Raw genomic sequence first — 72,089 nt, forward strand, 5'->3', positions numbered from 1 at the left:
TGGTAGAATTGTTCCGTCCAATAAGTTTTTCGTGATTGCCACCACGTTGCCAACATGCATGCAATGGGGCAGCCGTGTGGGCAAGTGGAGTTGTTAAAACGTCAAAAGTTAGGTGCAATGCATGTATTGGCGATACATTGTCTTATATTCATTGCCTTTCTATTCTGTTGCCACCCAACTGGAGTTTCAATGCACACCACAGGCCTTGAAATCTTGGTAGCTGCACAAAATGAGAATATTAGCTTTGCAGTTGGACTCGTCTGTCATTGAGCCGGTGGATCTAATAATAATTTTTCCTCTTTCAGAGGTCAATGTCATTCTAACATGTTTCAAACGAGCCCACATCACTTCACCCACATTTTGCTGGAGTCATATGACATTGTCTATTTAGAAAATTAGTTATCCCTCTACAATGGTTAGTAAACTGTCGGCAAACCGTGCATACAAGAAGCCATAGCCAAGAAAATCCACCAAAAAAGGGAAAAAGGAAAAAAGGAAAAAAAAAAACGAACATCTTGCATCCATATCGATCCACCAATTAAGGATACATGATAGGAAACAGGTAACTGGAACCTCAAGGTGTATATAACCAGCAATAATATTCATCACCCGTTAGTGCTATGTTGAGTTTGTACGTATAGTGATGTGCAAATAATTGGACTGTCCATCTAACTATTTCAAGAACCAGAATGCGTCTTCCCTTTGTTTTCTCTCTCTCTTTTGGTGTAAAGAATAGAAGGCAAATATACTGCTTGATGTCCCCTCCAAGTCAAAGAAATCCAAGTAGGGAACCAAGTCATCCATATTCCAGAACCCATTCAGCAAAAATAGCTCCTTCAGCTATCTTGTGCTGTAACTCCTCCAGTTCCAGACATGGTTTTCTTCTTGACTTGCTCAATAAACCACATACATACTATTTAGCTAAAGACTTCAAGAAAAAAACTGCAATTAAGATGATCTTGAAGGATGACAGGCCTTGCTGTTGCTGAGGACTTAAAAGGTTGCAAAGGAGCAGAAGGACCCCATTAATTATGGCCCACTCATTTTAGTAGATTGGTACAGGAGGAATTCTTTGTGCACCATGGGTGGTGCAAAAGTGCGCACACTGTCAACAGTGATTGATTTAATTTTTTTTTTTTTTTTTACTAATCTCATGTAGAAATCAATCACTGCAGACAGTACATATAATTTTGCACCACCTGCAGTGCACAAAAAATTTCTATTGGTACAATTAGCAAAGATATCGATCGGCTATATAATCAGAATAAGCATTGTTCTCGAGGTGTGCCACCAAAGCGACCTCAGGGATGTTCTTATTATATAAACGAAAAACCTAATCTTTGGAAATCTAATGAGAAATATGCACATTCAATACCGTTCCTTTTGGTCTTCTCCGTGGCATCCAAAAATGCCAGGTTTAGATTTAGATACTACGTGTACAGTACCCTTGTAGCATCATATTTAATGGTGCTGCCTTCATTTGGTTTCCTTGTTTTAAAGAAAGATAGTTATGAGGAGTGACATGTGTTCATCTGAATTATAGACTATTAAAAGTCAATTATTTGTAAAATTAACTTTCCATTTTCTTAGTGCTTAAACTGGATAGGATTTCCGCAATCACAGCCATTCATGTACATATCATGCGGCAATCACTTGCTGCACGGGGCTGTGGATGCAGATTGGCCGCACTATGATACCATAAGGCCCATTAGATGATGGGCTGTTGCACAACACCTGGGGAACGGATCCTCCGGTGGTATTTAAAAAGTACCGTACAGAGTGCTTCAGAAATACCCATCAAAAAATAGGTGGTCGCGCACGTTAAAATATTAAAAAAAAATAAAAATATTTAAATAATTTAAATAAATATCATATAACTGTTTATTTTTTAATAGATGCCTCAATATATACATGATGTTTTTGAATACCGCAGAGCATCCCGTTCCCAACAGACGGCTCACCCAAGCTTGATCCGGTTACATGTTTACACCTGTGCTTCTAGTTGACCAATACTACTTTGTTTTATCGCATAGCCCCTATCGCGTTTGACAAAATGAGGAAGAATAGTTAATTCCAACAAACTTGCTTACACCTAAAGGAACAATTCCGACGGGAGTCTGGAATCAGATGATTTCACGAATAAGGGTCTCTTTGTTCCTTTTGCCATCCCAACCAGGACCGAACAATTTAAGATTTCGGACAAGCAAGAATAATTATTCTTATTCCAACAGGAATGCTAAGAATAACTACTCCAACAGGAATAACCATCTCTCCTCCATGTGTAGTTTTGTTTAGACTTCAGAGCTGAACAAAGAGAAGGCCTGTGAAGAAGAACAGTGTTAGATTCTTAATTTTCCAAGCAAGTTCTTAAACATGCTAGCTCTCATTCATGCACTTAGTTCTAGATCTCATACCCAATTAATTAGTAACAGACTTGCTTCCCCTCAGCATATATATGCGACACTTTTACATCTTAAGAAGTAGCATTTACCAGTATGGTTACTCTTAACATCATATACCTTAGTTTTACATCTCATTTTTAAGTAGCAAACATTCTTCTACATCACTGATCTGTTACATTAAAAGATAAAAGGATGCACCACTCTTGCACCTGATAGCCAGAATACCATCGTTTTTTCTTTTCTTTATTTATTTATGTATTTTATAGGCATTGAGGTACCTCTGTTTCTATTGACTGGATTCATTCCAAGAGGCCTCAAAATCACACGGCATAAAGATGAGCCGGAAGCTTCGGTTCGACGACTACTTCGAGTGGCACCTTCCTCGGTGTCGACAACCCAAAGATCTCCTCCATGCTCAGATCCTCCACCTTCATCCCATCAGGCAACCTCCATGCAAAACCATGCAGTAGGTTGGCCAGGCTCACCTGTATCACCTTGAGCCCAAGGCTGTACCCAGGGCACATCCGCCGCCCGGACCCGAACGGCAGAAGCTCGAAGTCCTGCCCCTTGACATCAATCGTGCTGCCGATGAACCGCTCCGGCCGGAACTCCTCCGGCGCATCCCATATCGTAGGGTCCCTCCCAATGGTCCATACATTGACCAGAACACGAGTCCCGGCCGGGATGTCGTAGCCGGCGACATTGCAGTCCTCACGGCATTGCCGGGGAACGAGCATGGGTGCCACCGGGTGCATCCTCATGGTCTCCTTGATGATGGCTTCGATGTAGGGGAGGTGGTGCAACTCCTTCTCCTCGACCCACCGGTGCCGTCCGATGACCCGGTCGAGCTCCTCGGTAGCCTTCTTGAAGATTTCCGGTCGTTTGAGGAGCTCGGAGATGGCCCATTCCACGGTCATGGCGGAGCTCTCTGTGCCACCGGCGATCATGTCCTGCACCATAGGAGGAAGGAGCCCGTGTTGGACCTTAACAAAATCTTGCAAGGTAGCTAATTGAACCGGTCTGGTTTTTTTGCCGGTCTAAATGTTGGCAATATTATTATTTCCTTCCACTCTGGTTTGTGGTTGCACGTGAAATAATTGTATCTGACGTTATTCATGTGTGACACGGAGGCTGTTCCGGAACAGCAAATAAGTGTGTACTTAAAAAGTGAGGGGGCGTGTGTTTTATTTTTCACAAAAATATATAAATATTTTGAATAAATTTTTTTTTTTTCTATTTAAGGTTTAAAATCAAATAGTTCTGATATTATAATTAATTAGAAGTAAAGATCAAAGTCAATTATTATGATATTGGTCTTGCCTGTGATTTATAAATTTTATGATGTATTATTTTTAGTATACTATATTATATTATATGGTATCATTTTATGTGAGAAAATATAGGGTATTAAAACATGTTCCATGTGCACAGGTGAATCGATCCATCAATTCAAAGATGCATCTAGTCCAACCAGAAAATATGCCAAATTAAAAAGAGCAATGGGAGTACATCGCATGAGTTGAGTGGCATTAATTTGAGTTATATTTTTAAGTTATTAATTTTTTTTTCTTTTTTTTTTTTATAACAAAAAACGATGGCTAATTTTTTTTTATAACAACATACGTGAAAGCATGTTTATTATGTTCTTTTTTGGTTTATCCTTTTCAGAGCATGTTACCCCGTGGTTGGATTTGTCCATCAGCTGAGTGGTCATCTACTCTAACCAATAATCACTCGTTAAATTTGTATCATGTGATATATCATGAACAAAATGAATAGCGGAAGAAAAATAAGTGACCATTTTGAGTGACCTTTCCTAATTACCATATTAATTAAAATTAAATTATTTAAAATTTTTATTTTTCAATTTTAATTATTAAAATATAATTAAATATAATGATCTCATTATTTTTACTCATGTCATTTTTAATTGATCATCTCATCAAATGCCCTCTGAGGGCCTCCGTATTACTTGCAGCAGGTGCGATTGGACCGCGTCAAATTCCACGGTGGGTAACGCGATTCCCACCAATTCCCAATTGCGCGCTATCCATCATGCATATTCTCCGGGATTTGCCCTGGTTCACTTGTAGGTGCATGCAATAATTTTTCCCTCTGGGGTGACAAGCCCACGTCACTGGGCCCGCACCTTTTTTTTTTTTTTTTTTTTTTTTGTGGAGTTATAGGACCTTGTCTATTTGAAAAATTAATTATCCTCCTATTACGGGAAACGGTTGGTCAACTGTCACCAAACCGTGCATAGAATCTGGGGTGACAAGCCCACGTCACTGGGCCCGCACCTTTTTTTTTTTTTTTTTTTTTGTGGAGTTATAGGACCTTGTCTATTTGAAAAATTAATTATCCTCCTATTACGGGAAACGGTTGGTCAACTGTCACCAAACCGTGCATAGAAGAAGCCATGACCAAGAAAAACCCACCTGAGTGAACGCCTTGACACCACGCCTCTCAAGCTTGACCTCCAAGGTGGGATCGTCGGCAAGCTGCAGAAGAACATCGACCATGTCCCTGGCCACAAACTTCTCCCCCTCGCGCCGCCGCCTCTCGTTGTGTTCATCCACCACATGCTCGAGGAACCTATCGAACTTCTTTCCCAGCTTCTTCATCCTCCTGATATACCCCTGCAAGTCCAAGAAATCCAGCCATGGCATCGAATCTCCGATGTTCATGACGCCGTTAAGCAAGAAGAGCTCGTCCAGCATCGCCTTGAACTCCTCCGGCGACACCACCGCATCCTCGGACTCGTCCAAATACTTCTTCCCCAGAACCATTCGGCTTATGACATTGAGACTGACGTTTGAGAGGTGGTCCTTGAGGTTAACAGGCCTCCCTGAGGAGTTGAAGAGGTCCCGGAGGAGGTTCTTGGCCTCCTCCACTCTTATGTACTCATAGGAGTCCAGCCTTCTCGCACTGAAGAGCTCCATCACGCACATCTTGCGAGCCTGGCGCCAGTAGGCGCCGTACTGGGACCAAGTGACGTTGGAGTAGTTGTAGGTGGTGTACCTGCCGGCGGCGGTCTTTGGGCGACCGCAGAAGGTGACATCATGGGTCTTGAGGATGAGCTTAGCCATGTCGACGGAGGAGGCGACGATGACCGGAAAGGAGCCGAAGTAAAGGTGCATGAGGGGGCCGTACTTGTGGGAGAGGGCGTGGAGGGAGCGGTGGGGGAGGGAACCGATGAGGTTGAGGTTTCCGATGACGGGCCATGGCTTTGGGCCAGGGGGGAGGTTTGGTTTACGGTGGCGACGGCGCCGTAAGAAGAGGGGTTGGAGGAGGAGGAGGATGGATGCTAGTACGGTTGCTAGATATGAGGCCCATGATGGTAATTCCATTGGTGGTGGTAGCCGAGGGGAGTTGAGGAGGAGAAGGCGGAGGGTGGTGATGGTCGGGAGAGGTGGTTGTGGTGGTAGCTTGCATAGGGGCTAAGGGGTATTTATAGCTCGCGGATCCTTCGTGGTGCACCGCAGCATACGGTGTATTGCGCTTGTCTCGTCTGTGATAGAATGAACTACCAGCAAACAGCATATACTTGGATATATAGATTGTATCCATATAAACAGTACGTGTTGTTTGCTAGCCATCCGTTGTATGATGGATGACCAACACGATACATTGGATGCTGTGGTCCATCGCACGCATTGCAGATGAGCCGGCTTGTCCAGTGTTTAACATAAAAGCGCAACTAATATATGTAATAATAGAAAGGTATCTTTTTTTTTCCTCGATAAAATAGGTTTATATATTAAATCAATCTAGAATAAAATATTTATAAAAATAAGTAAATAAAATATTAAAAGTTAAAAAAAAATATTTGATAATATCATCCAATATATAGATCCGGATGATTAATTATATGTGTCATCATTTAATCTATAATATTATTTATTTTTATATAATCATACTCAACTTCAAAAGATTGTAGATATATATATACATATTTTTTAATAAATCGGAGAATTCATACATATTGAATATGAATATGATACAAAAAATCAGGGAGAAGGATGGTTGTGGATGACCAGAGGGAATCAGGAGATATTCAAGCATTCTGTGGAGGGTGATCCACCACGTTCACCACCTCCTCAACAGACATTGCATCGTATGTTTGTAAAAATGAATAGCTATCAAATAGATCTGACAAAAGTCACATCGAGTTGTGTACACGGCCCATTGCCTTTGGATGTTCGATATGGTGGTGATCCGACAGTGTGCAGCTTAATTTTTATGGTGCAAATTAAGCATGCATCAGACACCATGAATAATTAACCTTTCTGATCATTTCAAGAATTTAAGTGCATTCTTTTTATTATGGCATTAGAATGGATCCAACTCTGTGGAAGAGTAGATTAATTAGTCGCATATAACTGCTTGGAGATTTTAATTTACCTTTAAATTCTTGACATAGCCGTGGAATTGTCAATCGAGTCTGATATGCCTAATGATCGAGTGACATGAAATGAAGAGGTCTTATTCAAGATGTTGATGCTAATAACTTGTAGTCCTGGGTGTTCATAATGTCATGAGAAAATGCGAACTAATCTTGTGTGTTTAGCCATGACAACTCCATCATGGAGTCCTGGGTGTTCACAGTAGGAAAGTGCAAACTAATCTTGTGTGAAGTCCTAGCCGCTAAATAAATTCTACTCGACCGGGACATCAAAGCATGAAGTAATTTGGAGCTGATGACCATTGACGGTCAAAGTTACCAAATGACGATGTCCTATAGTATCTCAATTATTTGATTGAATCAGGTCCACTAGCTCCGCAGTCGATCAATCTAACTACAAATCAAAATATACAAATATATTTATATTATTCTCTTTTCGTTCTTCTTTTTTTTTTTTTTTTCCTTATGTTTATAAATATCTATGTTGCTTTTTTCTTTCTTTCTTTCTTTTTGTATTTTGTCATGTTTATGCATCTTGGTTTGTGTTGGAACTGGTCCACTGATGGACCCTGGCGGACCCATATTTTTCCCCTATAATGTGGTCCATCAGCTATGTTGGGTGGATGTCTGGCCAGGACACCACCTCCCAAGACCCTTTCAGTACCACGCGATGCAGCAGGAAGAAAGAAGAAACAAAACAGAAGAAAAAACAATCAAAATACGTGGATCAGCCACAAAAGGGCTCGCCTCTACGGGGCATGCAAACTTCACTATGAAAAGAAAATCTTACAAGAGGAGACCTCACCCTCAACCCTTGTACACCCAATTCTCTCTCACATGAAGTTCTCCTCACAAAAGCTCTCTCTCTCTTGGAGACCCCCCTGAACCCCTGAAGAGCCTGGCGACCGCTGTCCAGGAGCCTCCTGCTCCTTCTCTCACAGCGCCCTCGCCCCTCTCTCTCTCCTCTGGTTCGTACGGCGGCGAGAAAACCCGATCACGCCCCTTCTGTTCGTTCTCAGGCCTTTTAAAGGCTTAAACATAGGTTAGAGGGTGATTAGGAATCCTTAATCAAGCCAAATCACGTCCCAAGCCGTCCGATCAACACCGGGAGCTCTCTGGACCCTTAGATCGCGCTTCGGTCCACGGAATAGAGCCGTGGACCGCGAGAATCGAGTGGGAAACGTCCACGCGGTCCACAGGCCGCGCCGTGGACCACCCGGTCCACGGTGGACCGGGGATGGGCCAGCAGGCTGCTGGGTCGCGCGTCCCGCACGGGCCTGGGCCTGGGTCGCGCGTCCCGCGCGGGCCTGGGCCTGGGACGCGCGTCCCGCGCGGGCCTGGGTCCCGCGTCCCGCCCGGGCCTGGGTCCCGCGTCCCACGCGGGCCAGCGGGCCTGGGACGCGCGTCCCGCGCGCCGCCGCCTGCGGCCGCGCCGCTGCCGCCCGCCGCCGGTCGCCGGCGGTCCTCCGCCGCCTCGGTTTTCGTGCTATCTTCGAAAGCTCGTATCTTCTCCATCCGAGCTCCGATTCAGGTGATCTTGGTCTCGTTGGACTCCGTTTTTCGCCGCGAACCTCACTGTGGGCTCAATGTGGGCTGAATCTCGAGGCGTCAAATCCTAACAATCTCCACCTCGACTCGATATTCGGCCTCCTCCAAACTCCGAGAGCTTCTGGATCTCCTCGCCCCCATGCCCTGGGGCAATCGCCTGCTGATCATGGATGGGCAAACATGGGAGTCGAGCCAGGCTGCTCGATCCCATCTCCGTCGTATGCTGTGCTCCTCCTGACCTGAGACCTGCTCGGGGCATCATCTTGCGGCAATAGGAATCTTACCTTGCGACGTCGCCTCTCGTCCTCCCGAGTCTCCTGTCTCGTGCCCGATCCGCCTCCTGGAGCTCCACCTCGCTCTGAGCTCCACCTGGCTCCCGATGCTCCACCTCGCACTGGGCTCCCTACCAGGTAATAATGTCCTTTGCTCCCCTTCTTCCCCTCCAGCACAATCCTATCGCCGCGTAGCACCCTCAGGATTCCTCCACCAGCTACCGTCCTGTAGCCTCTCGAATCCAGTCTGCTAAGTGAGATAAGATTCCGCCTGAAATTGGGTATGTATCGGACCTCCCCCAATCTCCTCATTGCACCGTCATGTGTCCTCCAGCTGACCGTCCCAATGCCTCTGATCGCACAGCTCGATCCATTTGGCAGATATACAGTGCTCTCACTGTTCTCCAGGGAGTCAAACTGCTCCTCTCTGCAACACACATGATAGGGGCATGCAGAATCTAATATCCACTGCTGGGAAGAAGTAGATACCTCGTCAGATATCTCTAGGACATCTCCATCTGAATCACTGCCGGCCGTCGCTACAGCAGCCACCGTCCGATTTTTCAGTTGAGGGCAATCTCTAGCTAGATGCCCCAACTCCTCACACCGGTAACACCTGGTTTTGCTCAAGTCCCTCCTGGACTTAGACCGCCCTCGATGCGATCTCCTGTCGCTCCGTCTACCGCCTCCTGCACCTCCAGAAGCCACCAAAGCTGAGCTATCGCCACCTGAGCTCGAAGCTGGGTTCTCCCTCCTGAGAACCTCGTTCTGGAGTATCGCCGCGGTGACCTCGTCCATCTTGATAGTGCTCTTCCCCACTAGAAGAGCAGTCACCAAGGACTCGTACGAAGAAGGAAGCGATGCCAGCAAAACCAGCGCCCTGGTCTTCTCCTCAACGTTCTCGCCAACGCTGAGAAGGTCGGTGAGGATCTTCTGGAAGTGGCTCAGATGCTCCTGCACGCTCTGTCTCTCAGTCATCCGCAGTTGGTAAAACTGCCTCCAGAGGAAAAGAGTGTTGGTGAGAGACTTCGCCATGTACAACTCCTCGAGCTTCGACCACAGCACCGTCGGGGAAGTCTCGCTCAGCACATGGATCACCACCTCATCCGCCAGGTACATGCGGATGGTACTCACCGCCTGCATCTGTAGCCGTTTCCAATCCCGCACCTCCATGGTGGTCGGTTTCTCATCGCACAAGAGAGCTTCGATCAACCCCTGTTGGATGAGCACGTCCTTCACCCTTGCCTGCCACAAGGAGAAATTGCTCTTACCATCAAACTTGTTGATCTCCATCCTGATTATTCCTGTTTTCTCCATCTTCAGTCTTGCTCACCACCACTGCAATCTGCGTCCTTGTACCGCCTTGCTCTGATACCACTTGTTGGGTGGATGTCTGGCCAGGACACCACCTCCCAAGACCCTTTCAGTACCACGCGATGCAGCAGGAAGAAAGAAGAAACAAAACAGAAGAAAAAACAATCAAAATACGTGGATCAGCCACAAAAGGGCTCGCCTCCACGGGGCATGCAAACTTCACTATGAAAAGAAAATCTTACAAGAGGAGACCTCACCCTCAACCCTTGTACACCCAATTCTCTCTCACATGAAGTTCTCCTCACAAAAGCTCTCTCTCTCTTGGAGACCCCCCTGAACCCCTGAAGAGCCTGGCGACCGCTGTCCAGGAGCCTCCTGCTCCTTCTCTCACAGCGCCCTCGCCCCTCTCTCTCTCCTCTGGTTCGTACGGCGGCGAGAAAACCCGATCACGCCCCTTCTGTTCGTTCTCAGGCCTTTTAAAGGCTTAAACATAGGTTAGAGGGTGATTAGGAATCCTTAATCAAGCCAAATCACGTCCCAAGCCGTCCGATCAACACCGGGAGCTCTCTGGACCCTTAGATCGCGCTTCGGTCCACGGAATAGAGCCGTGGACCGCGAGAATCGAGTGGGAAACGTCCACGCGGTCCACAGGCCGCGCCGTGGACCACCCGGTCCACGGTGGACCGGGGATGGGCCAGCAGGCTGCTGGGTCGCGCGTCCCGCACGGGCCTGGGCCTGGGTCGCGCGTCCCGCGCGGGCCTGGGCCTGGGACGCGCGTCCCGCGCGGGCCTGGGTCCCGCGTCCCGCCCGGGCCTGGGTCCCGCGTCCCACGCGGGCCAGCGGGCCTGGGACGCGCGTCCCGCGCGCCGCCGCCTGCGGCCGCGCCGCTGCCGCCCGCCGCCGGTCGCCGGCGGTCCTCCGCCGCCTCGGTTTTCGTGCTATCTTCGAAAGCTCGTATCTTCTCCATCCGAGCTCCGATTCAGGTGATCTTGGTCTCGTTGGACTCCGTTTTTCGCCGCGAACCTCACTGTGGGCTCAATGTGGGCTGAATCTCGAGGCGTCAAATCCTAACAAGCTATGATTCCATAGCTTATTTTCCAATGGCATTTTGGAAAACGAGAAAAATGCATGCAATTTTGTTCTAGACTTCTAGTGGAGGCTTGACCTTTTGGTTGTATACGCGTCTTCTCCCCTTATTTAAATTAATGCAACTGCTCGAATCCTTCCTTTCAAGTGGGAAAGTACATGACTTCGGAAGTCTCTATGTTTCGTTCAAATGTGTGCCACGTCTAACATCAGTTTCTTGGAAGATGGATTTATTATAGTAAATTAATATTTTAAATATAATGATGAGCATATGGGAATGTGAATAGGTTGGATTGATCCGGCCTTGGCAAAGTGCAATTTTGGCACTTTTTATTATTGATGGTGGAATAGACTCTGTTCTAAATCAAATCGTGTGAGTCTCGGATTTGGTTGTGCATGCATGTGCCTAGCAATTTTTCACAAAGAATCAAAAAACCTTCAGGGAATGCATATTGATTTTTAGGTCAAGCAGACTTAGAGATATTTGCCCCAAAAAGAGCGAAAAAAACAATTTAACTCAACGTGTTTGGAAGAATGTGGATTCTGGTCTCTCGTGGCAAATCTCGCTGGATTTATTGTTCCAAAGCGACTCAAATACGGCACGGCACAAAGCTGTCCTTCTCGTGGTCAAGTTGCACCGCAAGCTTTGGTTACACTTTATGCCTAATTTCTTGAACTACTATTTTCGTGAATATTACTTCAGGTTAATTAATAAGAGGGTTTTCCTTTGTATTTAGTAGATATTAGATGTAATAACTCCATTTCACCTAAATGAAATCTCGTGGATTAAATGACTAGATATTCTTTACAGTTCCAAAAACCTACACCTGCATGTGAGGATGTCGTCTCAGACTTCAATAGCATTCCTTTTTTCTTCCTTTTTTGGTAAAATCAATAGCATTCCTTTATGGTCTTTGTGAGGCAGCATTAATTCAACTTGTTGGATATTTTACCTGGAGAATATCCATTATGGATCAAATAACTAGATCCGATATCTGTGTCTTTCAAGAAATTATTCTCTACACTGACGTTACCAGGCCATGCATGCCACCAGCCACAATCATTTATTTCTATAATGGTATTAAGATGTATACTTGGTGAATATGGTCCATAGAAATCGACAATTATGATTAATGACTTGTACGGCCATATGATGCACGCGATATAAGAAATAATTTCTGGTACTTGTCATTTATGGTGCAGGATTTGCCGGCAAATTTTTCCAACACATTGCATGGACCACGAAGCCATTTTTTTTGAATTGGCCTCGCAATGCATTCCAAGTTCTCACATCGTGATATGATGTGAAACACATGTAGGCACTTTCTGACTCCATGTGTATCAGGTTTATCTTTGCTCTTTTTTTTCAGTGCCACATACCGCACATGTAATATTGACAGAGTTTGGTAGGTTTTCTGTGAACTAGTAAAAAAACAACACCACAATTTTATATAATCATGTGTTTGTTGGCGTAGATATTTCTAAACCATTTTACTCCAAAATAAATTAGACCGTCCTATGAGAGTGGAATAATTTATTCTGGATTAGGTGGAAAAAGCGACTTTACAAACCTCTTAAAATGATTATTGTACCCCTAAAATAAATTGATTTTGTAAAATTAGGTGGGTTAAAGTGTAACAAAAAAAAATCAAATAGGTCTTTCCTCATATTGCTGTAAATCTTTGGACTAATGTTGGTTGTCCACTGATGCGAAGCTCGGACCTGGCTTAAAGGTGTCTCTTCCTGGAAGAACCTATAATAAAAATTCACACCCATTGAAGGTGCTCCAGTAGGAGATCCTACAATACCTAAATTAGTTGAAATTTGAGAACATGAAAGAAAGAAAGAAAAAAATGGAAGAATGAGAGTACGAGCACTATTCTCTGTCAATATGCTTGCTTAATTTAGAGTCCTATCATTACCTATTTGTATAAAGATAGAACTATAAGCTATTACACATAAATCCAGTAGGCCGTTGGATCCCAATTTGATAGGTTGTTAGGACTTAATCTAGTAGATTTTTAAGATAGAAATTTACCCACTAACCTATAAATTATAATGGTTAGTCGTGGGTGCCAGTTGTCCACGTTCTATAAGCTATTGAGAAATTTCAATGATTTGACCTCGTCATCCAGATGGCTAATGGCTGAGGTCGATGAAGTATTGGGGTGCCGCCTCAATTTGAATCCAAAATTGATTGAATATATTTGAGGTTATAATCCTGGAGATCGCATTATTCGATGTCTAGGTTGGTCTTTTATGAGCTAGAGTTGGTATTCGTCAGATTGGTGTCTATTCTGTGATGACGTCGGCTGTCGTTCGGAGCCGTGGATTGGTGCTACTTCTCTCTGGGCTGGACATACAATGTTGTTCGGATCATCTAGGTTCTAAGCTGAGATATTTTGGTTAGCGAAAAATGGCTTATAGAAATGACTCACGCGGACAACTCCATGTAACCTTCCTTTAATCTGCAACTAAAGTACAGAAAAGTTATGATTTTATTCTAAGGACAAAGTGGATATTTTAATGCTGCTAAAGTTACTCTTCCACCTGTACAATTTTTTTTCATCCAGTATGGAGTAAACTGGTCCACGATATATAGAGGAGTTTATTTCAGAGTAAACTGCATGAGGACTAAATTAATCCATTTCTCCTAATAGAGTAAGTGGATCTGGATTTGTTTATTCCTGAGATACCTATCTACCAATGGCCTTTACTTAAATCTCCAGCACATTTCTGAAGTTGGACAATTTAATAAAACAACTGGGTCTCTGTGGTTAGAAGTGGAGAGAATTTATTAGTTCCCAAACAAAGGGTGCGAAAAAATGATTGAATTTTTTTTTTTTTTACGACATCAACCATTGCATCATATCTTGGACAGATCTCAAAGTATCTATACTCTTACTTTTATTATCTTACATGAATCTCTTAGTGGCTATTGCATGATACAACGATTCACACTGTGAAAAAAAAAAGAACCTTTCTGTAGCACAAAATATACAATCTGAACCCTAACAAGAATATGGGATTATTAGGATTATTTTATAGTGTCTCTTTGTTGGAGTCTCCAGTGAGAACAAAATAGCAGTGCCCTCTCCAGTAGGCAATTCAATCCCCTGATCATTTCTTAAAATATTTATTATTTTGCACCTCTATTGGTAGCTAAACTATAGTTTAACAAATGCAATTAGTGTTTAGAATCATTAATCTTCTGAGAAGCATGCTTGCAAGATTGGACATTGTGTGAACCACTACTTTAGCCTCAATCGATCAGGTCTTCGGGCATGGTCGAGGAAAGGAAGGGGAGGAGTTACATAGCTTGGTCCTAAATTTAGTAGGTCGTCTCAATCTAGTAAAATATCTATTTTGAAAGAATAATTTTTCTCATGACTATAGAAAGGTCAGATAAGGAAGGTTTAACCATCAAAATCAGATTTCATTCCAAAAGACAACTATCGACTGGCTCCACATTGCGAACGCGAAAATGCAACCCCTAACTGCACGATCCATGCACACTTTTCGGGAACAACCAATTTTTCTAACGTATACGACTCTTACTACCCCTCTATAAATAGGACAAAGGGTCTCAGGCAAACCCATGAAAGGCCTCAAGATGCTCCCCTATTCTTTCATACACCGTTCTCCAATTTCTAACTAACTTGAGCATTGGAGGGTCTCACCAGAAAATACTTTGGTTAGGGATTTTTTGCAGATCTTACTCCAGTATTCAGTCGTCTGCATCAGCATCTCGTCTCCAATCGAGAACTCTTTCTTTTCATCTTTTTCCGAAAAGATCAGTTCTGATCTCTTTGGTTTGGGATTTGGCGACAACAAACATATCAAAATTTATATTTTTGTTTCTTTTTTTTATTGATTTTTGTATGTCTTGGCAAAAGACCTTTACTTTCACTAGCCTATCAGAGTGTTGTATCTTCATGGAATGCGAGCATCGCACTCGTGGACTATCTGAACTTCAAGATAAATACTATACAAGAGGGTGTAGAAGATGAATTCTATACAAACAATCTTTATGCGAAATTTGATTGCCATTATGAATGTGATAGGACTTAGTATTTCTCATCCAAAATGAGAGATAGACGGATAGGTAGATAGATAGATAGAAAGAGAGAAATCTAGCAGGCAACACTCAACATTAGGGATGCAAAATGGCTGGCAAATGGAGAAATTATTACATGGACCAAATCCAGTGGATCATTTCGAATCCAGAGCATATATATACGGTAGATAACAAGGCACACCTCAATCAATCGAAATACAAGAGAGAATTACCGCACGCGGTAATTGATCACCGCACGGGGGGTGTGGGGAGGAGGGGTGTGCATTGTTGGGTGGGGGGGCGTGGGGGGCCAATCACCACATGTGGTGCAGCTCGTTCTGCACTGCCGATCTGTACCGCATGTGGTTCAATAAGAATTTCACAATGCAAGAAGTTAGTGCGGCAAGTTACTATTAGAATGGTCCAATGGGCCTGGCCATCCAAAATTAGACCAGCAAATGGGTTCAGATTTGCATTTGGTTGGGCTGGTTGTCGCACAAACCCTACGAAGACTTTGCTTAGGCCCGGTTGTGGCTGCGGTCGTCTTTGTCAGCAACCATCCACGCACGTGCACTGAGAAACGACAATGTTGAGGGAACTAGAATGATGATTTCGCCCAACAGAACTCAACCCTGCCTACACTTAATTTGAAATTTTCTTAAATTGTGTCTTCCTCTACTGGTCTTGGTTAAGCCATGGCATGAACTGATGGATTTTGTCAAACCTTTATAAGGAGTCTCAGTCTAATTCCATACTATCAATATTCAGACTGAGGTAAGATCTCAATTCGTTTAGTCCCACAAATGGGAATCAATTAGAAGGCCCAATCTAGTTCATGGTGCCAAGAAAAATAACTAAGTACTAACAAAAGTTGGAAGATCACAAATTATGGTCCACTGAGTACATTGAGGCACCCTCTTCTCTTCGAGGAAGGTCCATGATGGGTCATTGTTTTGTTGTTGTTGTTATTATTATTATTAAAAAAAAAAGAAAGGATTGAGGCATCTTATCATCATGCCCATGCTAGTTTGATAGGTCATGTTAGGTGGCGAATTTGTCTAAATAATGAGATAATAAATTATACTGATGATAGAAAAATATCCAACTTTATAGTCTTGGGCTAGTTGAAGTTGGTTCTTGTTTCATAAATAAGCTTCTGTAGCCAAGTAGGTGGTACATCTCATATTATTTTCTTGATTCAATATAAATTTTATTTTTCATTTTTTTATTTTTAAGTAAATATTTATTCTTCGTAATATAATAAGCTTAGGCTTCTTTAAAAGTTTAGTATTGTTATTTGCCAATGGCCATCCAATTATTTAAAAGTATACTTATTAGGCCTTATTATTTGTTTTTGCCCATAATATTTTTCTTATTTAAATAAAGTTTGACTTGTCTATACTCGATCAAATCTCCAATCAAATTCGATGAGGTCTATATCAGATAATGGAGGTCATATATAAATGATCTGAGTCGTTAGATATCATCTATTATCTCTAAATTATTTACACATTAAAATCATATATTTTAGAGATTCTTGGCCTATACATCGAATGGTCTAAAAAGTATGTATCATGTCATATTATTTATACCATTTAATTTTTTGACCACTTGATATATATGCTAGAAGGTCTCAATCTTAGGATCATATAATTTTTAATATAAATAGTTAAGAAATAATAGATCATGTACAATAATTTAGTTATGATGGGGCTCACACTATGGTTGGAACTTTGTCCCTTTGTACACAAAGGTTCAAATGAAATGCTGTCATCGGACTAATAAGAAAAGAAACAAAAAGAGGCACTATCATCGACAATGTTCAATGTTGGAGGGCATCTAAGAGCCCAAAAGACAAAAAAAAAAAAAAAAAGGACAAAGGAGTGGGGAGAAGGAAGAGAGAGAGAAGAAAATGAAAGAAGGGAGACGGGTGGAGTAGGGAGGGAAATGAAAGAAGCCAATAAGAGGGAGGGAAGAAGAAAAGAAGGTAAGAAAAAAAATACAATGAAGATGCCACCATCATGAGTTAAACTCTAGAGCTTTTTCGAATGGAGAGGGATCACAATAAAAACTATTTTGGCTCCTTATTGTGCTCATACTTTTGTTGGACTCCTAAATTATTTTATTTTTTTGATTAAAGGAGTGGCGGTATTTCCACTATCATTTTGCTAAAAAAAAGAGTCCATATAAGACTAGTTGGCAAGTGCATGTGGCATTGTTTAGCTAGAGAATCCTAAAACATTATAGTTGAATCATGATCTACAAAAGATATCGATCAATCATCTATCGGATACTTCTCTTACAACCGTCGTTATCTACTTTACCATGTTGAATGAATAATATTTCATATGTTCCACATAATATTTTGGATCATGATTGTTTATCAATGGTACTTTATTTTTATTGATCATATGCAAGATGCACATCATTCATGATAAGCTCATTAGTAGATGTACGATCAACCCTTTATCAAATAAAATGCATCTAAGCTTTCAGTAAACTATACCTCTCAGCAATGCACCTCCTTCAACAATAATAATATATTATCATAATGAAAGCATCAGCTATTGTTTGCCTAAAAAAATCCTAGATGTTTAATAGAGAATGCCAAATATAGCAGGCATAATCAGATTCAGACACCATAACAATAAATAATACATAATTATGGATTAAGTCAATGTTTTTTGGTTCATGTTGCTAATTATATAATTGGATTCATTTTTTAACCATGATACGGTCGAAGATTAAAATTTAAAACATAATTGTTATATTAATGGAATAAGTATTAAAATCACCATCATTACATCTAGATAACCGGTTGAAGAACAGCCAATCCAATGTACAGCCGTTACCATAAATAGAACCACCATTATAACAGCCTTCAATGCTCCCGCGCCTCTTATATTTTAAACCATGCAACCATCACACGCCGAGTTCCAAACACAACCACGCGACCTCAAAATTCACCCATGTCACCATAAATAGTAAAATTATAAAACAACCGATGCCTGCGATGGCAGGGCCTGCCACTTGGCCTTCTCTTCAGCACAGATCACTAAAAAAAAGTAGTAGAAAAACCGTACGCTTCCTCACGTGGCACAACTTGCGCTGCAAAGCTGACTTGGCACCTGCCAATTGGTCAGAAATATAACCTTTAACCTTTGTAAACAAATATATATATATATATATATTAAAAAAAGTTAGAATCCACTACGTGATCGGATCTCAGTGTTAAATTTTAATTTATTTTAACCGTATCGGTTAACTTCTTCTTTAAAAAGAATCAATAAAAAACCTAGAAACATCACGGAATTTAGAATAGAAGCCGACCACCTCCTGCTACCAAGAAAGAAGCTTACGTAATGGAAATTAATAATTAATTGTAGCAGATAAAAGAACGAGTAGTAAATTTTTATTTATATTTCTCCATACATATCGGTTGGTGACGTAAGCGGACATGTCCCACGTGGATGGAACACGTGTCGACCGATGGGGTCGCTTGGCTGTACGGTGCGCGCTGCCCGAGATCATCGCACGTCAGGCGTCGACTTTTGCCCCATCGGCGCACACCCTGGTCCACGTCTGGTGGGTCCCGCTCGATTATTTTTTTAATTCCCGGTTCTGCCCCCGGGCTCGCTGTTCCTGGTGGGGCCCACATCGCGACAACGAGGATCTCAACCGGTGTTCGTGCGGTCCCAGTCAGGGACCACTAACGTCCCTCGCTGCTCGCGAAGGTTGGCGCGAATCTCGGGGCGATCGAAAGGCGTGGGATCTCGGTGCGAGCGCGACGGTCTGCGTCTCGCTTTTAGATTCGGACTCGTCATCCTGCTGTGATCTGATCGATTATCTTGCGCGATCCCATCGATCAGACGGTGCAGAAGCATGCATCAGCTGTCTCGTTTGGACACACGAGTTATATACACTGCTGAGGAAAATTTGGATTACATGGACCCACCACTCCATGATTAATCCTAATCATAGACTCCAACCCAGCCAACTTGAGATTAGACTCATTAAAACATGAATAAATTAATTTCGGAATGCAGGTCAAACTGACCATGAAACAAAGATCTATTCTAAATTTAGTGTGCAAATGAGTTGACCCAATTAAAGTTACGAAAGTAGCAATTCCAATTTAGATCTCAAGGTCAGATTTTTATTAAGTTAGATTGATATGAATTTGCCTACTTGCCCTGGTGGCTGCCAGTACTGGTCAATACTTCCATCATGGGGACCAACATGTGATTCTACTACACTTTAAAGAACTGCGGGAGAACTAGCTATCAATGCCTCAAAAAGTTAGCCTCTCTCAATGATGCTGCCCCTCATAACCCCATGTATAAGCGAAAGGGCGTTTGCTGTTTGGGACCAGACAGGAAAACAGCGTGAAAGAAAGCTCTTCGGTCTTCGTCTATCAAATCGGGTGGTCCCTCGGCCTCAGGCCTTTTCCCGCTCTCCAGCTCCAAACTCCCAAACCCAGGTGGGATAACTCCAGACACCCACATAATTCTAACCAACCCTATGGGTTCCTTCGGGTGCGCCCACGCCGACCCCACTTCTTCGTGAACGTCACGTGCGCTTCTGCAATACGGCTTCCCCCGCCGCTCCCCCCCAACCCTCGGGTTCGATTCTATCCTTCGCGACGTCGACCGTTGGATCGCACCCTGCACAGATCTCGAAGCAACCATTCTGCGATCCAACGGTGAATGCGTGCTAAGGGAGGAGAATCCTTCTTTCGCCCGAAAGAGACAACCCCTACCCTTTTCTCTCCCTCCCCCCTCTGCAACGCGGCCCAACGTCCCACAGAGATAATAGAGAGAGAAATAATATATTTTTAGGGAGAGAGAGAGGAGTAGCGCGCTGCAACGCCCTCTGCCGGTTGGGACGTCCTCCGTACGACCGGTCGCAGGCTTTTGATTTGCCCTTTTCTTTCACCAATATTTTTCCTTCTCTCTTTCTCCATCCATCGCATTCGCCACACTATTATTGCCGCGAGACCGGACAATAAGCACGCTCGAGGCGGGGTGAGCGCAGAGATGGGGGCCTCCATGCGCGGCGAGGGATGGGGCGGTGACCGCATCGTAGCTGTTCCTCCTGTCCTCCGCCGCGTAGCGCATTTATACCTCGCCAGTACCACCCCCCACTCCCCCCTGTGCCGGGCTCGCAGTCCATGTCCCCCCTTGCTCCGCGCGCTCAACTTACCGCGGCGCGCAGTAACGCCTCCCTTTACTGTTACCTCTACCTCTGATATATACTGCTGCTACGACTACTGCTCCTGCTGCTGAGGCGTTGGATCCGGTGACTCGCCAACGATAATGGCGGCCGCGGATCCGCGAGCGGCGACGACGCCGCCGCAGGTGGTGGCGCCGCCGCCCAGCCCGAAGTCGCCGCCCAGGTACCCGGACCTCTGCGGCCGGCGGAGGCTGCTGCTCGAGGTGCAGATCTTGAACCGGGAGATCGGCTTTCTCGAGGTAATCCGGAGCTGCTCTTAGCTCGTTTCTTGATTTTTCGTGCTCTCTGTGTGTGTTTGATCTGATTTCTGGAGGCAAAACCGAGTAATTTGAACGGAAGTGGAGAGAAGTTACTGTTGTTATCGGAGTGGCCTTGTCCCATGAGATTAGAGGGACTCGAGAAGATTAGTTTCTTTAGTTGAATGAGTTCGATGGCGTCATGTAGAGTTCGTAGAATGAGATGAGATGAGGTCAGGATTTCAGCGCTACGAAAACTGAGCTGGTTAGCTAGCAGCAGGGGACAAGGAGTTCAGCAGTGGCTAGTAGCATCGTTACTCTTGGGCATGCTTTCTTTGGTCATTTTTTAGTCTTCCAAAGAAGATATTCGCTATCCCGTTCTTTCATGATCTCCACAAATTGGTCAATGTGGGAAAAAAGAGAGTTTTATGAGATAATGCAATTCCTTTGGACTTGTGATGCCATTTGTAGTAAATTAAAGTGGTAGGTCCAGGGATTGTGAGTGGACAGGGATTGTTATGATTCAAACTAATTTGAAACAAGAAAGTATTATTTTTAATTTTACCTTTTTTATAATTTCTAGAAAGTGATTTAGCATATGATGCAGTGAAGGATATTGATACTTTTGATATGAGAGAGGAATACAAAATTGAGATTAAAGGTTGCTAGATACCGTGGTTCCTTTCGAAATAGTAGCACCAGCTTGAAACTATAAAATGGCTTTATGAATGTAAAACAAAATGGCATAAACGTTGATAAAGCAAAACGTGAATTTAATGGATACTCTGTTATCACACCTGTTATTCGCTATATTATGCTTTCGATAATTCTTTTCAAATTGGAGTGCTATAGCATGAGATTGTAAAGACATAAAATAACCTAACAATTAATCTTTTGATTTTGAAATGGAGCAAAAGTTCCCCAAGTGACTATCATAGCCATTATAAAACACTATTGAAATGGTTAGACATCTTTTAATATCAGAGCGCAAAGGGATTATCATTTTATTTTGAAGTTAAAAAGGTGAGATATAGTTGTTGATTATACATTCATTTTTTACTTTCAACAAGAAGACATTTCTCCACATTCAAGAGATAGATACACTCATATTTGCAAAGATTTCAAAACAAATTAAGATCTAAATCTACAAGATTTCTGCTTTCATGTTTTGTTTAGGGACTTGAGGAATAGAACTGTCAACCAATTTTATGAGGCAAGGAATAGAATTTTGGACCTTTAACTGATTCTATAATGACCAAAGAAGTACCCTAAGATGCAAGGAAAATGTACATTCACGGGACTTCCTGATTTTGTATGTCTTCTACATCTCTACTATTCTAAGCATCTCAATTCATTGCTCAATAGTAGGGTAAAACATTTTGGGTTAACATTTTGAATTCTGACCTTACCTTAACCTACTCCATCCTCCTTAATGAGGAGGTTTCTCGTAAAGAGAAGAATCTTTACTGTGACATTTTATTTTTTTTATTAAGAGGTAATTTCATTCCAAAGGATTACATGTTCAGGCTGGGTCTTAATAGGAAGGTCTGGATCTTAACCCCTAAAAGGTTTCTTGAGAATGAGACAAATGAAAATTAATATAGTAAAATAATAAATTTGTCTGGCTTGCCAAGAAGGAAGATCTCTAATTTGATTCCCTAGTCAGGAGAAACATAAGAAAATTTTGGCATATTTTAGGAATTTCTCATTTGACAAAAGAGAGAGTGATATATCCAACCTTTTCTCTGTCTTTTTTTTTTAAATTATTTTTAAAATTGATTTTGCTTAGGGCATTTGCTTGCTCATGCACTGTATCTGTTCCATTTGAAATATATATTTTACATTCTTTCTTATTTGCTTATACATTCTATCTTTCTATTGTAATTTTAGCATTTGGAAGCACTTGCTAGCTTGTTTGTAATATCTTTACCTTCTTATGATCCATGGTTTCTTTCAGTAAAGTTTCCTAAGGATCTTAAAGGAATAAATCCTTTAAAGTCTCTTTTGCTTGCTTGCTCATTTTATCTTTCTGTTATTGTGTTAACATTTGAAATCTCTTGCTAGCTTGTCTGTAATTTCTTTACCTTTTTATGTTTCTTACATCGTAATCTTGTAAGGATCTGAATGGAAGAAATTGCCTTCATCATAATCTCTTTGGCTGTAGTCGATGATGAAGTTAATTTCTTTATTTTTTTTTTTATATGTTTTTCATTCTTGGTGGGTATGCATATGTCTTTGGCTGTAGTTGATGATGAAGTTAATTTCCACAGTCTTGCGCTACCATTTGTATTTAGTGAAATTTTATTACATCAACTGTTTCATGGATTGTAGGTCACTGTTAGATTTTTCCTCTCCTCTTTGGTATTTAACTTGATTTGAGCCGTTCATTTGCATACATGCCATTTGCCTTTCAAAGACATACTCTTTAAGGAAACCTTTGTGGTCAACTTTTCAAATAAATGTATGAAATCTGATCATTTAAGGTGATATGGCATTATTCCTCTGTTTATTCTTTGTATAAGTAACAGGATTATAGGAATGAAGAAGAAAAATGGACTAAATTGAAGGCCAATACATGGTCTAATTAGTAGGAATGAAGAAGACCTGTCCAAGGGAGTCATATGGGCAGTTATATTCTCATCCTTGATTTTTAAGTTTTCCACTTCGGACTTTTGTTTTTCATCAATATATTCATCCAAAGAAGTGGCATCTATCATCTTCAATTCTGATCTACATTGGTTTAGATCATCAATAAAATTGTGAATGAGCCCATGAGAACCTCCTAGGTACTAATGCTGCTATGTTCTTTTTATTGTTTCTAATTTAGTTTTCAAAAGAACAAAAGCTCACAGAAATTTCATCTTGAGCAGGAGGAGTTACAATCACTTGAAGGACTTCAACCTGTCTCAAGATGCTGCAAGGAGTATGATTCTTTAACTTATTTCTTATTTATGCAGTTTTCTGCTTTTTCTATTGCTTGATGTCAGATGCCCTTCAGGTTTTTCCTCTCCAGTCCTTAGACCTCAATAACCTGGCTAAGTGATAAATGTATGAAATGGAAAATGTATGTCTTTCCTGATAAATACTTGACAACACGATGAGGTGATAAAAATTCAAATCTGCAAATGGAATACAACAAATAATTTACAAATAATTGTTCATATGGTGTTGAGTCGGGTCATTTGAGTCTTCTAATAGGCTTGTCAACTCCACTGAGCTTCAAACCAGGCTGTTAACTTTATAATTATGCTGAAAACTATTCTTTTACCTGTTAAGAGTAGAAATTGGCTTTCTTCTTTCTAAGAATATTTGATATTTGCTTATTGATTTGATTTATTGATAATTTGACAGGGTCAACGAATTTATGGGGACAAAACCAGATCCTCTTATACTTATGTATGATTCTTAAACCTTGTGCTTTATATTTTTAGCCTTTATCATATCTTTATAAATTTTTTTCTGCTGAACAGAAATAAGAAGAGACACAAGTCTTGTCGCTTTTGGAGGTGGCTTGGGTACTTGCTAAAATCCTTTCCTTTCACTTGTCTTGCATGCTGATGCTCTGTTTCATTCATGAGCAAAACCTGAATAAGTGCCAAATAAGGGATGTATTCAGCCAAGTGCCATCAAGCTTTTTTTAAAAATTTTTTAACTTATTTCACATAGTTTTAGTCTGGTTAGCAGGTGCATAACCACTCCGTGCCAAATAAAATATTCGCTGCTGTGCTTACATAGTTTTATTCCTGACAAAGAAAACTTCTGTCAGCTTGCTCCAGATTTTGAACCAAACAAAATTCGGACTTATTCCTGGAAGAACAGGATGAATTATAATATAGATGAATTTAAGAACTTGTTGAAGTTTTCTTTATTTGTGATTATTTGATATTTCTTTTAACATTTGAATGGATGGTTGAACTCAAGGTTCACCGTACTGGTACCGGACTCCGTGCTGGTGAAATTCTGTTTAATGTCGGTACGCGGTTCGGTATGGTACGGTAATGTTGGTACGCTTTGGTACAGCGTAGCGGTACAAGATCGGTATAGTATGGGTTGGTACAGTATTCCATGGTTGAACTTTTATATGACTTGATATTTTTGGCAACATCATGTAGGAGGACATATTTTCCCCCAGTTACTGTTCTACAGGGATAGTCATTCTATTTTAGTCAATAATCTAACTTCAAGGACATGGCTACCATTTTTGCACAACCTTGTTATTACCTTAGTTGATCTAATGTCTCCTTAAGCTATTTTATTTTATTAATATTCCTTACCAGTGTATTCCTTACTGTACGAGTATCTTACCAATTTGGAATTGTACGTGTTAGTACAATACGGTACGCACCTTATATTGAAATAGCTCTACAATCATTTTTTATCTTGGTATGCTTCGATAAGGTTCAGTACACCTCGGTAGAGGGTGGAATGGGATGGTACAGGGCAGTATGGAGCCTGTACTGATCCAAACTTGAGTTTCATACTGGTTCTCACCCAGTTCAGTATGGTACATCCTGTATCGGGTTGTATGAGGCCTTATGGCAATCCATGATGCCTGGCATAAGTAAATTTAATGGGCACAGTGCACAACTATTTCCTGCTTGTGCCTATACCTCAAAAAACTGTGCCAAGCATATGGATTATTTCGAGCCTCATGCTTATTCACTTCCCCAACCAAATTGCACCATAAGAGCTTAAGCTAAATTGCCTTGCTGCCCCAAACTGAGCATAGGACAAAGTTGACAAACTTAAAGATCATGAAAGATCGGAAGGCTTCATAGTCTTATTCTAAGGGTTTAGAAGATAGATAAAGATGCCAGGTAGGCTAATTTGGAAGAATCAGGTTTAGTAAAAATGGTTCATAGTAGACTTGTTAAATAGATTAAGATCACAAAAATGACATTTGTGTAGATATTAAAGAGAAAGCACATAACTTAAAAGGTTATTCAAAGGTATCTGTGAGAAATCAGTTTAAAGGGAATGTAACAGCAAAGATGTAAATATAATCCATTCATTAGAAGAACAAAGAAGATTAGGGTAAGGAAGAATTAGAGAGGAAGAGAGAAAGACTAAGATGAAACAGGAGGGCTGAAGCTGGCATCTATTCTCCAAACCTTTTCACAAGTAAAACCATCATATTGGTCCTCTTGGCCGCTTAATACCTCATAATAATAGCCTGGTGCTATATCTTTCCCTAGTTGGAGTCCTTAATACACCCTGCTCCCCTGAGAATTAAGGAGATCCAAGTCAAGTAGGTGCAAGCCCTCATAACTCGACATAGTTGAGGCCCTTCCTATTGGGTTGTCATTTGTGTCTCTTACACCCTCCCTTTACATTTGATGCAGCTGCATTAATATGCTTTCCATAAATTCATTGCTGGCCAACTGCCCTGTGATCCAATAAAGCTGGCAAGATTTGCTTTGATGTAATGTTGGGCTTCATGTCCTTTATATAGAAGTGCCATGCATTGATTAGAGATGGTGATGCCATCAGTTAAATGGTTTTGTAATGAATTTCTTGTAATATCATAAAGTGCATACTTACCATGCATAATCCTTCACACTGCTAACAAATCCACTTTAATACTATCATCTCTGTGCACACTCTGGTGTGCTTAAAACTTATATTGTTTTCAAGAAATCAAACCATGCAGCATTGTAGATGTTATTAGCACTTAAAAATATTTCACTTGAGCTGCTATTACCATGTGTTGTTTATGTAACATCAGATATATGCCTTTCATCTTTAACCACCAGCTCTGTTCTAGTTAATACCTTTGTTTAGCATTACTAATCACAAGCACTAGCTTTTTTCTTGTATTGAAAAACCAAATCTTTACCAGTCACCGTCTCCAAAGAAGTGCATCACCTACCAAAAGAAAGAAAAATGGTTCTAGACTAAGCTCGGTATTTCTAGAAATTTTATGTAACATGGGTTTCCTTGGCATTGAAGTGCTGATAAATGCTAGGGGCAGCTAATATGTCCTTCTGGACCTATTTTAGTCAATAATTTGAATGGACCAGGTTCTTTGCTTGAGAAATGGCCTTGATTAAATGGAAACATGCATTGGGCATAATCATACTATGGATTTATGGAAAGTGCGACATATGATTTCATTTGGTGGGCTTTGCATGGTGATAATGGCCATTGAAAAATATGAATAGTGTTGGCTGAAGTTAAAGACTTTGCCTTTTTCCTTGATTGCATAAAGTTATCTTAAGTTGAGGAATGCTAACGAATTGGTATACTGTCTTGTTATAGAGAGACTTAATAGGATGGCCTGGATGTCAAATCAGATTTAATTTTTCTGAAGCTTCCTTCTTCCTTGTTGAAAAAGATTTTTGTCTGTATTGCCTTTATTTAATAGGTTCTGCATCTGCAGAAATAACGGAGTAATGAGTTATAGAGCTTGCAATAAAAGCTGAGTTATTACCGATCCATGGTTAGTTAATGACCATCACCATTGGAGGTAGGACTTAATGCTGAGTTGGAGATGAGGTAGCACAAGAGGATACACTCACTAGTCACCACCCTCAACAAATCCAGCAAGAGGATAAAAGCCATGAGATACTACCCAAAGGCCAAAATCTAGAATTCATTCAAAATAATAACTACAATAACAATCCACAATATAATTATGCTCAATGCAGGTTTCCATGATGTTTAATTGTCAGTTATATTATTAAATACGAAAACAAAAATGTCACCTAATTCGACTACTAAATGGTCTAATAAATGGTAACTATATGAGATTTAATTAGATGCTTTATAGTATAAGGGTCATCAAATGTTCTCATGAAATGGGCCTCCTTACTGGGTTTATTTAAGGCCAAGTTTGTGGATACTGAGTGCCAGACTCTCCTGATTGGTGAGAAATGGTATCCATCCAAATGGTCCAATAATGTGTAACCAAATGCTTGATCATAAAATTCTTGATGAATTGCAATTAGTGTACTAATTTTTATGGGATCACAAGGATGTTTGAAAATCTTGGATGAAGTAAAGAATCATGATAATCAATGAGAGGTTTGCCATCATAATATTGTTCAAACTGAAAAAATAGCAAAGGTTGCTCCAGACAATGCACACATTTTTGTGGTAAAACTATCCTTCATATTGAAACATGAAATAAATTGCATCCAATGCTTCCTTAGCATAGTAGGAGGTTTAGTACAATATCGAAAATTTTCTTCCTCAGATGAGAAAGCTTGCTTTTGTAATTGATGGAGATATCATGCTATGAAAAAGCTTCATAGGCATAGCTTGCTAGATGTTTTTGTACATGTTACATGAGTTGTTAGGATATCCAACTTGATGTCAAAGCATTGTTATGTGATGGTTAAGTCTCTGATGCCAATAGTTGATGTAAAGGTGTCCATGGATCATGCTTAAAGAAGCGTGATTCACGAAGCCCACTCCATGAAGCTCATTCTATGCATCTCCTTTCTAGATCTCATGTAGCTAGCACTTATTAGGTTGGTTGATAGGCAAATTTGGTGAATTGGCTGTTCTATTTGACTATATAATTTGTATTTTGGACTTACGATTACTTGTGTCGTCTACCATGAAAACATGGGGAGACTTTGAAACTTGTCCTGTTGATAATGCATTTAGAGTGTTGGAGAAACTTTCGTCCTATGCCACCATAATAGTAGCTATGTGTGAGAAAATATCATCGAAGTTATTTTGAATGAAATTCTAGCCTTTGGCTTTTCTTCTGCTGCTTTGATCCTCTTTGTCAATTACTTGAAGATGGTAATTATATATCTTTTTCTTCTCTTGTGCTGCCTTTTCATATCCAACTTGGTATTTGATCCTGAACCATTTTGCTTTTTCTGTTTCTGTTACTCACAAGACATATTTACATGCATGGTTTAGAAACATAACTTCCTCAGGTTGAAAATGTCTGATGTAGGATTTAAACAATGCAATTGCTATTCATAGAAATTGATAATAATCATAGAAAGTTGATACCTAATGTTTTTGTTATCTTCAAATTCTTTTAGTACACTGTACAGTGATCCTGTTCATCACATGGTGGCCAATAAAATGCATGATACTTGTATGCTATGCTTAGCGACAATAGGTCAATTAATATCTATAATTGATAGTCCATGACCCAGATTTGGACTGTGCCAGGGAAACCACAACATAGCACACATTGAACTGCTATCATCATAACGTTTAAAAAGTCAAACCCTTTTTTATGCTGTTTGACAGCTTGTGGTTTTGTTTGACAACTTGTGGGTGATGGTATTACTCACATGTGTGGCCGTATTGAATGATAGTTTTGTTTCTGAGCAGATCAAAACTTTGCCTTGGGTTCTCATGGATGTGCTGCTCCAGTGGAAGCTTGCTAGAGCTCAAAAGACCGAGCTGCGGATGCCCATGCTCAGAGACTTGCAGCTGTTGCCAAATGAATTGCACCTGTTGCCCAGAGAATTGCAGCTGCCACCCAAGTATCTGCAACTGTTGCCCAAGAAATTGCGACTGCTGCCAAGATAATTGCAGGTGTTGCCCAAGGAACTGCGACTGTTGCCCAAACAACTGTGACTGTTGCCTGAAGAACTCCAACTGCTGCCCAAAGGACTGTGACTGCTGTCCCAAGAACTGCAACTGCAATTGTTGCCCGAGGAACTGCAACTGCAATTGTTACCCGAAGAACTGCAACTGCTGTCCAAAGAACTGCAACTGCTGTCCGGACAGCTGTGACTGCTGTCCAAAGAACTGCTTCCCAAAGAGCTGCAATTGCTGCCCGAAGGGCTGCGACTGCTGTCCGAAGAGCTGCGACTGCTGCCCGAAGACTGCTTCCCAAAGAGCTGCAAGTGCTGCCCAAAGAGCTGCGACTGCTGCCCGAAGAACTGCTTCCCAAAGAGCTGCAAGTGCTGCCCAAAGAGCTGCGACTGCTGCCCGAAGAACTGCATGTGCTGCCCGAAGAGCTGTAGCTGGTTCCTGGAGAACTGCATCTGCTGCCCGAAGAAGTGCAGCCTCTGTCCGAAGAAGTGCAGCTGTTTCCCAAAGAACTGCAGCTGTTGCCACTTTGAATGTGAATGCCCCTCTTGCCTTTGCTGCGAGGTCCCATCCTGCAGACCAAGCTGCAGTTGCTGCGATGGTTTCTTCTGCAAAACGCGTGGCAGCTGCCTTGATGTTTCCAGCTGCAGGCCATGTTGCAATTGCTCGGATCTTTCCTGCTTCAGGTCTGTTTGCTGCAACTGGGGTGTTTCGTGCTTCAGACCCCAATGCTGTCGCTGGGGATTTTCCTGCTCCAGACCACGATGCTGCAGCTGGGGGTTTCCTTGCTCCAGAACACGATGCATCCTTCCAAACCTCTCCTGCCCTCAGTATTCCTGTGGCTGCATCTGGTCCTGCCCAAGATGTACAGAGGTATGTCTGTGCCCAAAATGCCCTAAAACTTGCTGTATTACTGGATGTCTATGTTAGGTTAGATTATGGCATTGTATTCCTTTTATGGCCAGTTCTTTCGATATGCCATATTATTCTATTGGAATTCTGAATCATAATATATGTGAAATTAAAATTTTTGTCCTGTTATCAGTCTCAGAATGTTACCATAATCCGTTGTCTTCATTTCAGTTCATACTTCAGATCTTGTCTCAGAAATAGCATCTATGGTTGGCCCAACACTAACAATTTTCAGTTTAAGGAGGATATTTTTTTCTTTTCTTCTTTTTGTTGTCCTCTCTAAAATGACTAGCTTCTATAAGCCTCAGACTGCCAAGAAGATTAGGTATGAAGAAAAGGAAACTGAGACAATAATATCTATCCTAGGTTGCATGATACATCCATGGCGCTTCTGATCAACGTAAATGATATTGAGTTGACAATATCCTGCTCGAGACTTGTGTCCAGGCCTTGTTTGTCTCATACTTCGAGTTGTGACCGCAACAGAGGTAACTTCCTTCTCTCTGAATCATGGTAATAAGAAAATTATTCTCATGCCACTGAGGATTGTTGCACGGTACCTACTAGGATCTGCGCCCAAGGAATCTAGGGAAAATGAAATTATAATGCAGAAATATTCTAGAACAAAGATGGATGGACAAAATGCAGATATGATCGTGTGGGGTACTATGTGAGTATGAAAGTTGGTAAATAATGAGTTCTGTAAACATTTTCGGTTTTGTAATCAGAGTGGGACATTCATATCTGCACCTAGAAGTGCCTACATTGATCTGAATTACCATAATGTTACACTGGATTGCCAAATCAGAAGCGTTGCACCAAACCTGAGGTAGTTTTTAAAAAGAATTATTGGTGAACGAAGATGGAAAACTGAACCCTTAGGACAGGGCTTGATGGATGCGCGTACAACCATGTCTATTACTGAAGGTCAGCAGACGAAGAAAGAAACTTTTTGTTGCTAGAATTTACCCCTTTTTTCTAACAAAATAGATTGTGCAAGGAAACCTGACTTTTATGCTGGAATTAAAGGTGCATTACAAAGTTATGGTGCACCTAAGAGTTCTGCTGCAGCTGCCAGGTTCTTTAAGAGTGCTCAAAAGCTCACTTATCACTGCCAAAAAAAAAAAAAAAATGGAAGGAAAAACCTCACTTATCATGGTTGTGAGGATTGCCGCCACTCAGAACAAGGAGATTGCAATGGAATGGAAAGTATATCGGTAAAGCGGTACGTGAAATTGAAATTTTACTTTTAGATATAATGAAAATGATAATTGAAAACAAAATTTACTTCTAAATTGTTTTCATTAATTAAAGTTCATTTAGTTTCCTCTGAAAAGGAAAACTAGATGGAACAACAATTCTCCATTACCCAAACAAATTCCTAGTCAGTAAATAAGTTACGGAGTAATCAGGCCTTCGTTGGACCACTTATACTGCCATCAAAGTTCTGGCAGCTTGGACGGGGGCGAGCAGCCCGACCGACCTCGATGTGGATCCGAGGAGTGTAGTCGTCTCGGGCACCTCCATGTCGTGCCCCCATGTCAGTGGCATCGCCGCCCTGCTGCGCGAGGCCGTCAGATCCGCCCTGAGGACCACGGCCTGCGATTTGGACAAATTCTGGCGAAATCATCAAAGATTTAGCTACCGGGGAGGAATCCACGCCATCTTTTCGTGGCCCCACGGGGCTCTCGACCCTGGTCTTTTCTGTGACGCTGAGGTTGACGACTAGTTTGCCTTCCTCTCTGCAATTGGACGCAGTCCTCAACAGGAATAAGATCGGTGTGAATTGTTGTACCGTGATATTGGCTACGCCTGATGATCTCAGTTATACTTTCTCTGTTGCGTTCTCATCAGCCAGCGATATTGTAAGATACAGTAGAGTGGTCCATCGGAGGACCCGAAGATGCCATGTATGGGGCTGGAATCTCCTGCCCACCCGGTGTGGATGGCACGGTTACTAAAAGCAAACTTGTGTTTGGTTCATTGGAGGAGAGCTTGTCGTATAAGATCTCATTTGCTTCAATGGCCAACAGAGTAGTTACCGACTTGCATAGTTTTGGATGGATTCATGATGTGATGTGAGGAACCCCATTGTTGTAAGCTGGCACGCGAATCTTGTGTCTTCCATTTAAGCTGGCTATGTAATGTAGTCTTTAAGATATTCCATGTTTGATTTGGGAAGAAGGGAAAAGTTTGGAAGATATGAATTTCTGATTAGTTCAGTAATAGCCGTTGGATTTAGGGCTGAGAAGAATTTCAGCAGATGAAGGCTATAAAATTTTCAGATAGTTTGGATGATCAAATAGGAAGATCAGAAATTGTCTGAATGTGAATATATTGTTGATGGAAATAAGAGAACTCAACGTATTAAATTTGAAGAACCTTTGTTGCTCTTCAATTTTTTTTTTTTTTTTGGTAAAGTTGCGCTTTAATTTAAAGGTATCTGTTTTGGCTAATATTTAGGATAGACATGGGAACTGAACTGCTATAAGTGTTTTGTGATTTTTTTTTTTTTAAAAGCACTAGATTGCAACACCATACTTTCTTATGTTGGAGAGAGATTTGATTATCAACAAAGTTTAAATCTAAATTCTTTTCCTTTTTTCTGGGCCGTTGATAAGGGACCTTAGGCACCTTAACAACCAGCATGATCACAAAGGTAGGAGTGCTTCATACTTTATTCTCCTATTATAAAAGAGAAACCTAACCTCAGAAAGTTGGGATGATATTAAAATATCTACATGGCCAATTTGTAAATTATCTTAATCATCATCACAAAGGCATCTCATTCTATAACAAAGTATTATAGCACAAAGGCAACACGAATTCCATTTGGCATGAAGACTGCAACATAATTCCAATTGCCACATAATGGCCAGCAGTCCAACATCCAGATTCAAAGCAGCAAGCCATGTTTTTGCACTAGCTTATTCTTGCACTTAAATTTAAACATTGATCTTTCCAAAGTGCCAGCCAGCTAAATTCACTTGGCATTGGATAACTCACTAGGTGTTGGATACCTGGGTTCAATCCCACCCACACCCTCATTTTGGCTAGGGCTTCAATAACAACAACATAGGAATAAGCAACTAGAATTGTTACAAAACGGACACTTTCTCACCCAACAGGTTAAAGCTATAAGCCAAAACCTGCATGATAATACCAGCAGTGAATAACCGTCAAGAAACTGCTGATTCTGCAACCGACCATCAGAATAGAATTGGAACATTTTTTACAATGCAGCCAAGTTATAACTTCCACATATGCAAAACATCTGAAAACAAGAATCATACCATTATGATAGCAAATATTGTCTGAAAACAAAAAAGTTCAAGAAGAATCATCATAAATCCAAAGATTCCATATGAAACACCAAATGTTCATGATATGATACATTGAAGATTCAAAAAAATATATCAAAAGAAAATAATGATGCTATCCATTAAATGATACATATCCACCAATCTGCTGTATCTTCTTTTTCCTAGTAATCTCTGCCTCCAACCCGTTATCATCTACAGTTTTGCTGAAAACAATGCCATAGATGAAACATCCTAAATACCCATGATGTTGAAGCAGACCACACGGATTGGTATCCACAACTGCTGAGCAGATAAAAGAGGAAATTGAAACTGAATTTAGGTGGGAGATCTGCAGTGTGCTGGCATTCAATCTGTTTTAGAAGAATGGATGTACTAAGAGTGATAATCACAGAGATGCACGGCCATTCTTTCAATCCACGTTCCTCATCTGATTCCTCCAGATCTGCTTTCTTATGAATTTGACAACAATATTGATGCAAAATGAGGTAATACAAAGGACTACAACAGCATAATCAGCTTTAGCTATTGCTGCCCTTCAACCACCAGCGACACAAGCTCATTTTCTTGCTGTTGACCTCTGGGCCTTAACCAAGCAGGACAGAACTTTCTGAATTTCTCAGGTATCCACCTGACAAAGTTATGAAGCACAATATTCGGTAAACAAAATGGCTTGCTATGTAAACCAAGGCTACACTCAGGAAACTACACAGACTAAAAACAACTCAAGAAAACAACAATAACAAAGTAATATCTTTGCAAATGGAGGCACTTCAGTAGTTCTTGAATTGTAACTTACATATCAATTCTTTCTCCAATAGCTCGCCTCACTGAAGAATTAAGCCCATAAGCAATTGAATTGAATAGCCCCTAAATCAAAAAGACGTGAAATAGTGAATTGGAGCAGACATAAAACAAATAAACAAACATAATACAACTAATGACAGATACTCTGATGATACATGACAAGGTATATACAATAGGACCATTCCTAATTATTCTCCACTTTACCCAATCTGCAAGCTTATGGACTGATTATGAAAATATGTAGAACATTCTTGTATTAGATCCACTCTGCACACCCATTATTAGTATAAAAAATTCAAAGGTCACTGCTTCAATATGGTCTCACACAAGTATTTCACAAAGAGAATATTACAGGTTCACTAGGTTACGGCTTCAATATGAACTTACACAAGTATTTCGCTAAGAGTATATTAAAGGTTACATATTGGTCGACTCTACAAAGAAATATCCTTGTTTCGAACCTGAGGCGACCATGGGGCTATCCGGCAGCCTTCCCACCGCCTTCCACTCCCTCCTCTTATCTCCCTCCAACCCCCCTCTCTCTCTCTCTCTCTTCTCACATCTCGTGAAGGATAGGAGCCCCAAAGACCCTTCAGTAGCCTTAATAGGCCACCACTGGCCTTTTCCTTTCCTTCCCTTCTCTCTTCTCTCTCTCTCTCTCTCTCTCTCTCTCTCTCTTCCTCTCTTTTCTTCTCTCTTGCTTCGTCTTTACCAGCATTCCGAATCGAATGTCCGAACCACACCGGTTGGCCACCGAAAGGTTTGGCACGCCCCAAAACGAATGCTGGTCCTGACAAAGTCAATATTCTAAGTTTCTAGAACAATTACTCAATACAATCTGAGGTTCTCATTCAAATGATTAGACAAAATAACATATTTACCTATATCCTCATATAAACCAGAACCATATCTAGTCTGGCTATTCCGGTATCTGATCTTAGGAAATCTATTCTCTCAACATTTATAACAATCAGAGCATGCTCTCAATAGAGACACGATTTGCATTTATAAGCATGTAAAGAAAGGTCTTTTTAGTTATGCTTGCCAAAGGGTTTTCCTCTATATCTTTTCCAACCCTAGCTCTTACAACAAGAATATCAGGATGAAAGGTATAACAGGCAAATTTAGCAGGCACTTCTTTATTAAATGTACTTACTGGCACAAGCAAGTCATCAGGACTTATAGATATAGGTAAAAGCAGGTTGTATGGATGATCACATACGGTTCTAGAGAGTAACCAGTTTCCTAGTGACGGTATTCCATATAATACTAGAACGTCTAGAAAGATATTTGGAGACGGTTATCAAGTATATCAAATGCAAGAACCATATCATTCTTAGATTCAACAGGAAAAAAAACAAAGCTTACCAGATTGATAAGAATATCAGCATCTAAAATGATATTCAACTATTGCAGGGCATGTGCTCTACACATGATAGGAAGTATGAAATGTCCCCATCTATTTAAAACATTTTTTCCGGTTATTTGCCCAACTTGATAAATATATTCCAAATTTTGTGAGGTGCATTTTTCTTGTTGCCCACCTTAAGAGTAAGAACATAACAAAGTCACGTCTAATTATTTAAGATGTGACCAGATGTAGAGTTAACAAGAGTTGTAGGTTTGTGTGGAAGGGAGATGCTTGGTCTCATTTCACTTGAAAATGACATTTCATTTTTATTTAAAAAAAAAAAAAAGAAGAAGAAAGAGTGATATCAGATACTGTATGAAGAAAGACCGGAAGGTTTTCACATTATATAATAGAAGTAATATAATAGAAGTAATATAGTCTGTCAAACTTGTTCACTCTGTAAATATACTTCAGCCTAAATAATATACAGCTCAGTACTTGTGCTGCTCAAGTCAATAAAATAGAGACTATAAGACCAGATCCAAGAACCATTGGTCATTATGGATCTCTTCTATTACAAACCAATTGCAATTAGCCAGATGAGATCAAGTATAATCAACATGAGGTGCTTATCAATACATAAAGTCCCTGGAGCATCTTACTCTTTTTCCTCTGCCATTCACAAGTCAAAACACAGTCTTTTTGGTAACTTTGATCAGCCAGGCATGTGTTTCTCAATGTCTATATACATAATTTATGAGGACTACAATAATACTATTTACACACATTGGTTGCTTTAAATTTAATTAGTAATATCGATGGTATGGATTGACAAAACATGATATATCTTGACAAGGACACTACTAACATAGTGACTAGTACCAAGATTTTTAAATATCCGAAAGTTCAAAAATCGCATCAACTATTTGGTTGTCATCGGGCCTCATGGTCAACTAACAAGTATAGCTTAGGTAGAAACAGAAACATATTTGATGAGAAAGAAAACAAGCATTCACTTAGTTCCTCAGAATATTAAAGGAACACCATGTTGAAGTTTTAACAAGAAACAGTTGGAGCTGTATCTCGTATCTTCTAACATCCATTTGATACCAAATGAAAATATAAGCTGCAGAGCATGAGAAGTTCAAAAAGCAATCGAAATTACAAAATTAAGAGAAGAAATACCATAAGTCCAGCAAACCCAACATCAAGAAAAGAAAGCCAAAAGATCTTGTGCCCTGGATTGATGAAGTCATATAGACGGTTGATTGTTCCAAATGCCCAAGATCCTATCAAAATCAAAGGATAGTAGCCCCACCTATTTACTGCCTACAAATGAAACAAAAACAGATATCAGCAAAAATACTTTGATTTGCCTGCAGCATATGTTATGATATTTTCATTTTACTTGCAGCTGACAATTATACATAGTGTAGTTAACACAACAAAAATATCAAAATGCAACATATCTTGGTTGCAAATCAATAGTTCTAGAACTGAGCATTTAGCAGGCGAAGCCAGCTTCGAGGTAAGACAAGGTTCTTATGTCAATACAACCAAAAAAAAAAAACAGCCATAAGACTAGGGTGGCATGATCTTGGGCTTGAAAACTATAGACTGACCCTAGCCCAAAAGCAAACCCGAGGCACCTGGCCTGACCTTGACCCAACCAGGCCTGACCTAACTAGAGCTTCAAGCCACAGCAGGAGAGAGTGATCAAGGAAGAAGAGGATGCATTAGCCTCCTTCGCCTACTTTTGGTTATTCCCTTACCCTCATTGGACCAGCCACTACCACTGTCTAATGTCCGCCACCCCATTGCTGTTAGTATCTAGCCCGAGAGGGTGGGGGTGGGGGTGGGAGAGAGAGAGAGAGAGAGGCAGCCAGTTTGCCCCCTACTGGCCTCCCCTCTGCTCTCCCCTCCTTGTATAAGGCCCCTATCTTTCCATCTTTACTTCCTTAGCCTCCTCCCTTCCACTCTGCACAAATTGAGGCAAGATCTAGCAAACCACTCCCCTCCTTGAAGATTAAGCCAAGATCCCACTAAACTGCTCTTGCCTTTGCCTAGACAGGACCAAAAGGGGCTATTAGCCTTGGCTCCCCACTCCACTCTTCCACTCCTCAAAAATCAAGGCAAGATCTAGCCGAACCACTCTCCTGTTTGTGTAGGTAGGATGAAAATGGGCAAGTGGCCCTGGCCTCCTCCCTTCAATTCTCCCTAGATCACCAAAATAAACTATTTTAACCAATATACATTATAAGTTCAAGCTCCTCACCAGGAGGAGATCAACCCAGTTGGGTTGTAGCTCAAGCTCAGGCTGAGGCCCTTAGAGACTTTTTAAGCTTAGGCACAACAACCTAGAGCCCCACCAATTTAGGCTGGACTTGGGCAAGGGATGGTCAAACACAAGCCCAACCGTTTGCAGGCGTAAACAAGTGAGGATATTCAATTGTTGAAAAAGGCAAGACATTACCATACATCAACAAAAATCACCTCTAAGGTTGTTTTGTTGGACTCTCTGTATCTGTGTTGCTCATTAAACCCTTGGGAATGCTGAGGGGAATGTTTTGAGGAGCTGCCAAATGATATCATGAAGAAATAATTTTTGCTCAGGTTTATAGATAGCATTTACAATGTTAATAATCTTTTAAGATTACTGAGTGGAATCACATAAAGAGAACCAATGAAAAATATCATGGATTCTGATATCTTTGTAGTTTGTATTTTATGTGTGCTTTATCTCATCATCTTTTTGTACTCAAATAAGAAGGCCAAATGCTGATATAAGTCTATAAACTATCTCAACCAGTAACAAATTAACCGCATTATCTTGTGTTCGCCACTATGCTTGTTTCTTATGTTTTAAAAAAGATTACTAACTTCATTAGCTCTTCCGACTAAAACCTAAAGTATAATCTAAGAATGGAGGTTTTACTAGTTCTAGCTTTCAAGTTCAGTTTATTCTACACTTGGGAATCATTACATCATGACAAAAGATTAAAAAAGTCTACCAAGCATTACCACCTAGATTGACCTTAGTTCATTCCCCCGTCCTAATGGTAAAAGTTGAACAATGAAGATTATCAAGGCCGTCTAGGTTATAGCTAGTTGCTCAAAAACTCCCACCACCCCCCCCCAACCACACACAAAAAAAAAAAAAAGCATAATATGAAGTTCTTAAGATAAAAGATGAGAGTAGTTCCATATATAGGTGGATAAGATCCAACTTCAAAAAGAATAAGCTGTTCAGAATAAGCTGTTCTTAGACCACAGAAATCCACTAGAACAATTATATCACACATAGGATGCCAAAAGAAAGGTGGATAATATAAAATTCTATCATATCCATCTTCGAGAAAAGTAAGTTGTTTGTAGGCCAAAAGAAACCCACTGGAAACAATCATAGCAATTAAAGATGTGGAGACAAAGGCGGATAGATTAGAAAATCTATCATAACTATCAAGCCTTGTCCCAATGGGCCCTATTAGTAATAAAAGAATCTAATAAAACAAAATAACCACTTCTTCTGAACCCCTAAATCTGTGAAAATAATCCTCCACTAGTGCAAATTTTACTCACTGACTTGTTTCTCTCTGATTTTCAATTACTAAGTATCGCTTGAACGATCAGCTTGAACTAGCAGAATGATTGTTCTAATTTGATGCACAAAAGCACAATCATGATGAGTCAACATGGTGAAATTATTGTATCAAAAGATTAAATAAATGGACCACATAATTCTGGTTCTTAGAAGATAGACTAGAAGAGCGTCAACTATCAGGTAATAAGAAAAAAGTATGAGGAGGTAATGCCCTATTTGCCTGCAATTATTTTTTTCTAAAAAGACTATTAATCCATTACAAGGAAAAGTGGTAAACAACGTCTGAAGTACATCTATTAGGGAAGACTACTTTTGTTTGTTGTGAACTATATATTCATATAATGGTAAGTAAGAACAGGAAAGACCTTTTCTGCCCTTGTATCAAAATGGCGTGATTGATCTGACATGCCCACAGCCATCTGCAAGTTGGTTATTGAAACAATAGCACATTGTAAATATGCCTGGATTACAGCAGAATTCTCAACTAGAGGATTCTAAATAAAGATGAATTGTTCCAAGACAGCAATCATCCCATCACAAATTTAAGGAAATGCCTTAGAGTGATCTATACCCGTGTTGCATTGTTTAGCATGCGAGTCACTTGAAAGTATGTAAATCCATTATACAGAATGGCACTCCAGAGTGGACCATAAAATGTTATTAAGTGAGCTACCTGCAAAAGAAAAATATACAGGCTCAAAAATCATGCAATAACTAATTAAACTAACTGAAGAAAGAAATGAATGCACAGTAAACTATACATATCAACAATCTCGCACAAATATGTGTAAAAAATAGGTTTATGTATAAAAAATCTCTCACAGTAAACAATCTCTCACAAATATGTATAAAAAATAGGTTTGTGGTTCCTGTTAAAAAAATGCTACTTTTGGTGCCTAGGCATGGCCACCTGGCAATAGCCTAGGCACTTGCATTTCTATTTCGCATCAACTTTGAGTACAAAGAATGAGATTCATTATGAATTCGTACTAACTGTTGCCAAGTTGGTACTTACTATTGACTCATTGCACTTTATTTGATATGTTTTTTTTTTTTTTTTCAGATAATAACTTTTTTTCACATTTCTCCCTGTATTTTTTAGCTTTTTGAATTTATTATCTCGCTGCCTTGACATTTGGGTACCTGCCTAGGCATCCTGATAACACCAAGGTGCTAGTGGCCACCCGTCTACGGTATACCATCTTTTAAAACAAATTGAGAGTAATGGATTTCAGAAAAACAAAGGAGTATATGTACCCCAGTGGAGTTAAAACCAAAAAAATAGAAATCATGTACCAAAACCTATAATCTCATTTGCCATGATGTAATTACAACAGCTAACAACTCTTGTTTATTAAATTACAGCATCTGCCTGCATAACTTCTAAGAAAATGAATAGGTACACAAGTGCATGCATGCTTGGCAGAATAGAACTTACCGTTTGTCATTGTTCAATTTCAAGTAGGTTGCAAGATAAACTCTCAGGATACTTTCGAACACCATATCATGCTCCTAAAGGCTTTGTTTATTAATCTGGTATTTTAAGTGTGCCACAGATATCGATTGTAAATAGTTGCATAGTTCATGGGTATAAGCCATATGTTTACATAAAATATGTGAATACAATATGTAATAATATAAATGATGACTGTTCCACTTGATGATTTTTTTTGATCATGAAGAAAAGTTCATTACATATCCAAGGCTATGCAAGCATCAGCCAGGTGTTGCCATATTTTATCAAGCTTGCCTATGTCGTTATCAGGCCTAGTTGCTATGTTAGTGGGCCTGAATATGAAGTAGATATATATGATCATGTCCATGATAAATTATAAGGGATAAACTGTCATGCTCCCATTTCATATTTCACAAGCTCACTTCCTTCAATAACTTGTCCAGGAAGCCAAGTATGATGAATATATCTTGAAGTTGCACTTTCTCCAACTTCCTTTATTCTCCTCTCTCTTCTATCTCTTCAACCGCTGTCACTGTAACCCTTCTTTTTTCACTCATTTTGTGCTACTCTCCTGGTGCTTGAACATTTTGGAGAGCCAATCTTTCACTGTGCGCCAATACTTTCTTCCTTTTATAAGATCTGATTGAGCCTAAAAGCTTCCCAGATGTGTGAATCAGTTGCATGATTTTCTTTGTACCCAGTCTGTTTGCGATTAATGATCCCTTTTAAACACCTAAGCAGATAAGAAATGCATATTATTATCCCACAGATTTTTTTCAGCACTTATGGTCAACCGAAGCACAAAGGATTAGTGTACAAAGATATAAATCAACAGAAGAAAAATATAAGCTACTGCAGATTTGTTCCTGCTCAAGCAAACAAAAGATTTCCTTGCTCAAATTTGTCCGTTCTCACTACTTCTGATTTTTAATCCATCTATGTAAGTGAATATTATAAGTAGCTTATCACGTATATAATGTCTCAGTTACATCCATCTAGTTCATTTAAACCTTTCTCCGAAGGTCAACTAACACCCAGGCTTCCAGTAACCAGAAGGTATGGTAAAATATTTGAGCTCCTCTCCTCCAATGGCTGGTGATTATGACTCCGATGGATGGAGTCACATAAATAATTGTCCTGTGACAAGGCTTTGGAAAGCATGGAACTGCACATCAGTTCCACTAAAGAATTCATTTTGACATGTTAAGTTATTAATTGAAAAAAAAAAGTGATCACTTATTGAAATTAGATTCATCCAACATTATCATCGAGATCAGTATCTTCATCATTTAATGTTGTGTCAGAAAACTATAGTTCTCATACAGGCTTGTTTCAGGAGTTGCGCAAATATAAAGAGATTCAAACTTTCACCCCCTTTTTGTTCTTTTTACTAACGTTTGCCCATTGCTAATTTCAGTATCTTCCAGATGCTGTTTTCTCTACATCTCTATTACAAGAACTGGGGACCATTAAAGTTCCATAAATGAGCCGAATGACTTCTAAGATCAGTTGTGTACACTCTATGTCCATGCTTCAGTCATAATAAATCTTGTAGATCAATCTTTTTTGGAGGTAAAATGTATGGATCTGTCATGAGTTTTTTCAAATAAAAGTATTGCTAGTTCATTATTATGGATATCTTTTCCCTTTCATTTTAATGAACATGATTTACATATTTATACCACATCTGTCACTTGTAAGATTATCATAAAAAAATAAATTATATGTTAGATGCTGCAATGATGTAAATATTTTTTTGTCTAATATTTGTATCTTTTATGAATTATCTTTTATAAATTATTGATATTTAATGTTTCAACCAAAATTATATCAAAATATGAAAAGAGATGTTTAATATATGTCCTTGACTTGTTTTACTTGTAGTTATTTTCTTTATTTTGGTTTTTATTATGTCCTGGATTTTTTTTCATTAAGCATTTACCAAAACAATCAAAAAACTAGAGCAAGTTTTCATACTTTGTTTCCCAAGAGAGTTTTCATGTTTATCTTTAAAAAAGTGCATCCACCAGGAGGAATAGCCATTGAATGAAATTGTTTTCTTTACATACATTCTTCAAAACAAAAATATATATTTTTTTTAAAAAAAATATTGGGTGAATCAAAGAATGGTTCTAAGGGATTCATGGAAGGAAACAAAGAATTCGCCTCAAAAAAACTAGCTTTTAAATAAAACAAAACTGGGCTGTCTCCTTTAGTGAGCTTGCAAATCAATAATTACCTAACATCAAAAGGCTAGGATATTGAAGCTACATCATTCTAGTATTTTAGGAAAAATTCTAGGGTTTGAAAAACAAAGAAATTATTTTTAATGACTGCACTTTATGGGAAATTCTATCAATTCCATTATTCAATATTCTCCATATTAAAGCTTTCAACAAACTTTCTTGAATCCTTTTTCATCACTGTCAATGTTCGAATCCAGGATTCATGTTAGGAAGAAAACAATACCCAGAACGGGTGCATAACACCAGTGCTCTCTTGAACTGTGATATCCCAAACATACTGGTCTGTTCCGACTATCTTGGCACATCTCAACACTTGGGACAAACCAGAATGGTTTGGAACTTTGGATGGAGTAGGATGAACTAGGACATTCTTTTTCTTGTCCCTTCTTATTCTTGTTGTTAGCGTCTGTTTCATCCATCCTGACCATACCTCCCTAACTTGGTTCCCTGCCATCCTAGAAGCAAACTGAGATGGGACCAGATACTGAGAGTTAAACCCTCTGTTCCAATAGTATGAATTGACAAAAAGGTAGCAAGTCTATCTTGAAATACAAATGGATGAAAAGGAGGCTTTTTTTTTTCTCCTAGCATTCCCATGATGCCTTGTGTGGTCCTCAAAAACCAAATACACAAATATGTGTCAGATCCATCAAAAGTAGCAAACAGATTTATGTCAATTATTTACCACTACATAACGCACGGAGACTGATTAAATATGCTAATGGTGTGTAAGAAACTAGGAGCCTCGAGATGCATAGTTTTATGAAAACTGATTATCATTTTGAGGACAAACCAAAAGTCAGTGAGGATGCACATCTACATAACAAAGTATTACATGCCTTTCCTGTGCGTGCAGATTCGGTCCAACACCAGGCACCTAGTCGTCCATATTCGCTGCCTATAGAGCGTATGACAGTTGTAACTAGTGAAGTTCCTGTCAGAAGATAGTCAAATGAAAATTCAACTTTTTAATAGCTGCACTGTGCAATCAAATTTATGTTTCTTAAAAGAATAGTCACATCCTTGAAAAATGTACATAATTATTCTAGGCAATATCAGTAATGGAGAATCACAATCAAGAAACCAGCCTAAGTAAATAGAAGGATATAACAAGCTAAACTAAGCAAAGTAAACTCTACATATATAAATAATGTTAATACTTCTGAAAATTCACTAACAACATTTAACTCTCAATATCTGTGATTCTGTAACCCCACACATGAAAAGCAATGCAGAAGAGCAAATAACAACAGAAGCATAACTAACTAGATGAATAAACATAAGCAACTAAGATAAGTCTAAGAGAACTCATTAACTGCATTATTGGATATGTACTTTTTTACACATGTCGCAAGCACTTCTGTATCAAATAATAGGAAAATGCCAACTTTACACATTGTGAATAGTGGTTCTTATGGAAGCATAGTTCAAAGGAATGTTCCCAGGTGACTATAGTTGACAGGCCATAACAACAGCTATCAAGACTTTTCCCCAACTAGTTGGGGCAGGCCAAGAAACTTAAATTCTTGCCGGATTCAGTCATAGAAACTAGTTCCAGCAGAACCGAATTGTAAAGGGGAGAGCCTAGTTGTAGAGTACTCGACAACAATTTGTAAAAGATAAAAGTGCCCTGAGTCGCACCCTTATACAAAAATTAAATAAAATGGAGACGATTCAACAGATAAAAGCAATTAGTAGATAAATCCATATGCATTATGTATGTCTCCAACATACATCGTGTTGAAGTCAGTAGAATAATCAGCACAAACGTCATGTAGCACTTGCTGCCTCTTCCTGTAGACAGAACATATAATGGCAATCTCTACCATAAAACTAGCTTTTATTGGTAGTTCAAATCTCAAGCCTTCGTAGCCAAAAGAAAGGTCCAGCAAAGCTAAGCAAACCACGATATACTGTTTGGAATTTCATCCATGTTGATTATGAAAAGGAAATAATAAGATATTCAGATTGAGTCATGCAGTTCATAATAAGCTGGAACTGCATTTACTTACTGCAGTTTAATTAGATTGTATTGGGAATCTCTACCATGAAAATAGCTCCTAATGGCAGTTCAAATCCAAGTCTTCATAGCTAAAGGGAATGGTCTAGTGGAACTAAACGAGCTACAGTATACTGTTCCCAATTTCATTCCATGCTGACAACGAGGGGAACAATGAGTTCGATACTCGCTTTGAATCATGCAGTTCACAGTAAGCTGGAATCACATTTCCTGATTAGCTATAGCTCTATAAAAGTTGCCACTCAGAATAAGGTTCTGAGATTCTCAGGAGCTGTAAGAACCAACTCATATAAGCAGGTGGCATGCAGTCCATGTGCTTCTAATACTTGATCAACATCCTTTCAAGGAAACAGAAATGACCTATCACATAATTATGCAATATTTTCAGACAAGAAAAGGTGCCTAAGATTTGCACCATAGGACCCTTTTGATTTAATAAAACAGGATTTGAGATGTAATTCAGTTGCATAACTACATCTACGCAAGTACATCTATGAATGTGACTGCAAAAAACATGTTCATATAGGGTTATTGTTGTGAATATAAGGTCATAATGAGCTGTGACTGCAGAAACTCCAAAAGATGAAATTAATTGTTTTTCATCCTTCATCAGAATTTTTCTTTTTCTTTTCTTCTTTTTTTTTTTTGAGGGTGGGGGTTGTTTCTTTATATTTTTATACATTCACTTTAAGTCTTTAAATGCCTCTCTCATAAATCATAAATACTCTTCTCCATTCCTTTATCTAAACTTCAAGCCATTATCCTTATTTTTGTTGAAGCTTTCAATGCAAACTGCAAAACCAGTACACTTCATCTCTGAAAATGCTATTCATTACCTGAGGTATTATTCAATTCGAATCATATTTTTGCCAGATTTTCACCTCAAGGCATGCTATTCTTAGACTTCATAAGATAAGCTTAAGATATAGGTTCAGTTTCACCCTAGAATGTGGAAAGGGCTTCAATGAAGTTCCTAAAATTAAAAGGAGTCAATTACGGATTTTTAGAAGGGTTTTCTAGGAAAACTAGCATGGGAAAGTCAAACAAAAGCCATACCCCAAACGTACAAGTGAAAAACTGATTCAAAATCTTCAACATCCGTTTTGTGTCTAACAACTGTTCGGTGGAGAGTGAATGCAATTGTCGTAGTCCATAAAAAAGATGCTACACAGAAGAAGTGTGCAGTATAGTCTTGAGCATAGCAGAAAAATCCATTTGATGGATCCCTGCAGGATGAAACAAGAAAGCACTGTCATTCTGGAGGAATCATTAACATAGAGAAGAATTACAGACTGAGGGCATCATTAGATATCATTAATGAAGAAAACATAGCGAGCTTCAAAAATTTAATCACTCATGACTTCATTTAATTGAAACTTGTAACCACAAAAAAGCTACAGAAATGATAGCATGAAACTAACTATATTACCTCAGAACTATAAGTAGCAGCAGGAGGGAAATTAAAAGGACGAAAAGCAGCCAAAGAAGAAAATAACAATTTTTTTGTCTTTTGGCTTCCTTAGGTCCCTGGAGGAAAGGTCTTTAAGAATAAAGGAAAAACTTCATGATAATCAGCATCCCATGCAAGTTATTGTTACAATCATAACAAAGAAGGCCCTTAGTATCTGTATATAATTTTTCCTACAAGTTTTGGAAACTGATGCAACCTTCAGTAGTTTTACTCCAATCAAGGATTTCTAACACTTTAGGAACAGAGATTTTATAGGCATATTAAACAGAAAAAATTATCGCAAAGTAGTAGAAAAAAGCTTCAATAAGCCTGCCAATAGTCAATCTAACAGTAGATTCACCTATTTGGTAGGATTTTGCGTACATTTGCACAACATGGTCTGTGAATTACTTCAAAATTTCTTGGGCCAGTACATTTGCACAACATGGTCTGCAAATTAATGGGACAAGCAAACAGGTTTCTATCAGATGATTTGATCTAGTTTGGGTACTGAACAGATCTAAAGCTCAGAAGCTATATTAGATCAAGGGTTCTTATTGCAGATCTGAAATGAAACAATGCTGTTCATCTTGGAAGAAAGTACCAGAAAACCTCCCAAACTACTCCACAACTAGAGTGTTGGGGAAAGAAAGGTCTGGATGGTTCAACCAAAATAATAATAAAAAAAGAAAGTATTGTTTTTATTCTAATTAAAAACTCCATATGTAAGCCAGACAGTGTAATGCTCCAAAGGAAAATAAAAAAAATACTTTAGTGAGGGAGATATACGTATTTTCCTCATCAAAAACAATATATTGGTGTTATCTAGCAAATTATCAGTTTGACCCACTAAAGAGCAAAATAAAAAATTCAGAAGGCAATATGAAACTACCCAGGTAATTTTGCCATTAAAATCAAAGAAACATACCCAACTATAGTGAAGAAACTGCAAAACATGTCCTGCAACATAAAAAGACTCGATCAGAAGAAACATATCACAGAGTAATAATTATTCATATGCAAGAGATATGCACGAAATGTGGACAAAGTATTGACTAAACCTTTAACAAGAAACCAAAGGGAAACAAGCAAAACAAGAATTCCAAGCTATTATACAAAGAAAAAGTTGCATTTTTAAGGATGTACTGTATGCATATAAAGATAACATGTTTCTTCAGCTTAAAACAAAAATCAGACTAAGATTTACATTAGGCATTTCATTTAGGATTTGAGCCATAAATACTTAATGCATGTGTATGTGAGAACAATAAGACAAAGCACTGAAGAATGAAGATTTAAAAGGAAAAGTATACCAGATGTGTCGTGTGATTGTTAAATAACATTGAGACAAACTTTTGTATGGATTCAACTGGAGGCAAACTGAGTTCATGAATATAGCAAGGATGAGGATATTGGCTAGGAAAATAAAAATAGATATCCAAACAATATACAAAGGTTGCCAGTGCCGCAATTAGGGGAGAGTGCAGTGTAAGGCATTTAAGGGTCATAAACATGGTTAAAGAAGAGCTATATGGAGAATATTAGAAATTACTAGAAAAATATTATATGTTAATGAACTAGGCCTTAAATAGATAACAATCACATAAGAAGACCAAAATTATGGCATTGTAATTGAAAAGAGCTGCTTAAAAGTGAAAGAATCCACTTCCCAGAAATAGCTTCCACCTACCAACACTGAAGTCACTTTGGCACCTTTTTGGGGAATCCATGGTTTGTGTTCCACTTCCCAAACCAAACATGCAGAACTTGCAACTTTCACTGGAGCCCAAGTTCTGGTATACGATTTCCTCTTAACCAAACACATACTTAACGAAATGAGGGTTGTTGTTAATGCTTATGTCTCCTAAGCCTCTTCCTCCCCTCCATATAATACCATCTAGTTGTGACATTTTAAATGGATGCATTTTCCAAGTTTCAAACCCAACCTATACTAACATAGTGTCAGACTAATCTAACTCATGCTTATCATGTACTTGATTCTAAACATGTGTCTGGTGCATAAGACCATTATTTTCACTCCAACTAAACAAAAAGACTTTGAACTGAGTTTCAGAGCACTGTCCAATTCTAATGCATAATGATGCAGGAGACAATCATCCATCACAATATCATGCATCAGACCACAGTCCTTGGGATTCTTACTGATTCCAATGTCAATTTGATTTTTAGTTGGCAAAATAAGTCTTGTTCATCGGACCCATCCAGTCCTTGCTCGTTAGAAGCTTGTTCCAATTTGCTTCTCTACGCATCAGCTTTGCTTCTACTCCAATTAACAAGCATTTGTTCCGATGATGTATCTCTTGAGATCATGGGCTCTAAATAAGAATTTTAAGTATAACAAGCCAATGGCATGCTACACAAAAATGTAACAAATTACCAATGCTCAGCAAAAATTGGCATCCAGCTAGTACCATCCCAGTGTTGCATGCTTGTACGGCACTGACATGACATGACTAGTGCATTCCATGCATATCATGAATGCAAATACGCCAACCAGCATTTCAATTCATCATTCTCACATCTCTGGCATTTCAAAGGTTGCTTCCTTCTGCATTGTTGACCCACCCTGATTCTAACACTGTGTCTTTTAGGAATTTTCTATAGACATTAGTTTCTAATTCAATTCCACTTCACTTAACTAGGACAGGAGGAAACCTTGTAAACCATGTCCAAGGAGTTCATAGGTTTCCACTCTGCCTCCCCCTCCCTACCAAGCCCTCTTTCATGCTCTCTCTCAGAGTCTCAGGTTTGATCGGCTAGCCTGGAGGTTAAACTGATTACCCACTAACATGGCTCCTGGTCATGTAAATGGCTAGTCTAGATTTGATAAATATGGCCAAGGCCTAACTCAATAGGCAAGGAGGCTAACTCATTGCCTTGAAGGCAACCACAATAGACATGCTTGGAGATGGAGCATACAGCTGACCCTAAATAATTGAGATCAAGTTTGATGGTTCTGGTTATAGTTATCTTTTAAAAAAATGATAAAATAAGATATAAAAAATACATGCTAACATACACATCCAAATCAACTTAGCTGTGGCGATGAAATTGACATATCATACCTGCCAACTGTACCAGCATCCAAGCAAATGCAAAAGAAAATCATTTGGAACTCCTAGAACCTACAGTTTATAACATGGATGTCTTTCATTTCCTCTAGTGACATATTAAACCTTGCATCATTCAGCATTAATGCATCTTGAATCTACTAGAGTGCAGCATCTTCATGTCACAACCTTTCATGTGCATCGAGCACAAGTAGTAACTTCAGAATCCTAACAAGCAATAAGTCATTCATCTCACTCCACCCATGAAATAATTCAAGAAAATTTTGAGAGCACGCTGCAGCCTAATTGTATGAAAGGAGCTGTCTCAACCATTGAATTAGGTTAGCACATTGTCAAAGTGCACAACTGATCCCACATAATTCAGAGTATCTGACATCCACTAATGGTTATAACAACAAAGTAGGACTCAAATTTTCGTTGCTCCCAGCCAGATCCACCCGTTCTCCGACATTATTTCTGTATTCATGGAAGTAAATATTGCCATACATGGAGACTATAAATCTATAACTACTAAATCAAAGAAAGAGATCATGAACCCTAGCTGCGTATCTCATTAAAAGAAGCCAAAAGATATAAAAATAACAGCAGAAAGAAGAGGAGGTGGGATTACGGAGAGGGCGAGGAAGAAGACGAGCTTGAAGGAGAACTTGTGGAGCTCTTTGAAGAGGAGGTAGCAGAGCACGATGAAAGCCGATCCCGCCAGCGAGAGTGCCGCCGTCCCCGTGCTCACCACCGCCAGGATCCGGCGATCTCTCACGGTCAGGCTTGCCGCTGCCGCCTTCATTGATTCGATCGCGCCGGTTTCTTCTATCTCTCTCACACGCTCTCGGGAAGACCGGGAGAGGAGAGAAGGAGGCGCCGTTATGACAGAAAACAACGGCCCGACGACGGAGGCTTTTACAGAGAGGCGCAACCCATTGAACTTTAGTAGGAAGAGGGAACAGCTCACGTTAGTGCATTGGCCCATGGGCCTCAATTGATGGTTTTTGGGTTTGCCGTGGGCCAATTGACACCTTGTGATTGCTTCATCTGGTCAGCCACTAACAGCATCTTTTTTCATTGGTCGCGGGAGTGAGCGGCGGAGGTGGTTGCGATAAAATATTGTGACAATTGACATGTCAACATTAATTTGGGGTTGGATACAGACAGTAAAAGGGAGATCCAAGTAAGAATAGATTTGTTATTACAATTGCTGTAGAACCAATTCACTTGGAGCCCCCATCTTCGAATTTCTTTAAAGTTAATTTTGATGGTAATATTCTGGATGGCAGTCGATGAGGCGGATCCGTGTTTATCATCTGATTCTAGGCTAGTGGCAGCAAGTGGTTGCTAAAGATCTGATATTTCGATACCTAAAATAGAGTTGAGGGCTATTTGGATTGGAGTTACCTGTGCTGAGTGTGTCCTGCATATTGATCACTTATTTCTGGAGACGATTCAAAGATGGAGGGCAGATCGATTTATTCATCTGATGCTACATGATATCTAGATTGCTGTGGAAGAATGTGCTGTGTTGAAAGTCAAGTATGTATATCGGAAGATGAATATTACTATAAAAATTTTATAGGCAATCTTTATTTTTATTGAACTTACATAATATTTTATTTTTTAATTTTATTAGATATATTCATATTTGATGGGTGTAAATTTTATGTCAAAAAAAAAAAAAAAAAAAAAAAAAAGAGGCGGGGGGGGGGGGGGGGGGGTTGGGAAAAAAACACAGTTCACAGCTGGTTCGGTGGCTCATAAATGGCATCATACGGATTATTTAGGGGGTTATAGGAAATATCATGTCCTTTAACTCCATGTGAAGACCTTAACTTTCTATTATAAGATAAAGCAAAAGTATTAGCAATTCATTTTTTACTCAAATTTAAGAATCAAATTTCATTAACTTGCAAGTTCTGTAAATCTTAATTCCTCCAAAAAAGAAAATAATGCATCATAATGTAAAATAACTTACTGACAAGGTTATTTAACATCTAGCAGCTTAATAAGAGGCTGGTTAATATCCACGTTAGAATTAAAAAATTCTCATATTTTTTGGGGATGAATTAAACTTCAGACTAAGGCCGGTTCTAAAGTTAATCAAAGGTATAAACAATCATTTTCCAAAAATACCTAGAAATGAAGTATTCTCAAATAGTCCCTAATAATCCGTATTTAGAGCAACATTTTGAGTCATCTCTGGTTTTTTTTCTAATTGGAGAGGTTTGGTTCAAAACACTTGTCTTCAAGTGAATTTATCAAGACTCGTCTTCCAATATATATCCGCCACTTGGGATTCATCACTGGAGAAGGGGGATGCGCCAAGCCGTTGCCCCATTCAGCAATTTAAATCGAGTTAGGTCCAAGTTTAATATCTTCCTCAAGAGAATGTCCTACCACTAATGATTGGCTCTCACTCTCCAGCCTAATATACCCCATTAATTAAAAGAACCCTCTCTAATTCATGGAGTCAAATCTCTTCCTTGAGGCTGGAGACACTCAGGCTCATCTTTCCATAGTAAATAATTGAAGAAAAGAGCCCGGAAGACTATGACAGCCAGGCCACCATGTCATCCCCTTGTTAAAAAAAAAAAAAAAAGGCTCTCATTGGCTCAAGCCTAAGAATCTAGCTTCATATTGAAATTAAGCTCCGGCAGAGCTAAAGGAAGGCATCACAAATTATAGATTAAAAAATTTTAAAAAAAAATTCTCTTCCTTCCTAAGTTAGGCGAATTCATTTCTACTAAGTAAGAATGTATTGCAGTCAAAAGACTCATGGTTCGACACGTGAGATATGGGCTTTATAGTTTTATCTCTCTGGATTCCAATCCAAAAAAATATCTCATGTGAGATGGATGATCCCTTCCTATATAAGTCGTTAGACAAGAAGAATCCCACCGTCTCCTATTTATGCGTCACTATTGCAGTCAAGGACTCATGATTTGGCATATGAGGTAGTGTTTATTCTGATCCGTGAGTCTCACGATTTTGCCTTTCTAGATGCCGATCTAAAAAGTGCCTCACGTAAGATGAATGATTTTTTTTTATATAAATCATAATTTTTTTTGACTCACAATTAATATAATCAATATAAGATTAATGATTCACGCCTACCATTGTTATCAGCACATTGTCTCAAAAAGTTGTCCCAACGGCTCTGGCTGTTGGCTAGTTTCATTAAGGTTTATTAGCCAACTAGATGTATTTTTCCCCCGGAGTAGGTCAGTAGTTGGACTTTTCTTTGAGTCAATGCCCAACCATTATGGTCAAACTTAAACCTTCTGATACTTGGTTATCTAACTTGATAACACCTGACCAGCTCTGGTGGCAGTGGATCAATGATACTCCTCTATCTGTCTTTATATAAATGGCTAAGTTGGAGGTTTTTTTTTTTTGGTAAAATAAGTTGGAGGTATTTGTCAACATTATACCAAGCAAGGTGCAGGGTTCATAGAAACATGTCTCATTTAGTGATTCTACATGGACTTCAGTCTGCTGACAGCTTACTGACAGTAACAGAGAATAATGTGTCGAATATATAGCTGAAAAAATAACAATATTTTGAGTAACAGAAAAATTTATCAGGAGATTGGTGGATTGCAACCACAAATGGTGTGTAGTCACACCTACATGGTCTGATGTATCTATGTTATTTTCATTATATTGTGTTTCAAATGAAATATTTTACTATTTAAATAGTTATTTCTCCATTTGACAAGAATTGGACAGACAACGTCTAAAGTAGGATGCTGTTGAATACAGGATCAATTCTGCAAATTTTCTTGTTAATTCTATAAAAAAAACTTTTGAAAGATCTGCTTGGTTGCTAATAACAAGGTTTCAAATTACATATTATACCAATATAATGGACCCCCGCCAAAACTGTAATTGAGTGTTATAAATGATATAACGGTCATTTTTTACCTCAAAAAACAGCATTTGAAACTTTTAATATTAAATAATTACTATTATAATGGCTATTATAATGATGTTATGATAGACGATAATGGAAACTAACTGCATTATCTTCCCTTTCACTTTTTATTGAATATTTTTATTGTAAAATTACTTTTTGGAAGGAAATTAAGTGTAAAAAAAAATATTTTTTAAAAGCTAGTATTTTATTTCTATAAAGGTACAACTGAAAATAACTGCTATTATTTCTTTTAGGGCAGACCATTCTAAAGATAAATTACATATCACAATGGCTATTGCTTTTTCACCCATTATTATGTATATAAGATGATTAAGGAGGTCAAAACCATTGTAACAATTAAAATGATTATAATTGAAGCCTTGGCTAATAATTGAGGGCAAGGAGCTGGAGCATTATGGAGCTAAAGAGAATTACTAAACAATTTTTTTTAAAAAAAATGATGTCCTATGCTTGTGATCAATGGAATTCATGTAAGCGATTACTGTGCAAATAGTAAAAAATTCTAACATGAGATTACAGGATTGCAACCACTAATGGTCCATGGTATTGCTCATCAGAACTGACAGGACACCTTACATTGATTATTTTAAGGGTGATATATTTCTTCTTAGATTATCTCTTCTTCTGTTTCACTAAAATTAGATTAAAAAATGTTGTAGACCTTGTAATTAACTTCTTGTCAATTGTGAAAATTTTTACCTTCCTTTTATACAATATTTTGTAAGGTCTGGTTGGCACCTAGCAATTGTGGATGAGTTGATGGAGCTTTATGGCATGCCAATTAGCTGTGTTAGTATAACCTCTTGTAGTCACAAGAAGTGCCTGGATTATATGATTTATCCTGCCCTCATTCTGGCATTCAGAAACAACTTGCACAATCCCAGGACAGGTGCTGCAGGAAATGGTGTGTTAAGTATTCCTCAAGCTAAACTAGCATTATTTCATTTCTAACTTCGGTCAATATTGAATTGCATATAACACTGATGGATACCTCCAATTGTTCTCAGTCTGTCACTTGACGCAGTCATAGTAATAAGACTTAAATGTGGTCCATTTACTTGACATTAAGATGTCACCCTCAGCTAACCGCATTTTGGTAGGAGAAAGCTCGTCCATGATCATTATGTTTATCATGTGGCCTTTTCAAGATTCTTATCGCCAAAGTTCATGCCAAGTAAGATGATGTCCATTGTACACCTGCTCCAATGGACAGACTGGGTCGTCCAGAAAAAGGTGACATTTTTTCCATTTTAAAACAAATGTGACATGGACTTGATACCCCTTGGCAGCCCTAGTTCTATTTAGTCATCATTCTACTAGTTTGCAAGCTTTGCTAAAACTAAATTTTGAACTGTAGCCGGAGATCACTCCCAAATTGAAAAAAATATATATACTAGTTGATCAGGATCATCGTGGACAATTAATAATTTATTTTTTTCTTCTTTTGATTCATATATAATAACAATATATACTACAATATATTTTACTATTTTTTTCTTTCAATTAATAAATTACTAGTAGTCCACAGTAAATTTGATCCAACTAATAATTTTCTACAAAAGAACATCGACTGCTAGTTTCCATGCAAAAAGAGTCTTGTCATCCAAATGAAGATCATATGGGTCGAACATAAAAAAAAATTATGGAGATACTTCATAGTTTACCCATCTCTTTTAACATCAATCTTTAAAAAAAATATTTATTCTCTTTCTTCTTTATTTTCAATACATACCATTCATCATACATATTATATGACTATATGACATATATTAAATAAATTAATCATTAAATAAGTCAATATATATCTTCAAATAATTTGATACATATTTTTAAAATAAATTAATAATTTTCAACCATCTTGTCCCTCGTGTCCGCTATTAGGTAGATTTGGTCTATCATTGGATAAAAATTTAACATGTCACCTTCTAATCTAATCTTCTAACCTACTCTTCGGATCATGATTAGAAAATTTTTTAAAAATAAAAAGGAAAGCCCCATCATTTTCACGTCTCCTCTTGCTCTTCGTCTCCGTCTGTAGCCATTGAAGCCCATCTCCTCTTCATCTTCACATTTCCTCTTCCTCTCCGTCTTCTCTACATCATATGATCCCCCTCCCATCCCTCGCCGTTCTTGGTGGGATACCGGTAGGCCCTCACACCCGTGGGGCAGTGTCTGGGGGATGTCTTGAGGCTGGAAGTTGCCGTGGGAATTGCAATACGCGGTGGTGGGCTGCTCGACGTGCTTGGCATTCCTCCATGAGCAATACATGTGGTAGGTGGCATAGCGGAAGTCGGTACTATTGGTCTGGTGCGCCAAGGTGCCATTAGGAAAGGTGTCCCCTAAAATATAATGGCTTTTTGATGATAAAGTAAAGAAACAAGATCCTCGTAATAGCTATTTTAAAAATAACGAAGACAGAAAGACTTCCACTACATTATAATATATACGTCCATGCACGAGTATATACAATAACAATAATTTATAAAACATATTTCATTCAATGTAAGGAAAATTATGATTCATACCTGTTCTTTTCACATTACATTCTTCATTTAATGTAATCATATCCTTACTTATTACTGTTTTTTGTTGTAAATTTCAGTATCATGTATGGTACTATAACTTTTGATTGCTCTTTTTGTCGGACAACACTTTTATATTTGTTGTTATCATCTAAAAATTTCTCATTATGGTGGCTAACAACACTATTAATACTATTATTTCATTGAAAAATTCAATTAAAACTATATTGGATCAATAATGATTATTATTTCTATTTTATAAATTAATTAGGATGTGTTTGGTTGGAGAAAGTGGAAGAAGTCAAATCAATCTACTTTGGATGACTTTGGATTACTACCTCATCATGTCTACCAAAGCAAAATCTACATTTATTATTCATTGAATGAAGAAGACTAACTTTAGACCAACTGCATCTCATTGATCATTTCGGCAGCCAGACACCATCACAAAAAGTATACTTCGGTGAGAACCGCACTTTAGATGGACCACTTTTGATTTTTTAATTTAACCCGCGGGTAAGCAGAACGAAGTCCTCCTATTTAAACTCCCATCCCACCACATCCATCACCCTCTCCCTCCCCACAAAGAAGTAATAACTAAATCCTCCACCACCCACCACCACCACTGCAACCACTGGCAGCGCCGGACGACGACCGCCCCAGCCGCGCACCCATGCTGTTCCGCCTCCCGCGCCGCCAGTGTCGGCCGGCACTGCCTTCTCGGCGTAGAAGGATTGCGGTGGTCCGGCTGGGAAGCCGGCGGGGTTGGCGCAGCGGCCGGAGGTTCCTCATGGGCTTCCTCCGGCGGGTGCGGTTGAGGTGGGTGGTGGCGCAGTACCGGAAGGCCTTGAAGCGGGTGAGGGCGCGCTACGCGGCGCTGATGCGGGATCTGATCGATGGGGCGGCGGCGATCGAGGCCGTCCATTCTCGGATACTAACGGAGTCCTACTTCCCGGCCCTCGTGGTGCCGAAGCCGATCATCGTCGCCAAGTGCCCCAACTACTATAAATTCTGACAGAGATTATAATCCTTACTCTCCCGCGCGCGCGAAAGGATGTTAGCATATGTAGTAATAAAAGGGAAATGAAATTAATAGGAGAGCAACATCCATTTCTCTCGTTTTCCGTTTTTTCTTTTTTTTTTTTTATTTTATGGGTGTTTTCTTGTAAATTGATCACAATATATTAGACATAGATGGCTCCGCTTGATCTTTTACTTAAATCTCTAAATGGTGATGATTTGTTGTTTTTTTTTTTTTTTTTCTTTTGATTGAAGAGGATTTTAGTTTGTTGGTTCTGCTTGAAGATTTGTGGTCATCTGCAGAGATGCCGTGGGTTGGATTAAGGATTAAATATTTTTGTGAGATCGCATTCGTATCCACCTCAACTCACTCATGTGCATCATGATTCACAAAGAATCATATTCATAGTCCCCGTATAATGCGCAGGGGACTAATATATTGAACCATCTGTTCTGCGAAATAGAATTTAGCTGGAATTTTTAGGAAACAAATCATTGGAAAGACAACATTGTTAGGGTTCAAACTTTAGACCTCTCTTGGATCAAGAGTGATGCTAATCAGTTGAGACAAGACTAATTGTTTTCTCATATAGTTGTACATTAAATTGTATTGGATGTTATCTAAGATCTGGTTCTGGCTAACTTAACTCATCATACAACTTCAATTTTATCATACCGAAGCGGCAAGGAGATACATGATAGTGTATTGATTTTAATTAAGAAAAGTTTATGAAACCAATACATTCAATCTATTTTCGGCTCTTTATTTCCTAATATCTCCCACATACCCCAGGTAGAGAACTTTTTTTGCATGTTCAGTGGCTCTCTCTCTCTCTCTCTCTCTCTCTCATGCGCACACATGCATGCGCATCCACAGACGCAAAAATGCACATCAAATGATCTAATTTATAATTTACATTAATTATCATCTTTATAGTTCATAATTTTATTTATTTTGCTTATTTTGAACACATAGATTAGCATATCCAGTATAGTTTATTCCTGTTGGTGTATTAAACCAATCTCAAGATATGTTGCATCATCATATAAGATCAAAGATATATCAATCTCAAAGTATCAGATTCCAGCAGACCAATTTACCAATTAGTAGATTCAGCTCGGTATGTTACCAACCTGAACGAAGGACATCCTTATATTCTGTCCAAATGACATCTCAGCTGATAAGAAAATATTCAAATTGGATATTTACCGATCTAAATTCTGATGCCTCCTATATTAGAGATGATTATTATGATATCTCCATCTCACTCCGATCATATATCGAAAAGAACTATTATAGTGACGAACTTAGTCGTTCTACGAACGCCCCTCATGGTTTTCACAACCCAGCCACAGCTGGCCACAATCTCATATCTAGTTCATATGCACAATTGTACGCCAACTCACTTACAAATGGCTCTCTAACGGTCTAACAAACTCCTCTAACAATCTAAAAACTCTGAAACACCTCTCCATCCCTCTATAAATAGAGAGTCGGGATCCTCCATAGGTAATTTTGCTCTGAAACTAGGAGAGACTCAGTCAGTAGAAAATTAAGCAGAATTTTAACTCCTACCCAATTCTCTTCCTGTTCACTCAATCTCTTTTGCTCTTCCACTCTTTTCTACTCATGTTCTCAAGGTTCAAATTGACTTAAGCATTGGAGGGTCTAGAATCGGAGGATCCTCATTTGGTTCTTGACTGATTTTGCAGATTGGAAAAATTTTTATCAGATCGCAACGATCATTCCAGTCCAGCCTCACTGATTCGAGTCGCTTTACTTTTGATTTTGAGTCTTGCAACAACTATTTTAATAAATTTTTATGGTTTTCTAGCTCAATATTTTCTTTGTTGAATGTAAGTTTGGATCCTACTTTAGTCAAATTAGAAGCATGTGCTTGAGAAAGACATTCGTTCCTTACGCTCTTTTTTAATGTTTTCATCGGAGAATCATTTACACAAATTGTGGCTAATGCTTTTGTACATCCGGAAGTATATATTCCATTGTCACTTTCTTAATATTTTGTTCAATGATAGGTTGATATAATATTAAAATTCTGTAGCTCTCCTCATATATTCAACCTTTTTATCAATGGCAACTTGGCAATCAAACGTCTGGTTAGCTTCCAGCAGGCAATTGTATTGTTTAAGAAAAATAAAAAAATAAAAAAAAAATAAAAATAAAAGAAGGGTTTGTTGTCGGCGGATGGATGCCGTCCAAACCCACCTTGAATGCGTGTAGGACGAACGACTGTTTCATTGCTGCATCAAAAGATGCCCGCGTGCGTCGCAAGATATGGAATTAATTAATGCAAATTGGACACTTCGAGCTAGCTGAGGCCCATCTAGCATACATGGGATCATGGACTGGTCCGCCTCGTACCACCACCACCAGCAAGGTGTTGGAATGTTGGTGTGGCTCCAGCTTTTCAAAAGCTTATACACCGCACGAAATTCTCCACAACGTTTTTATATTTTAACTAGTACAATATGCATATGGAAATGGTACAATGAAGACATAAGCCAGTCATACACTCATTTTTTTAGGAGATGGCTCTGGAGAATTATCAAAGACTTTAAAGATGTCAGTGCGATGGTGTAATATGCACCGCACGAAATTCTCCATCAATGCTTTTATACCTTAAGTAGTACAATATACACATGTATATGGTATAATTAAGACATAAGTCAAACACACACTCATGTTGTTAGGAGATGGCTCTGGATAATTATCAAATATTTTAAGAAAATATTTGATAGCATATAATCTTAAAAAGATTATATATAATTTTATAATAGATAATCAAATTATACTGTTTGTTTTATTATTTTTATGGATAATGCTGCATACTACATATAATACAATATTATCTTAAAAATAATAATAATTTGATTGCCTAAGCATAAGTGCTATGTTATTACATGTAATCTTACAATCCTACAATCTTACAATAAGATAACTTCAGGACTAAAATACTCCTATCAAAATAAATTATGAATAGTCCCAGTTGGTGAAAATAGAAAAGAAAACATAATGGATGATGTCACGAAAATGGTTGATCTCAAATTAAGTTGCTCCTCTAAAAAATAGACAATAATCAATAAGTAAATATGAGATATTTTAAAATAATTATTTTATATTCTATGTAATCTAAATTATATACAAATATTGCAATATAGAATTTTCTGTAATTTTGTAACAACATTACTGTACATATCAAATACTGCAATATAAATTTTTCTATAATTTTATCAAATAATCATATTCTCTCTATAATCATATTATATAATAATATTATATAATGCACAACATCACTTAAAAATGTTAGTGCGATGGTGTAATATGCATCACAAGCAAGGTGCAATTCGTGTACAAAGATAACAGCTAATTGATGCCAGTGGGCACGAGTTAGGTGGCATGGTTGGGACTTGGGTATCATGTGGGTTGGTACCCACCATGTCAAGTTGAGGTGTACTGCACTGGCCTGATGGAATCAGGATCCTCTCTAGTTTAAGGTTGAATTGGAGAGATCTATTGTCCGGTCCATATTTTAAAAATTGTTTGCATTGATCGGATGGCCATGAAATCCTAACGCGCTATCTTTTTTGCTTTTGGTTTTTTTTTTTGGTAGGACGGCAAGATTGCATTGCCCTTTTGCATATACAATCCCACGGTAGCGAGATAATTAATCCAGCACGATTAGCGATCCAATCCTCGGCATTCCTGATAGATATATATGATCCTAAATGATCACAATGTACTCGTCATATCATCTAAAACGGGATGCAGAACATCGTAGCAGTCAGGGCTTCGATGTCCAGCCGACCACCGTCTTAAAGTCCCTTCTTTACCAAAAAAGAGTAAAAAATCCCCTCCAAGCACTGTAATAGAATGAAACAAGACCTTTTAGGCTTCTCTCAGCTTTGTAAGCAGAACAGAGGCATCATAAACATACGCTATCTCATTTGTGATATGGCATTCACTCAATCACGTCTTGTATCATGCAATGGATGAATGGTCTGTTCAACCAGAACTTGGGAACATTTAAATTGGCTTTGTGGTGCCCAATTAAAGAATCATAAAAAAAAAAAAAAAAAAGGAGATTTCTTTTGGGTTTGTTTGGTGGGTGCACAAACAAAATCTAAGAGATGGGCACCAGCACGCTGATAACCTTCACTGTATGTATGGAAGGATATACATCAGTAGATCTGGTCACAGGCCGGATTTGGGCCTAAAAAGTTATGAAATTTATATAGATTCGATCTAAATTTGATTAAAAATGAATAGAATCTAGACCCGGACCCAATCTATAAACAGATCTATGTAACATGAGCGACGGTATAAGCTGAGGAAACTCCGGAGCGAAGGATGAAAGGCTGAGGTCGAGTCCTAATCGCCAGGCATATCTATCTGGAATTCATTGATCCCGTTTGACACATCCATAGGCAGCTGGCAACTCCGCCTTGGGGGACCGAATTGAAGCATGACAGGTGGCAGCTTCAAGGAGGATGGTGCCTCACCATCCCTTACCTTCAAGTTTAGTTTGCTTTTATTCGAATTCCACCTCCATACAAGTCATCATGAATCTATACGCATCACCACATTTTTGTGCACAAGATGTATCAACCCAGTATTACAAGATTTTTTTTTTTTTAAGAATTTGTTTGGATGTCCAAGCCTAAGATTTCATGGGATTCATGAGTTTAAATGAGTACAACCAGAAAAAAGAGATCCGAACTAAGCTTATGTTCCCAACACCTAGAAGTCTTTGGAGTGGACTTACTCAAATCCTATAAGGAGAAAAAAAAAGAATGTTGAGATCATTTTTTTCTTCCCATAGAATTCAGATCGGTCAATATAAAAGATAGTTTTAAATGGTTATAGACTTAGGCTTAATCCAATCTCTAATTCAATATTTTTTTATAGTTGTAGTAGCCCAACCCACGAATCCTGTAAATTTTAGATTTAACCATCCAAACAGACCTAATGCTTGTACACAATTCCAACTGCTACACCTTTAATCCAAGATCATAAACTAGGATCACAGCAATCACCGCATATTCATGGAGAACTATCCCTACATGCAAATATTTCAACATAATATCAAATACATCACAATAGAAAGAATTTAACTGACCAAAATCTAAAATTCAATTATTAACAAACCTAACTAACAAATAAAATTTTAAAATCTTAGATTAATTAAATTATAATTAATAATTTTATTAAAATATAATAATAAATATACATCTAAACTATGTCGATATTATCGAATCTTCATGTGATGTCACTCCTAAAATAGTACTTATGTGCACACTAAGTATTCGGATTTAAAAAGAAAAAAAGAGATAACAAGCTCAACAGTATATCTTAAATAGATAATTCATAAAAATTATAAGATACAATAGTAAAGTGTAAATTATCATTATTCAATATAAAGATATAATAAATTTAATTTTAAATATTAATTTAATAAAATTAATATCTTTTAAATATTCTATATATAATCATAAATTTGATTCGAAACAAATCACATGTATTCAACAGCCTTTAGCTATAGCCGTACTTATATTCTGTAGCTAGGTCGGGAACAGAAATATTATTATATTTATATCTTGTGGAGTGAGCTCAAATATCATACTTATATCATGCAATATAGACCAAAATACCATATTTATATCTTATGATGGGTTAGAAACAAAATAATCAACTCAATAATAGCCAAAGTGTCGATACATCTCCGAATTGACAAGATTCAAAAACATAGTTACACTGAGAATACAAATCCAATACATATCAATTTTTTTATAGAATAATATATATTTCATAATATAATTAAAATATGCATATACGACATAAGATCAATAAACAATATAGAAATAGTCTGAAGAATATTACTTTGAAATTTCATGTCCATTGTTCATTCAAAATATAATATCATAAATTTATAAATCATTTATAAATTGATTAATAAATTTTTATATTAAAAATAATATATATAAATAAAAATTTTTAGAAAAAATATATCATTACTTATCTTGTATGAATAACGAGCAGACAAATCTAACTAGTTCTAAGATTCTCCTTTAGAACCTAATATCGCAAATTATATTTTTATCAAAAGTTTACAATAATTATCTTAAAAATAAGAATACTATGTTCCAATATCCTCGTGGATTTGGCTAAATGGGAGTGTTTGACATCAAGATCGATTTAATTGAAATGATTTCATCTAATCACAGTGGGACTAGGATACCAATAGTTCAATAAAAATTAAGAATGATAAAATCTAATAGAACCCAACAAGAGTTAAGATAGAGATTGGTACGATACATCGCGATTATGGGTCAAAATTTTTTTTACCAATATCAATTAAAATCATTGAGAGAAAATCTCTCAGAGATTTGGAATATCTTGATAGAGACAAATTATGTAGGGAGAAAAATAAGAGAGAGAGAATAGAGAGAAAAAATAAGAGAAGAGAGAGAAAAGAGAGAAAGAAAAAAAGAGAGAGAAATGAACAATCTGTTCCACCCTTTATTTATTATTTTTTTTTCTTTTCCTCTTTTCTTTCCTTGGTTCCTCGACAAATGGGGGACTTATTGATCGTGGCTCAGTAGAACGGAGGCCTCGAGGGCCGATGGTAGCTAAGACCGAAGAACCGGTGATCAAAAACCATAGAGACAGTAAGGCAGCCATGATGGAGAAATCAAATGGAAGAAGGAAAATAGTCGATGGGTGGGATAAATTTCTCAGCTCCAACCGCTCACGGATGATTGGGCTTTAGCAAAGAGCTTGACTGATATGAGGGAACTGATTGAAAGCTTCTCTGGCCAGCACCAGCAGTGAAAACATCCAAAAAAGAAGAAGCCAAAAAAAATAGGGAATCAAAATAGAGCTTGTTTCTTCGCAAAAAATCTAGCAATTAGCTGGTTAGCAATAACGAAAGATGCGGATGATAATTACTTGGAAGGTACTTGGTTAGAAAAAATAGAGGTCTGAAATAAAAATCAAAATGAATGACTTTCATTCCAGCCGTTTAGTTGGAGGAGTTTCATTCTAATTCCGAAATGGAATGAGAATGATCCAATTAATCTAAAACTCAACCTCTGCTCTCTTCTATGGATTCAAATTTTTATTATAATTTCGATTTTAATTATAAACCAAACGCTTCAGATGATTTGATCATTCCAATTTCCATTCCAATCTATTTCAATTTTATTTCGATCATGAACCAAGCACTCTATTTAAAGTGTGGGATCGAAGAGGAAATGAAGGAAAGGTTGGAGTCTCTCTGAGCATTAGCTTCTCTCCGCAAAATTGAAAAGAAAGAGACTCCCATCTAGAGGTTGCCGAAAGAAAGGTTGGAATCTCTCTCGGCATTAGCTTCTCTCTGCAAAATTGGAAAGAAAGAGACTCCCATCTAGAGTCTGCCTTCTTCACACCACTTGTGTTTTTCTTTTTTGTTTTTTCCAATTTGGGCCTGATCCATGCTTGTGGCCCGGTCAAAAACATCAAGCTTAGCTCCCCGAGAAATTCTTTGTGCACCGCGTGACAGCAGCACGGGAAAAGAAAATTTTTTTTCCCTAGCCCTTCGCACGAGTCAATCACCATGCTCAATGCGCACATTCGCACACCACGCGTGGTGCACAAAGAATTTCTCAACTCCCAAGGGGCTAGGTCATCACACCAACCCTCTCATTAACCTCCCTAAAAACCTTGTTACTTTATAGATGAATTAAAAGAATGAGAAATTCTTATGCACCATAGGTGGCGTAGAAAATACGATGTAGAACGTACCATATTATCTGATTGGTTTATTTAACCACCACTTTTCTGCACCTATTTAATATCTACAATTTTATTTTTTTATTTTAAATTTTAAATGATGAAAATACTCCTGATCTTAAAAAAAAATTACGACATCTTATATCCACATTGTGACATCCTACATGCAGAAAATCATAATTTGATGCAGAATATCATAATATACCATAAAATATCATAATTTTTTCAAAAAAATAAGAATATTTTCATCATTCAAAATTTTCAATTGAAAAAATAAAACTCCAAATATTAAATACGTATTGAAAAGTAGTTGGACAAAAATGACCCTCCATATTATGACATCCTAGGTGTAGGAGGTCAATTTGACATAAGATGTCATAATTTTTTTCAAAGAAGAGAGATATTTTTATCATTCAAAATTTTAAATAAAAAAATAGAACTGTAAACATTAAATGCCAATCGAATAAGATGGTGCACTCTACATCGAATTTTCTACACCATCCACAGTGCACAAAGAATTTCTCCTAAAAGAATAGGACAGGACATCAATTAAATAAATATGAAGCTAAAAATCTAATAATATCGCCTACAATATTTGTCAATTAGAAATAAAAGTAATCAAATAATATCCATATAGATATATCTTCGTGTCTAAATTTTCAAAATATAGATAAAATTTGAACGTCCAATTAATATCTATAGTAAAGAATAAATATGGATATAGCTAAACAACTATCCGATCAGTATCCGAATATATGATTCTATTATATTTTATTTAATTTTACATACCACTAATAAATCTTTAAAATAATAAAGATCATATTAATATATTATTAATCTAATTTATCTTTCACTTAATAATATTTTTGGTTTTATGATAATAAAATTTAACTATATAACTTATATTCGTACCAATAACCATATTTTTAATATTTAATTTATATTTAAAATAAATATAAATATAAATTTTTATATCCAACTAATATCTTTAAATTTATATTTATCAAATAAAATAAATATAAATATAGATATAGTGGTGTCCTATCCATTTTAATCCTGCCGTCAGCTATAAAAGAACTATTTATATATAGTTTCAACCCCATCCTAAGCCATCCAAAAAAAAAAAAAATAAAAATAAAAACTATTCCACCTTTGAATCTCCTAACTATACTTTAAGCGTAAGAAAACCTTCACCATTCGAATATATAATTCTATTATAATTCTATTTAATTTTACATACCACTAATAAATCTTTAAAATAATAAAGAATCATATTAATATATTATTAATATAATTTATCTTTCACTTAATAATATTTTGATTTTATGATAATAAAATTTAACTATATAACTTATATCCATGCCAATAACCATATTTTTAATATCTAATTTATATTTAAAATAAATATAAATATAAATTTTTACATCTAATTAATATTTTTAAATTTATATTTATCAAATAAAATAAATATAAATATAGATATAGTGGTGTCCTATCCGATTTTAATCCTACCGCCAGCTATAAAGAAACTATTTATATATGGTTTCAACCCCATCCTAGATTCCTAAGCCACCCAGAAGAAAAGAAAAGGAAAAAAAACTATTCCATCCTTGAATCTCCTAACTATACTTTAAGCATAAGAAAAAAAACAAAAAAATAAACAAAAATAAACAAACAACCAAAACGCGTCGTACCGTCGTCTACAACAATTAATACAAGCAATCTCGTTCAGAATGCATCGTTCAGCAAAAAATTTTTCCATTTAAAGCAAATCCTCAAACAAAGATTTTTTTTTTTTTTCCTTCTGCTTTTTATTTCACAAACACCATTTCCTCAGTCACCAAACCACAACCATGTATACAAAATACAAACACATAAAACTGTATTTTTTTCCCCTAACAATCATCCAAGAGATCAGAGGGGACAACAACCTAGTTGCCAAATTATTGAAAAAGAAAAGGAGAAATTAAAGACAAAAATATAGATAGGACCCAAACAAATACCCCCTTTACTTCCTGTTTGTTTTTTCTCTGTCGATTCACAAATATCAATCTCAATCACAAAGAACCCGAACAAATTATATAAATTTTCAGATACATAAAAATTTGATTTTTGATATTTTCAACATCAACACAAGAAATCTATAATCAGGACATTAAAAAAAAATACGGATATAATCAAGAAAAATTAAAGACAAAACCCCCAATCAAAAATCATTCTTTTCCCCTTTTTTGTTTTTCTTTTCTTTTTTTTTTTTCTCTGTTTGATTCACAAACTCAAATCCTTCAATCACCAAGCCAGATTATACATGAAACCACATAAAAAATCTAATCTTTTATTCATCACACACGGCGACTTCAGATATCAGGGCATAATTCATACTAACTTTATAGGTAAGTTATAAAAGGACTAAGAAAAGTACAATAATTGGGGGCAAATACCAAACGAGCAGGGTTCCGATCAAGCGCAAGCACAGGGGTTCTCCAGCGCAACAATATCCTCCTCTCCACCGCTCCTAAACAACAGATAGCCGACGGCGAGCCCCACGACAATGGCGATGAAGACGCCAGCGTTGAAGGACATCACGGCAAGCATGAGGAGGTACCCGATGGCCGAGTTGATGCCGAAGAGGGCGGCGGAGGCGAGCCTCGCCGGAGCCCACGGCCGGCCGGCGGCGGCGGAGAAGAGGAGGGGGTCTCCATGGACAGAGGTGATGAGCGCTTGGATCGGGCGAAAATCTTTAGGCGGATCCGACGGTCCTCCATGTACTGGTAGAAGGCGGCGGCGAGGAAGACAGCGACGAGGCTGAGGGCGTAACCCGGCCACGACTCGGTCCGCCACGAGTCGAAGAGTATAGTTACCTTTTTGCCCCAGTAGAAGGTCATGTGCATCATCTTGGCCTGGAAGAAAGTCGGGGGCAGAAGTGGAAAATTAGAACCGAAACAATGGGAATCGGGAAGATGGGAGGTAGGAAGCGATGGGCGGAGGGGTCGGAACTCGGAAGATAAATACGCAGACAGAGACCAGAGGGGCATATGAGGTAGGAAAGGAGGGGTCTTGATTTAATTTAGTGCCCTTGGACTTTATCACAATTACACATTTAATTAATAATATAAATTTTGCATCCTTTGCGTGCTAACTCAGCATCTTTGGCTTCCGGAGCCGGTGTTTTTAACGTTATCATTGGTTGTTGCTACCGAGCAAGCCACTTCATCATCATTTACATTTTTTATTCTTGATATATCATCTTGCGTTATGTAGCCGCAGCTATTGATTTTTTTCAAAATTATAAACAATATTTTTTTTTTGTTTCATTTTTATGGATTTGCTGACCATCCTTTTGAGTAAAAAAAGATGACTGTTCATAAAAATCTATTTATTTTAATTTATAATTTTAATAAAATTAATAAAAAAATAATATATTTTATTATTTTTTAATTAATTTAATATCATAGATTTGCTCCAATTGAAAAGCTCATTACCGTATGACCGACATAGTTTATTAGATATCTAAATTAGAGATTCAATTTATGATAGTAACGATGATATTATTTTTAATATAGATATTAATATATTTGGTTTAGTATAGTTAATTACTTAACATATAATAAAATTTTAATTATTAATTTTTTTAATTATTATATTTATTAAATTATAATTTATATTTTAAAAATAATTAAAAAATGAAAATGATACTAATTATAGGTGTTTCTGCCCCATCACTGTTACAATTATTGCATAATGAATAATTAAAAATTAATTTTTAAAACCTTCTACTTATCATATATTGAAGTATTGCTATATTTATTTCAATGATAATTAAAAAATAAAGAAAAACAATTATACTTGTGCATTTCGTGAGTTACATATTTGTTTTCCATTGGATACTGGAGATTGTATTCATTATAGTAGACAGTGACATAATTATGCCGTTTGACGTATGACTTGTTCATGTGCCATGAATCACCTAATGGGCTGTCCTCGAGTTAACCGTGAGCACTTTACAAAAAAAATAAAAAAATTAACCTTAAGCAGCAACAATGGTAATTTAGTAATTTCATGAAGAAACAGGGAGACAATGAGGAGGAGAAACACGCGTTAGCGCTTGTGCAGTACAAAGTTGTACTGCTACAACATACTACACAACGGGGACAACGAGGAGACGTGGGAAGGGAGAAATGGGTGGGTCTGCCGGCTCAACGGCCCTTTTAGCCCGGCAGCCCCACAACATCGTAAGCGAAATTCCTTATGCACCGCTGGCACTGCGGAAAATTCAACGTATAGCGCATCATTTGATCTATATAATTTTTAATATATATTTAATATTTATTAATTAATTTTATTATTTAAATTTTTTATAATAAAAATATTTTTATTTTTTAAAAAAATAATATATTTTATATCTATATTATGATATTTTATGTCTATAATATGAAAAATATCATAATTTTTTTAAAAAATAAAAATATTTTTATCATTCAAAATTTTTAAAAATAAAATTAATTTATAATATTAAATATATATTAAAAAATAATTAAATAAATTTATTTTTATTATATTATAATATTTTAAATTATATTATAGTATCTTAGATTGTAATTTTTTAAAAAATAAAAATATTTTTATTTTATAAAATTTTTAAATAAAAAAATAATTTTAAATTTTAATTTTATATTAAAAAATAATAATTAAATGGATCAATTGAATGAGGTGATGCCCTCTGCACTTTCTGCGGTGCACAAAAAATTTCTCAACATGATAATATTTACACGTCAATTCATTGTCAAATCATATGAATGACGTGGACTTGCGCGCTAGAAATTTTAGACATCAAGATTTAACGTGCCCGGCGCTGGTCATTTCAATACCATGTCGGAGTCAATCACCCCTTCCACCTTTCCTGGCTAGGGACAGAGAGGCAGGTTTGGACCATGCATGAACATGGAATTTTCATTTCCCTTTTTTTTTTTTTTTTTTTTTTTGAGACAAAAAGAGTCTAGAATAGTTCGCTGGGCATAATTTTTTATTTTTTTAAAAAAATTATTATCATTACATCCAATGAGGTTGAGATTTTTTTTTTTTGATTGACAGTAAACTATTCAAAAAATAAATTTTAATTTTTAATTGCTAAGTGTAATAATAAAAATTTGAATACTTACACAAAATAAAATAAATTAAATAATATCTTTCAATTAATCATTTTGGATGAAGCACCATGTTGTTACAAATGATATCATAATCGACTTGAATCATAACTTATGTAAACTTAGGGACTTTGCAGCTCGTATTCATTAGGATTGATTATGAGCTGATACGATGTTTATGAGTGAATACAGAAATTTAGATCTTTAGCCTGACGAAGACATCATGGCTTAAAAGAGAGAGTACATGAGGACCAATAAAGCATGTATTTAGTTTCATATCAATTATTCATTGGGAAGGTATTGAATTTGGACGTGTATTTAGTTTCACATCAATTATTCATTGAGAAGACATCAGATATTTAGACCAAAAAACTTAAATGATATCTTCTAGCCAATCTTTTTGAGTGAGGCCCTGGGTTGTTGTCGATAATATTAGAGTCAAGCCGATCCATATCCTATGTAGATTAGAGAATACTACAATATAATTTTATTGAGGCTGATCATGCGCTGATCATAGTACTTATGAATAAATACATAGACCCATGACCTAGCGTGGATGCTAATACTTAAATGGGAGATATATAAGCATCTGTACAGATGTATATTTAGTCCCATATTGATTATTGCTAGAAAGATTCTGAGATAATGTTTAGTGATCTAAATGGGATTACCAAGATAATCTAAGTTCCTCAGTAATTTGAATTTTATGATGATTTGATCATCAGTGATCTAAAATCACTACATTCGGTAGGCCGTGGTATAGTGATTAAAGATCGTCGATTATCCATAAGTAATCTGTTTCTATTATATGGAATCCAAGATCACTGATTATATAATACCAAAACTATCCATAATATATTTCATAAAAAGATATTTATTAATTATATATAATATTATAAATAAAATATTACTATATTTATTAATATATTAATAATTAATAAATTCTATAAAATATATATTTATTAGTCATATAAATTATTAATTGTATAAACATATATTAATTATTATTATAGAGTTAATATTTTTATTTATACTTATAATATATTATTTATTAATATGAATATTTATTTTGATTAAAAAAATAAGGTAAATAAAAGTAATATATCTAGTATTTTATTATATAAATATAAAGTACGATAAGATACTTTTACTCTAATTTAAAATTATTATTAAATCATAATATGGCAATAATATGATTAATAATATAGTATAATATAATATATATGATAAATATAATATAATATATCATAAACAATATTGAGATAATATATTAACGATATATTAATATTTTTTTGTTAGACTGAGGGATATTTTTGTCCTCATATTTCAGCCAAAGATCATTGCTTAGGGGTGATCTTGAATTTTCGATCTTGAGGATGGATATCCCATAACTGAATTGGGAGGTAATTTGATGAACAAGAGCCATTTAAAATTACTACCACATAGGATCATCATAATACAATCAAACGTAGTGATTTTATCACCTCCATCTACATTACTGTTGATCTTGGATGGATCATCCTATACCAAATATCCCTTGAATGTTTATACATGATCAAAAAATCTAAGTAATACCTTCAGACTAATCTTTTTGGATGAAATCTTGGGTAGTTACGTAAGTTATAGCAAAAGATTGGAATCATCATTGGGCTAGAGATAGGTGAAAAACTTTAAAATTTTATATTGGTAACTCAATAAATCAAACTTGTTGCGGCCAACTCTCCATTGCCTGTCGTCAGGAACGAACACCTACAAAATAGTATCCACGCAGATCGAATTTGTGTCCAATGGAATCCTATGATACCTAAATCAGAGAGAAAAGTTGGTGAACAGGAGTTGAATGTAAGCAATAGCAAAGGTTTGGCCCTGAGTTGACTTACCAGCCCTGTTTCTCTTACCTCCTTTTATAGATGAAGTTTTCATAACTATCGGATGTGGTCCCATATTTTATGGCGCTAAATCATCATCGGGCCATAATCATGGAGTGAATCATTAATTCTCACTGATTGTGCCGTGATATGCAATTAGTAACCGTTTATGACGGTTATGGTATGTTGAGCAGATTAGCCACCATATGTTGGTAGAACCGACTATATATCGATAGAATCTATGAGCGATCGTTGACTAGTAGTTCTGTTATATCGATGATCTAAGTTATCCGCTGTCGATCGGTAATAGTCGAATCATTAGTCGGTCCGTCGGTAATAGATCGGTGCGGTTCGCTCAGTTGGTTGATGAAGAGTCGGAACTGCATATTCAGTCGATGTAGAGTCAGGTTGTATATCCGATCGATCGATTGTTGTTGAGTCGAAGTCGGTAGTTAGTTGACCTGAGTCATGTCTATTTATGGGGTCAGAGTCGGGTGTCGGTCGGT

The 72,089-nt window shown here is 37.7% G+C and overlaps 4 protein-coding genes across 5 annotated transcripts; 1 reads left to right on the forward strand and 3 right to left on the reverse strand.

Annotated features, from left to right (window-relative positions):
- Nucleotides 1–2,382: 2,382 nt before the first annotated feature.
- LOC105053081 (trimethyltridecatetraene synthase) lies at nt 2,383–5,841 on the reverse strand. The gene is made up of 2 exons (XM_073245105.1): nt 4,841–5,841; nt 2,383–3,352 (listed from the first exon to the last, which is right to left on the reverse strand). The coding sequence occupies exons 1-2, from the start codon at nt 5,750–5,752 to the stop codon at nt 2,723–2,725; spliced, it is 1,542 nt and encodes a 513-aa protein (XP_073101206.1). The 5' UTR covers nt 5,753–5,841; the 3' UTR covers nt 2,383–2,722.
- A 14,077-nt stretch (nt 5,842–19,918) lies between these two features.
- Nucleotides 19,919–30,665, forward strand: LOC105053080 (uncharacterized). Its single transcript, XM_010934104.4, has 6 exons — nt 19,919–20,555; nt 23,423–23,475; nt 23,904–23,948; nt 24,023–24,067; nt 28,854–29,933; nt 30,339–30,665. Exons 1-6 carry the CDS (start codon nt 20,400–20,402, stop codon nt 30,487–30,489), a joined length of 1,530 nt encoding a protein of 509 aa, XP_010932406.2. The 5' UTR covers nt 19,919–20,399; the 3' UTR covers nt 30,490–30,665.
- A 2,571-nt stretch (nt 30,666–33,236) lies between these two features.
- Nucleotides 33,237–50,297, reverse strand: LOC105053079 (G-protein coupled receptor 1). Of its 2 annotated transcripts, none has more exons than XM_010934103.4 (9): nt 49,926–50,297; nt 47,152–47,183; nt 45,830–45,999; nt 43,593–43,687; nt 39,623–39,724; nt 39,417–39,470; nt 36,636–36,779; nt 34,092–34,162; nt 33,237–33,923 (listed from the first exon to the last, which is right to left on the reverse strand). In XM_010934103.4, the coding sequence occupies exons 1-9, from the start codon at nt 50,280–50,282 to the stop codon at nt 33,818–33,820; spliced, it is 1,131 nt and encodes a 376-aa protein (XP_010932405.2). In that variant the 5' UTR covers nt 50,283–50,297; the 3' UTR covers nt 33,237–33,817. The 2 variants fall into 2 exon arrangements, with proteins under 2 accessions (XP_010932405.2, XP_073100477.1); XM_073244376.1 differs by having other exon boundaries at nt 39,623–39,720; nt 43,589–43,687.
- A 16,593-nt stretch (nt 50,298–66,890) lies between these two features.
- Nucleotides 66,891–67,621, reverse strand: LOC105053342 (copper transporter 5.1). Its single transcript, XM_010934439.4, is given in 2 exon segments — nt 66,891–67,267; nt 67,270–67,621. Coding segments are annotated over 2 exon segments (573 nt in total). The 5' UTR covers nt 67,607–67,621; the 3' UTR covers nt 66,891–67,031.
- Between the last annotated feature and the right edge of the window lie 4,468 nt (nt 67,622–72,089).

The sequence above is a fragment of the Elaeis guineensis genome, chromosome 10 (genome assembly GCF_000442705.2).
Source record: "Elaeis guineensis isolate ETL-2024a chromosome 10, EG11, whole genome shotgun sequence".
Taxonomy (NCBI): domain Eukaryota; kingdom Viridiplantae; phylum Streptophyta; class Magnoliopsida; order Arecales; family Arecaceae; genus Elaeis; species Elaeis guineensis.

What these genes read in the sequence shown, in the direction of transcription:
- LOC105053080 (XM_010934104.4), top strand. Translation starts at nt 20,400, where the DNA reads ATGGCGGCCGCGGATCCGCGAGCGGCGACGACGCCGCCGCAGGTGGTG. An exon ending in GTCTCAAGATGCTGCAAGGA is followed by an intron (nt 23,476 to 23,903) that starts GTATGATTCTTT and finishes ATAATTTGACAG; the next exon opens with GGTCAACGAATTTATGGGGA. An exon ending in CCTGCCCAAGATGTACAGAG is followed by an intron (nt 29,934 to 30,338) that starts GTATGTCTGTGC and finishes TATCTATCCTAG; the next exon opens with GTTGCATGATACATCCATGG.
- LOC105053079 (XM_010934103.4), bottom strand. Translation starts at nt 50,282, where the DNA reads ATGGGCCAATGCACTAACGTGAGCTGTTCCCTCTTCCTACTAAAGTTC. An exon ending in TCTTCTTCCTCGCCCTCTCC is followed by an intron (nt 47,184 to 49,925) that starts GTAATCCCACCT and finishes TTTATGTTGCAG; the next exon opens with GACATGTTTTGCAGTTTCTT. An exon ending in ATTGGAGAAAGAATTGATAT is followed by an intron (nt 33,924 to 34,091) that starts GTAAGTTACAAT and finishes TAACTTTGTCAG; the next exon opens with GTGGATACCTGAGAAATTCA.
- LOC105053081 (XM_073245105.1), bottom strand. Translation starts at nt 5,752, where the DNA reads ATGGAATTACCATCATGGGCCTCATATCTAGCAACCGTACTAGCATCC. An exon ending in GTGTCAAGGCGTTCACTCAG is followed by an intron (nt 3,353 to 4,840) that starts GTGGGTTTTTCT and finishes CCTATGGTGCAG; the next exon opens with GACATGATCGCCGGTGGCAC.